Consider the following 72,089-nt stretch of genomic DNA (forward strand, 5'->3'; position numbering starts at 1 on the left):
TACTAATGAAAAGTAAGCCCTCTTGGCTGCACTGACCATATTCACATAGCGGCTATTGTTCTCTGACATCACACTCAGGGTGGGAAGCTTAAAGGAACACGCCACCCAATGTCAGTAGTAATATCCCAGATAGCAAGCACACGTTGTCACAACGTTGCCATTGGTTGGCAGTGTCGGAGGTGGAATTTCAACGTTGAAACAATGTCACAACAACCGCAGCGCCTCAAGCAATTGTATATAGAATGGTTTATAGAATGTTGGATTGTTCTGCGACAAGCTGCGTCAAAAAATATTTAGAGGATCTACAACGTTGAAACACAGTCACGCCAACGGCAGTCCACCGACTGGCTGCAACTGCAGCGAATGTCAACAACGCAAGATTTCGGGTTTTATTATTTATTATTATTATTTATTGCATTTGTGAGATAATTTTAGAAGTTTGTAAGACCTCTTAAAGGCCTCTTAAAACAAGAGGATTTACAACGTTGAAACACAGTCACGCCAACGGCAGTCCACCGACCGGCTGTTTGCAACTGCAGTGATTATCTTAAACGTGCTAATTACGTGATAAATTATAAAACAATCTTTTTTAATACTACAAAATAACATTTGCTAAATGAACCTTAACTTTTTCAGCCATAGGTGTGTAGATTATACATACCTGCTTCTGTTTGTAAGACTAGGATATTTGTTTTCCCACATGCAATCAAGAAAAGCAGTAGCCAACTTATTCCTATGACCAATAAGTAACTAAGTATACCCACAGAAGTCACTGAAAAAGAGTGCATTTCCCAAATAGGTCAAGCTATCGCAACTCCAACAAAAAGTATACTATAGCTCACCCATTAGAAGTTCCACTCTAATGGGTATAACTGTTAAGCAGTTAGGCTATTCATGGTGGAACTGATGTCCAACTTTCTGGTTATAGGCTAGATGAGATCCAAGCACTAATCATGTAACATCAGATATTTCAGTTGGAGTTGCCCGTGACCTCACCATAAAATATGACTGCCATGGTCCAATAAAGTTTTTCTGATAGAAAATTCCTTATGTCTGACTGGGCATTATTTAAATGTGTATCATAATGTGCCACTGCAATTACACCTAATACAAACAAGTAAATCTTTGTATTAGACAAAGTTAATTTGTCAAATGATTTCAGCCTTCCCCCTAATAACTCACAATTTAAGTGAATGTCATCTTACAGTTTCATGTAAAGTATGTTTGTTGCTGAAAACCATGACACAAACCCAATGTTTACAAGCCCATCATTTATTTAATACTGGCATTTCACAGTATACGAGATCACTATTTCACTCATGAGTGAGTAATCACTTTCCCAGTAGCGTGCCATTAAGTCCCAGCCAATCTCATTCTGAGCTGCAGAGAGCACCTGAATGGACCAGATAGAAACAAAAAAATATACATTACAGAGAAATAGATAGCATGGATTTTAAAAACAAACAAAAAAGTTGCATTACATGTTTGTCACACTCATTTTACAATGTACAGTGGTGCTATTTAGTCAATCACCCTCTAACACACACACACAGCAACACAGCTGAAGGTGTGTGTATTTGCAAGCATGGATCAAATAGGCCAAAGGCACATTTACAGTGGTTTCTGTACTTACTTGGTGTACTTAAATAAAAATATTCAATGGAAATAACAATTGACCAATTTCAATATATGAATTTATCTTGTCTAGGTTCTTATTGAATTGAATTTCCCCTTGGGGATCAATAAAGTATCTATCTGTCGATCTATATTGAAAACTATATTTTGAACTTTTTTCACTGTTGTGTAATGATTGATTGGAAGCATACTCTGACTTCACCACAAGTTGTGTTGTTTGAAAGAAATATTCATGCTTTTCATGTTTTTAATGTTTATCACTGTTATAAAAAATGCCCAGCAAGAAACAAGTCAGTGATTGGTCAGTGTACATGTGGATAATGCAGAGCGACATACATGGCATGGTGCTGGTAACAACAGGAAATGGATGCTTCTGAAACAGAGAAATGATATTAGATTAGTAAACAGAGTGTGCTTTTAGAACATTGGATAAATGGTTGCTGATAATGGGCAATGTAGATATTGCATTAAAAATAAGCCATTTCTTTCTACAACAGTAGAGAACAGTTTTGCAATTATGTAAGTGCATACTGTGTGTGTAAGGCGGTCATACTGGTTTACTAGAATGACCAACATAACCTGGCATGGCCAGATAAATCAGCAATGTAGACCGGCAACACCAGCTAAAATGACTTGAGATGATACGACAAGCAAAACCAGCTGAATTACCATCGCAAGCTGGGTAAACCAGCCGAAGCTATGTTGTCGCATGAGTTTTGCTGGTCTAGCAGGTCAACCATCATAGGGTGGTCAAACAAGCTGGTCAACCAGCAAACCACCTTAAGCTGGTCAGGCTGTTTTTTTTCAGCAGGGTAGCCCTGACTGTAGCCTATAGCCCTGGTCCCTTGTCGGACCTCATAGTTCAGCAGTTAGCCTACACATCAGATGTATGGAATAATGAACACAGTATGCCAGGCTGTGACAAGTAAATACAAACGTTGTTGACATGTCACGCAGTTTCTAAGCTAAAACATCGCCTCACTATCCGCTAGCTGCCTGTGCCCTGAATACACGGCAGAAAAACAGTCTGTGTTGTGTTACGCTGGTAACAGGAAACAGATGCTACTGAAACAGAGAAATTATATATTAGTAAACAGAATGTGCCTTTGGAACATTGGATGAATGGTTGCTGATAATGGGCAATGTAAATATTGCATTAGAGATAAGACATTTCTTTCTACAATAGTAGAGAACACTTTTGCAATTATGTAAGCGCATACTGTGTAACCTGAAAACTGTTGCACTGATTAAAAAAACAAAAAAACAATGTAATTGATCTCAGCTGGTATTTTGTCTATAATGGAGTGGAATGGAAATTTCTAAGTGATCCCAAACTTTGGTAGCCTAGAAATCTAGACGCACCCTAGCGGCCAAGGTGATGTAATTTGCTGCCAGGGTAGTCTAGCAACTCTCCGTTGGCTTGTGAGTTGGAAAAATTCAACTTCAGTCAGGCCAATCACATCGTGTATAGAATCAGTAAGCGGACTTAACATAATGATGGCATAGTTGCGACTGTTCTGCGTGAATTCCCTGCTACTTGAAAACAAAGAAGATGGATGCTGCTGCTGGCGAACAGCGTGACACGAGTTAAGCTTTGTTTAAATTGGCAAAAGTTTGAACAACTAGCTCCGCTGGTGGGAAAATGCATGGTTGTAGCACTATCCTATTGCCTGCAGAGGGAATTTGAAAGACAACCGTTTATCCCGCCCCTTGGACTGAGCACTGCGAATGGTCCTACATCAAGATGTGAGGTCTGGCTCATCAGGCTAAAACTTTGGTAGTGCATGTTTACAAGAATTCCCCTCACAACTCCAAGCATACAGACAGTGTCTTCATCATCCTCAGCCTCCATTGAAGAACATAAGACAGGTGAGTGTGCCTCCAGTGTCAACACACACAATCTGACATCTCATAGCTCATAGGACTACTGATGTGTGTGTGTCTGGGGGTGTAATATAGTTACCTTCAAGGAAATAAAGCCCTCATAAGTACATTTTTCCAGAGTCTGAAAGCACACACACACACACACACACACACAGAGAGAGTAGGAGAAAAAAACTGTAGGCTACACTACACATTACAGGTTAAAAGGTCCACTGTGTTCATCAACAATATAGAACATATAGGTTGCTCTCGTGCTTATGATGTAACACACACACCTGCGCGCGTATGAATAAAAGTTAACTGAAATCAACTGATTTTCAATTCACCTGGGATCGCCAACGACAGACTTTGGTCTAACATTAGACACTGTGGTGTTTTGGTCAACATTCAGGTAAAGTAGTGGTTATAAGGTCACTTTCAAGACCGCAACACCATAAACCAAGAACGATAACTGTGTAAATTAGCGTTAGTCGGATTCGCTCGCTAAAGTTAGCTGAAAACGGTTACGTTAACGTTAGCTATATCGCTAGCTGCTATAGCTTGCTTGATGCTAACAGTTATCTAGTAAACTTTACGCTATTGTCTGTCACAATAATGGCAGAGAGCAACAAATTGCTATCAAAAAGGTCTTTAAGACGGCATACAAAAAAAAATACAGAGGCCATTGTCTCTATGCTACAATCACTTAATGTGGAAAAAGTTAGCGTTACTCACGACTCCGACTGCTCCGACCATGGCTCCGACTCCTACATGTCAGGGACGGAAACGTTAGACAGCTGTGATGGAGGAGACTGGTGTAACGTTAGTACTAGCTCTAGTTTAGAGGACATAAGCGCCACCTGTGGTCTGGAGGAAATCCAAACCCAGATAGCAAGCATACGTTGGCACAACGGCATATCATCCGTTGGCATGACGTTGTTTACTGACGTTGTGCCAACTTCATTTTGTCCGGTGGGGTAACGTTGTTTTGACGTTGGCACGGAGAAAATCGTCGTGCGTCACAATAGGCCTACAAAAATCCGTTTATTGCAAAACGTTGGCTTATAACCAATTGCCAACATTTTGTTTTTATTTTCCATTGCTAGTCCATACCGTGAAAATGAATGAACATTATACTTTTATTATCATGAGCAATGACTTGTTCTCCAGTAGCCTACAAGCCTATATGGAAATGATTGCTTCCGCAATTGCGCATCATGCCTAACAGCTGTTCTAAAACCAGTGGCCTCTCGGGGCTTGTTGCTTAATTCAAGACAGGCAGGCAATATGTTATAAATGTTAATATTATTTATAATATTTATTGACAATAACAAAAATAACAAAGAAATAAATTAATAAAAAATGTTTAAAAAAAACACCAACAAGGAATTGGGGGGTGGGCTGCTCCGGTTCCTCCAGATCATGGAACTATTCTGGAAAAACAAAAGAGTTTGCTCATCGATCCATTTATCAAAACAATGCAAAGTATGTGGGGTTTGCCATATGTGCTACTTACTCGGAGTCAGAATCGCTGGAATCCGAATCACTGAATTCCAATTGACGCAGACGCTGGCGCTGAGTAGCTGTGGAGAAAAGGAGACAACCATCAGTGACAGATTGCCCATTTAGGAGGTTATCACTGAAACTAGGCCTAGGAGGTAAGAATGTTTTTTTTAAATTATTTTTTAAAAAATGTTTACTGTCCCCATCTATTATATGAAAATGCGCTTAACGTTGTAACGATCTGAATTGCGTTGTATTGAGGCATGCTAGGCTATATTTTTAGTTGAAAATGCATCTCCATTTGCAAATAGCATTTTCATATTGCAATCAATCGTGAAATGCACAGCATGCACAGGCCTACTAAAGCCACGCGACAAAATGTTACCTGAGAATGAATGCACGTGATGTTTGCATGAACCACGCGACATTAGGTCAGTTTGGCCTAGGATTAGCCATAGCTAGGGCACTGGACACTTGGTGACTGTTTGACATGTGATAAGGTAAGATTTTTAATTATTGTCTTAAAATAAGGTTAGAAGACTAAGCTAAACTTGGTTACTTTTGTGTGAAGAAATGAAGAGTTTGGTTCCAAAACGCTATCTCCTTTTTTTAAAACATTCAGGTTATTTAATGTGTATTGTGTTGTTTTGATTGAGTAAAGATATATAAAATAACAACACCCAGTTACAGTTCAACTGAAATTATTTGGAAAACAAAATGTAAAAAAAAATATTTATGAAAATTCATTAAAATGGTGGCGTTTTGAAACTCTTCAAATGTAGCACATAGCTCGACATATTTTGTAGCCTATGCTACTTTGGAATAATTAAAATACATAGATATTTATGTTTTTGGTATAATACAGAAATATAAGCAACTGTTGTTGAAAGTCCCGAGTACCGCCATGTATAGGCTAATAGAAAATCGGAGAGATTTCTATTTTGGGTAGGACTTTTTGCCTCAGTATTTTCTGTCAGTCTAAAGCACAACTGATATTGCCATCTATGTACTGTAGGTAGCCTGCTTTGTTTAAAGATCGTTGTCTTTCAAAGAAATGTAGCTGGGCTTTGGATGATATAAAATCACGGTGTCTCTGCAACAAATGCGCATTAAGATTAAACGAGGTTGCATTTTTTGGTAATTGGTGGAGTAGCCTAGGCTAGGAACACGAACATCAGTGGGGCTGTTAAAGCGTAACTGGCCAGAATGCATCCTAGGGTGTTTTTGTGAATGTACCCTAGTCAAACTTTAGTTTAAAAGCATAATTATAGCCTACGTCCGAAGCGCCACTTTTAGCTTGTCGTCGTTTTCGGGTCAAATGGCTTTTTTAATGGAAATCGTAGGGGCACTACTATTTTGATACATGATGGCATCAAAATAGCTATTTTTAAAACACCAAGAAGGCTCGACACAACATGAAACTTTGATCGAAGTCATCTGTGTCTCTACACATGAACTTGAGCATTGTTTGTGTACACAGAGTTTACTAAAAGAAAGGTTTTTAAAAACTTAGTTTTTCTGCTCGCCGCCATCATGCCAGCCAAGGAGTGAGTTGTCCAAAACCTTTCTTTTTAGTAAACTGTGTACACGAACAATGTTCTCAATGCTCGAGTTCATGTGTAGAGACACTGATGATTCTAAATAGCTATTTTGACGCCATCATATATCGAAATAGTAGTGCCCATGAATAATACTTATCATAAATGCTCAAACATTGCTTCCTAGATAATGTGAATTCCAAGCTACAAAACTGAAGTAATTCTAAGGACTGACAATTATATGAATGTGATAAAGACAGGATTTGAACAGAAATATTTTACAGGCTTTTGGTTTTGGGACCCATTCTTGATTAAGACAATGTTTTAACAAAATATGAGATGGTGCAGCAAGAACCTTAGATGATTTAACCTGGAATGACCCATTGCATATACTTAAATGTCTGCCACTATGTCTTTGGATTTCCCTCTTCTTATTCAGGTCTGTAACATACCGATTACAGGGCTCTGCGGTTCTTCAGCTCTCCTCTTCCTTCCTCCACTGCGGTCACTGCTATACTTAAGCCAGTTCTTAATGTGGCTGTCGCACTCGCTGGCAGTGATATTTTGCGCTGCCGCAGCACCTGAACAGGTAACAGTTCTTGATCATTGAAAATACAATGCACTATTTCCAGGAGAATCAAAAAGTGTCTATTAAGCACACTGTATTTAATTTTTCTTTTACAATGACAGCAATGCAGTGGCATTCAGACACCTCTTATAGCTGCAGTGATTTTTAAAGCTGCAAAAGCCTTCTTTTGGCCTCCTCGGCCAAGCCAATTGTATTGGGTTGCCAGTGTGTCTGTGATGAGGTGACGCATTATTCTCCTGACCGCGTCCCCAGCATTCATCCCACCAAGTGCTGTAAGGTGTGTTGTCTACAGATAAGAACAGAAATGTACAGATGTATATAGATTTTATACAGTTAAGAACAAAATTATTCATACCCCTGGCAAATATTAATTTAATGTTGATTTTCTCTCGACCAATATGTTTGTTCTGACTGAAAATGAAACTGCCACATGTCAAAAGGTTGCTTGACAATGTGGTAGAAACATGGAAATAGAAGCATTTTCATCTTTTTTTTTACATATGTATGAATTTTGTGTCCAAAATTATTCATACCTTTTTTTAGATAATGACTGGAAAGCCTTGTTTGGCTGTATGTTTTGGATCATTGTGTGGTTTAATGGCCCGATGCCGCCTATTGGGACGGGTTTCTCGGCAGACTGCCTGATTTTTTTTCCTCCAAAAATCTTACTGTAGCCCCTTGTTTTAGTGTTACCATTTACTTTGAGAAGGTCACCAGGTCCCATTGTCTGGAAAAAAACACCCCAAGCTAATACATTTCTATAATAGCTATTCTGCACTGTGGATATGGTGTTTTGATGGTTGACATTTGCAGCACATCCCAAAATGGACCACTTGGTCATCATGGATGCTGATCATGGATCACTCTTCTTAAAATGCACAACTCTGCTTAACCTTTTATAAGGACACACCTGAACAAAGAATATAGCTTTTGCTTGATTTTTAAATGGTTATGAACTAGGTTTCCAGACTAGATCTCCCTGAAATAAGATCTAGGTGGGCGGGGCTAGGCTAGCTGTCTAGAATCATTGTGAAGACATTGAGAGGCTTGGTATGTATTATGAGAACCATTTTGAGAGCTGTGATGACAAATAAACATGCTTCCAGTGATTATTTAAAAAGGGTATGAATAATTTTGGACATGCCATTTTTCATAAAAATGTTCAAAAAATATGAAAACTGATTCTACCACATTATCTTACAACATTTAGCCATGTAGAAGTGTCATTTTCAAACATATTGGTCAAGAGAAAATTAACATTAAATCAATATTTGCCAGGGGTATGAATACTTTTGTTCTTAACTGTATAGAATGTGTACTGTTGACAAAACATAATGCAGTTGGTTCCAAAGTATTCAACCAACGTGAAATTTTTCACCATGTTGTGGTCATCAATGTAGTCAAATACATACCATAGCTTTCTCCTGTGCTTTCTCTAATAACACATTCTCCACTCTCCTCAGATGTTCTTGTGTCTGAATTGGGAATGTGAATTCCTCTGGTAGAGAGGGCGCTGCTTGTGCTGGCTGCTTCTTAGCCAGGGCCTGGAGAAGGAGGGTGTTCTGGCGCACTTGCGCCTTTATCTCCTCCAAGGCCCTGAAAATTAGCTGGTCACGCTCTATAGGTAAGAAAGGTTTAATAGAAAAACAGAAACATTTCACATTGCTTTAGAAAGTGTTGTGACTTAAATGATTATGTTACACAAATGATATCATCAGTCATGTTGCAGACCAGCAAAATGTTTTGTACCGAATGTGTTTGTCACAGGCTGTGAGTAGGAGGTAGTGGGAGCACTCAAGACCGATGAAAACACCGGTGGTGGCTGGAGTACAGGCTGGAGTACAGGTAGCTGTTTGGAGGAGCCTGGTTTCGCAGGTGGTTTCACTGGTTGTTTCGCTGGTTGTTTTGCTGGTTGCTGGTTGGCGATGGAATGGCGTGGCTGAGGTAGAGCTTCAAACTGCTCCACCACTTTGGCAGAGGGCCTGCAGTATGACAACAGGACAACACCACAGGTATTAAAACATCAGTGAATCTTAGACTTTTGTTAATTTGTGTACTGTACGGTTCTTACATTCTAGGCCTTCTGAAACTTTCATCCTCAGAAGTGAGGGAGTCTTTCTTGGTGGCCCTCACCAGTTTCTTCCTGGCCGCTTCATAAGAATCTGTATTTGAGGGAAACATTTGTTAAACAAGGAACCATATTGCAGCATGTATAGAAATGAAATGAAGTTGCATTATGATGAATCATGTTATCTCTCTCTCTCTCTCTCTCTCTCTCTCTCTCTCTCTCTTTCTTTCTCTCTGTGTTTGTTTACAGGAGGGTCTCACCATATTTCTTCAGTACCCTGACAAAGAACTCCCCCCATGTCTCATCAGGATCCTCCTGATTCTGGACAGCCACCTTACCCCGTTGCATACTTTTGTATGGTGGCCAGAACGACACTTTTTGGTCGACACTCAGCCAGCTTGTGGGCACCACTTCAACCTCATTCTTTTCCGTAAATAGTACAATTGCGAACATGATCTGTAAACTGAAATGATGAACAGATGAACTTAGCTTTAACTAACTAACTTATTTATTTATTTATTTATTTATTTATTTATTACTAACTAACTAACTTATTTATTCATTTATTTATTTATTACTAACTAAATTATTTATTTATTTATTTATTTATTTATTACTAACTAACTCATTTATTTATTTATTTATTTATTTATTATGTATGGTTCAGTCGGTATATTGCAAAGCCATGTTTGACAGGCATTGCAACCATTTTGGCATCAATGGTTTTCTCTGACAAAGCCACCACCTCTACAGACAGTCCTTGAACAAAAGCAATATTCAAATTGAGGGAGTCAACTGGGGATGTGAAAAACGACTGTCTGTTTAAAAATTTCCGTCCCAAAAACTGTGTGCAGCCATCAGCATTGAACATTTTTTCAATTCTGAATATGCTGTGCCCACTCAAAACTATGTTGTTAGGCGCATGGACTGATAAAAAGAATTTGGGACAGGTGTAGTGAGAGAGTAGACTGTGCAACACTGGACTGACATTGACTGACTGACTGACACTGCTGTTTAGTTTTTGTTCAGCGATGCGTTTTACAATTTGCTGCAAAGGTTGGTTTGGCTTTCTGATCTTTCTTTTCAGTTGATGCAGAAAGTTTTCGAAAGGAAAGGCAGAAATTCTCTGCAAGGGGCCAAATTTTCTGACATCGTCTGCCAGGTGGATTAAGCTATGGACATTGTACACAATGAAATCGCCATAAATCACAGAGAAGTTTTGGACAAAGACTCTGATCACCTTCTCGGCGTAATCACAGTATGTTTTTGACAGCTGTGGGCTGCATAGAATGGTTATGCCCACATGCAGAAGGAGGAAGTGATCGTACATAACATCAGGCAGTTCGTTTTTGAGAGCAATGGGACCCGTATACAAAAGAAATGTCCGAAATTCAGTTGCTTTCCAACGGTCCACCTCTGTTAGGGATCTCCCTCTTCTATTGAACTCTTTTGGCAAGCTTTTTCCAAGTTCCACTATTTTTTGTGATATTGATGTTATTGTTCGGTTGCCAATTCTTGTGGGTAGTGGGCCTCGCATCCACAACCAAATGAGCTTTCTCACTACTCCCAAACACACTAAGTGCATGTAATCGAGCACAAATTGGGAGACCATGCCAATGTTGATGTCAGTGAGGGGACTTTCACCATCCTTGTGGTGATCACTTTGTAATTTGGCCTTAAAGCTCTCGTCTGTACGTGGTGCCGCCATTGTCTCAGGGAAGTTTAATCTGTTATTGCACCAAACACCCTCCTGAACACACCTCTCGCAGCCGTAATACGAATTATGATATTTTATGTTTTTGAGGAATGCTCTTGCTGGTGCATCGCATACAAAGGCCGAAATGATTATTTTGTGATTTTGTTGGTACATAACACCACTTGAGGAGATGACTGACATCTCCTCCACAAAATCGGAGAGATACTCTGCCAAATTTGATGGTTTTTTAAACCCAGAGTATAATGCCACAACGAAGGGAATTTGGTCTGGGTCTTCTTCAATTAATGCCAATATTGGCCAGAATTGGTTATTGCTACTTTTAAAAAGTGGCATGCCATCAATATTGATTTGCAGGTGGAGTGTTTGAGCGATTGTTAGGGTGGGACTGTCCTGCATCCTCACCAATACACCTTTAGCTAATCCAAAATAGTGCATGGAGCCCCCTGCTTTTTCTTCCACCTCTATGCTTTTAGGAGTTGACAAAAGTGTCCGACCATCTTTTGGGAGATCTGCATCGGGCAGGTGTTTGTTAAGGACAGCAAGAAGACTTGAAAGATGGCTGATTGGTGTGTTTGTTTCCACTGCCCACGCCTTTAAATCGTCACGTAATTTAATGTTGTCATATTCCTCATCAGGACTGTCAATGTCAATGTCAAAGTCCTCGTCTTGCATACAGTAATCGATGTTCTTACCTTAACTTTCACGAGTTGAGTCATACCTCTCCCGTGTCCGTACGTGCACTCAAACGCTCTGGTGCGCGGCTGGACTGTGTTAGCATGTTGCTATGCTAGCGGGCTTTGACGGCAACTAAGCGTAGAAGTAATCAAAAACATCCACGTTTTACCGACTTAAATACAGTTGCACGAGTAGTTGATAGAAATGCTACGGCCACGCAACGTGAAACGTGGCGATTTTCCAAGCGAATAAACCGGAGAACTACAATGTGTGGCGCAATAGCACTTGGGAGTACTTCGACCTAGCGTAGTAGTATTGTTAACACCTAATTGTAGATCCTATCCACCACAGAGTTTAGAATCCATGCTGGATCGATTCTCAGCCTCTCCCTCCCCTCTGAGCGAGAGAGAGGCACACACACTAGAGATGCGCTGATGGGCTATTATTTCAACCATAACTGCATAGCAAAACTTATCATCCATCAGCCATCCATCAACACCAAAGTTTTTTGACCAATTTTCGAAACGGCACCCGCCCACCATCCGCTGGTTGTTTTAATGTAGGGGGTGATGCGCTGCTGACGTGAGGCTAGAAAGCCCTTGCCTGTTCTAGGAAGACTGATCCAATGCAGCAAATATATTAAAAGGCTAAAGTCGTACATTGGCTATGTTGTAGCCTATCCCCAGAATATCAGCAGCAAACTCAGTCTCTGTCTCGCAAAACAGTCTCCAAATAAAACGCACATCGGCCTGTTGCCTATACTGCCAGCTTGTGACAATATATCGTCCAAAATGCTTGATTGCATTGCATTCTCCACATTTTTAGCTACATTTTCAGTACTGTAGCCTATTCCTGGGTGCAAATTGTCTTTTCTCACGCTACCTTTTCATCTTTGCTTCCTCCTAGGTAGCCCAACATTTGATTACTCTATCAAATAAAGGAAGAGCTGACGATGGGATCCATATGTCCTTTTGGATTTTTACAATCCACTGTCTTCTTAGTTATTGATTAGTCGAGTAGCAGTGAGAGGAGATATATGTTCCACTCCCTATGTCTACAACCCATGTTGCACCCAGGAATAGGCTAGTAGGTTTTCCCTGAGTGTGATATCAGAGAACAATGGCTGCCTAATATGATCATTCAGAGAGTATCTACACTGCAACATAATGTATGTAGCCTAGAGTACATTTAGGATTCCTCCTCCTACTGCTGCTCCTGCTGCCCTTGCTAGGTCCAAGACCCAGAGCTTTCAGCGGCTGTTTAAGTCCGGTGTGTCTTCAAAGTCGGTGACCTAAGCTGTGATTGAGCTTCAAGAGGAGGCCAGGGGGATCTTTTTACCGGAGGATAAGACTGAAGAGAAAGGCCCTTCACAAAGCACAAAGGGCCATACTGATGCTAAGACTGCAGAGGGGCCTCCAGAGGACAGCCCCGCAAAGGGAAGCCCAGAAAATAAGCCGCTGAGGACAAGCCCCAAGCCCAGAGGGTCGCTCTGTTGTTGTGCAAAAGCAAATATGATCTAAATGATAGTGATATATGTTTTTGTTCCTGGAGTTTTAACTCAAACGTTATTTTATGTCTCCACAGCCCATTTTATTTAGGGACCGTTCTTTATTTATAAACGGGATCACCGTAGGGATTTTGAGTGCTTCAATCAAGAGTTGCATGACCCTCCCCTGCCTGTAATATAATTTTCAACGACCCTCCAGCAGCATTTTCAAAAATGACATGACCCTCCCCGGCCAATTTGGCGATATCTTCCGCCCACGCTCTTACGCGTTATGAAAACACATCAACATGCTACCGTCCTAAAATCAACCTCTGCTTTCTGATCTTACACATCACACTTCACCAAGATGGTGGCCATTTCAGTAGATTTACTCACTAACATTGTTGTGGAAACACAATAAGCATGGAAACTAAATGCACACTTCCTGCAACTGCATTAGCCTACTTGAAAAGTTACTCCTCTAGTAAGTATTCACATGAAATAAAACAATAAAGCATTGAGACCATTCAACAAAGCTCACTGGGTAATAACAAATTCAACACATGAACGTGTTGCTATGGACTCGTCTCTAGGCTTCCCAGAGGCGGACAGAGTACACAGCTTCATTACTTGAGTAAAAGTACAGATACCCTTTGCCAAATTTTACTCAAGTACAAGTAAAAGTACAACAGTCAGATGTCTACTTAAGTAAAAGTACTGAAGTACTTGTTTTTAAAAGTACTTGAGTATCAAGAGTACAAGAGTACATTTTCTAAATATTGCATTACTACTGCCACAGTGGTTACATTTATGTACAGAAACGTCCTACATGGAGTTATGAAAAATGTTAATGTTAATACCTTGAAGAATGTAAAAGGAATTGGAAGTAAAATCAAGTCATTTTCATCTTTTTACCACGTTGCCAGGGATGGGCAGTATTTCTAAATATTTCTTAAAATACGTATTTCAAATACAAAATACTATTTTGTAATTGAAACACTTGAAGCGAAAACTGTCATTAACTTGTTCAGAACATTGAAATAGTCTGGCGAGGTGGGGCCACAGGTTGGCACATTCCTGGGATGGACCTGCTGCGTCTTCATCCATTGTTTCGTCCATGGTTTCGTCTCTTATCTAAATCTGACCATGGAGTTGACTTTGGCGGTGATTGCTGATAGGCTGTCCCAATCAGCGGCGCCTGCACAATCCAATCACGTTTGAGAGGGAAACAACAAATTGAGGGTTTCCGAGATTTTTCTTTTTTCCTTTTTTTTTAGAAGAAGTAACGGGTACTCACGGTTATGGATAGAAATGTAGTGGAGTAAAGAGTACAGTATTTGTCTCTCAAATGTACTTGAGTAAAGTCATGAGTACTCCCCAAAAATGATACTTGAGTAAAGTACAGATCCCTCAAAAGTGTACTCAAGTACTGTACTCAAGTTAATGTACTCCGTTACTGTCCGGCTCTGAGGCTTCCTCAGTCATTGTAAAGCTGCCGAAGCTGAACATTATCCAAAACTCAATTTCTCAGACGAGCGTCAATTTGGGAGCTTGCTACACTCCTTCCTTCTCAAATGACTTGAAAAGGCCGTTTGCACAATTTCACAAATAATCACAGGGACCGAAAAATACCTAACATGCCAACTTTTTCCGGGTTTATCGTTTTAACGTTTCCCTGCTGTCTTGCCGTTTTAATATTTTCCTGTAGAATATCCCATATTACTGTAATACTCTCATAACATTATAGTCCAGTCATTTTAAGCCAAAATAGGGGTCAAGGTTGAACAAATTGCAACACAAGCAAACTTAACTGATTTTGAATCCTCAATATGTCCTGAGTAAGGGAAAAAAAACCCCAAAGAATCCCGATAGGGGTGTATACCCTATTTATGCGCCAGTATTTTTCTCACGTGAATAGGGGGAAAAAATTAATCCTCACATATCACCATGAAAATTACTGAGTTGATTACTTACATCAAGACAAACAAAAAATGTATTATAAGTTTTTTTGAAATTGTTTGTTAACATGGGCAAACAGGGCATAATGTAATTACGTATAGTTAATTTGTATAAATACCACAACGGAGCTAATAGTCCAGGCAAAGGTCTGACCCAAAACTAATTGCAACAGAATTTATTTTCACATTTTTATATTTCAATTGGTAATCTTTACACCATAGTAAAAGACCATGAAAATCCAGTTGGTGGAAATATGTTAAAATGAGGGTTGTTTTATGCATTATTCTTCAGCAAATACTGACAAAACTGTAATTAGAATGTTGTAGAATACACATTCTAAAGAATATTTGACTCCATCTAACTTAACATGGAATTTTAGAATCTTGCATTGTTGAGGAACATTCTTTTATTTTCAAATAGTGAATTCCTTTGGCTTATTTCAGACTGGTTTGTTGCAAAATTGGTGTCTATTTTTACATTGTGGCCCTTTGAATCAATGGAAATGGTTGTTGAATCTTTAAATAGAGTTTTTGCATGTAAGTGTTCCACAATGTGTAATCTGTACAAACACATAGTTAGGCATTATTCAGCCTAGGAAAGTGGTTTTGGTGTTTACGTAATCTGATTTAGAGGTCACTGAAACATACAGTATATCACACTAAAGTATCAGTCCATCATTTTGCAAGTCTTATAGTAATTGACCTCTTGCCCAGGGGTTGACTGATATACTGTCTGTCCAATCAGAGGGGCCTGTATGATGCCCCTTTACTTTGCACAATTTTTGTCTAAAACAATAATCGGACAGCACAGTATGTTTATGTTAGTGAATGCAGGAAAATTGTGAAGTCAAAGTTGAAGATGGACATGATCATGTCCTAATTTGACAGAAGGGTGCAGATGGGATAACTGCAGTTAGCCTCCAAGTAACTCTATTGTTGTGACATCTGGCAAAAATGCTATACTAATACATATAGTTTAAGATTAATAATTAACAATGCATGCCTATGCATGGGTCATGGTTTTACCAAAGTCATAGAACAGTCAAAACTATACATATTCTAAAAGTATATGCACTGTACATGAAATATAGCATCAATCAACTTATGTCCCATCTTCCTCCATACCATGCATAACACATACTCCTCTATTCTGTATAGGCGAATCAAGTGAACAGCTGATACATTTTGGCCTGCACTATTAAGGGAAACAAATTAAACACCCTAAACTGTATATTTTCTGAAAGAATATACCCTCCGGAGGAGATATAACACCATTTAAGACATTTCCCATCTTCCTCTATGCCATGCACAATACATTGCCCTCTATTCTGTAAAGGTGAATCTAGTGTAAAGTGGATACATTTTGGCCTATACTGTCCAGGGAAAACAAATTAAACACCATAAACTATATATTTTCTATAAGCATATACCCTCTAGAGGAGATATAACACCATTTAAGACATTTCCCATCTTCCTCTATGCCATGCACAATACATTGCCCTCTATTCTGTAAAGGTGAATATAGTGTAAAGTGGATACATTTGGCCTATACTGTCCAGGGAAAACAAATTAAACACCATAAACTATATATTTTATAGAGGAGATATAACACCATTTAAGTAATTTCCCATCTTCCTCTATGCCATGCACAATACATTGCCCTCTATTCTGTAAAGCTGAATCTAGTGTAAAGTGGATACATTTTGGCCTATACTGTCCAGGGAAAACAAATTAAACACCATAAACTATATATTTTCTATAAGCATATACCCTCTAGAGGAGATATAACACCATTTAAGACATTTCCCATCTTCCTCTATGCCATGCACCATACATTGCCCTCTATTCTGTAAAGGTGAATCTAGTGTAAAGTGGATACGGATTTTGGCCTATACTGTCCAGGGAAAACAAATTAAACACCATAAACTATATATTTTCTATAAGCATATACCCTCTAGATATATAATACCAGTTAAGACATGTATTATCTTCCTCCATGCCTTGGACAATTTGTTTGTCAAATGTTGCAATTAGTTTTGGGTCACTATACATACATAATTACATTATGCCCTGTTTGCCCATGTTAACAAACAATTTCAAAAAACGTATAATACATTTTTTGTTTGTCTTGATGTAAGTAATCAACTCAGTAATTTTCATGGTGATATGTGAAGGTAAATTTTTTCCCCCTATTTGCGTGAGAAAAATACTGTATAGGCGCATGAATAGGGTATATTTAGGTCTTTTTCTTAACTTTCCCCTATTGGGATTCTTCGGGGCTTTTTTTCCCTTACTCAGGACATACTGAGGATACAAAATCAGTTAGGTTTGCTTATGTTGCAATTTGTTCAACCCTTTCTCCTAAAATGACTGGATTATTAGTCCTGCATTCTGGCCTGTCTCTGTGTTGTCCTGTTGTCACCCCTTGCCCTTCCAGTGAAACAGATGTATTCAAATCATCGTTTTGCTTGCTTGAATGCGAACTCAGAGTGATGTTAACCTAGGCCTATTTAAGTTAACGACGTGGTTGTCTTGAGAGCACGGTTCATTAGCGCTTGCAGTGTTCGGCCGTATGCCTACGTGCGCACCTGCCAGGCTACTCAGCTAGACAAAGAATTCCCCCTGTATATTCACTCCAAGTTGGCCTACCATAACTTACCAACTACACTGTAGACCATAAACTGGCTATTTATATGACCAAATGTATTTGTTCAACTTTATGAAGCAGAATTACACACTGCTAACACCTTTTTGTTGGCAGGAGAGAGAATGACAGCGATTAACAAATTGCACTTGTTGCTGTTACCAATAAATACTATATATTTTTTGCAAACAACAAAAACAGAAAGGATGGAGACAGCAAAGCTAGAGATGGGCAGGAACAAGGTCAATTGGTAGAAATGCTTGTCAAAACGTTAGGAGCTGGATGTGTGGATGAATGAAGCACAAGTAGCCTATGCTTTATGTTAAGCATGCACACTGTTTAAAGTTAGGCTACACGGTAAACTACAAGTAAACCAAAGTTAAATTTAGCTTTTTTAGGGCTGGATAAAGTTGACCAAATGGATATAGGCTGTTAGGCGTGAATAAAGCTTTGTTGCTCCAACCCTTCCAACGTTAATGGGGACGAATGTTGACATTTTCCGTATTTTGCGTGAGAAACCCGGGAAATCTCCCTTATTTTCATTGTTCAATGTTGACAGAGCTATGGAACGAAAGAGAACGTTATATGGCGACAGAAATCAACAATCAAACAAGCCACTTTGATTTTTTGCTGTTTTCATTAATACAAAAGATGGGTGACCCTCCCTCCTAGACAAAAAAAAGTTAGGTGACCCTCCCCTCAACAAAGAATAAAAAGACATGACCCTCCCCTATTTTCCTCCAGTGACCCCGTTTATTAATAACGAAAGGTCCCTTATGTAGCACTTTTCTACACACTCAAAGCACTTCACAGTGTAGCACCTACCTGAGTGATGCATGGCAGCCAATATATGCGCCAGTACACTCACCACACATGGAGTGAGAGAGTGAAGGAGTCTCATCCAAAGGATGGTATCTCCTGCAGCACAGGGTCCCCATCACTGCACTGGGGTGTTGGGATTTTTTTTTGGCCAGAGGGAAGAGTGCCCCCTACTGGCCACCCACCAACACCACTTAAAGCAGCAACTTATTTTTCCAAGGAGCTCTGCAATTCAACTACTAACCAAGCCCACACCTGCTTAGCTTTAGTAATTGAGCACGGGCATGTGCACACAGAGCCATATTGTTAGTTTCACTCAGAGGTTAATTTAATTAGTTATGAAAGGCCAATATTCCTAACTGCAGGGTGCCAGGCCAAAGTAATTATCTTACAGTAAAAATTGAGATAGTTCTACCGCACACTGTTTTTGACGTTTACTTGATTTTATTCAGAGCTAACAACGCGTTTCGCATACAGCGTCCTCAGGTTCGCTCAGGTGATCCACAGGAGAACTGGCCAACACTTTGGGCAGAGCCGGACAGTAACGGAGTACATTTACTTGAGTACAGTACTTGAGTACACTTTTGAGGGATCTGTACTTTACTCAAGTATCATTTTTGGGGAGTACTCATGACTTTACTCAAGTACATTTGAGAGACAAATACTGTACTCTTTACTCCACTACATTTCTATCCATAACCGTGAGTACCCGTTACTTCTTCTAAAAAAAAAGGAAAAAAGAAAAATCTCGGAAACCCTCAATTTGTTGTTTCCCTCTCAAACGTGATTGGATTGTGCAGGCGCCACTGATTGGGACAGCCTATCAGCAATCACCGCCAAAGTCAACTCCATGGTCAGATTTAGATAAGAGACGAAACCATGGACGAAACAATGGATGAAGACGCAGCAGGTCCATCCCAGGAATGTGCCAACCTGTGGCCCCACCTCGCCAGACTATTTCAATGTTCTGAACAAGTTAATGACAGTTTTCGCTTCAAGTGTTTCAATTACAAAATAGTATTTTGTATTTGAAATACGTATTTTAAGAAATATTTAGAAATACTGCCCATCCCTGGCAACATGGTAAAAAGATGAAAATGACTTGATTTTACTTCCAATTCCTTTTACATTCTTCAAGGTATTAACATTAACATTTTTCATAACTCCATGTAGGACGTTTCTGTACATAAATGTAACCACTGTGGCAGTAGTAATGCAATATTTAGATAGAAATGTACTCTTGTACTCTTGATACTCAAGTACTTTTAAAAACAAGTACTTCAGTACTTTTACTTAAGTAGACATCTGACTGTTGTACTTTTACTTGTACTTGAGTAAAATTTGGCAAAGGGTATCTGTACTTTTACTCAAGTAATGAAGCTGTGTACTCTGTCCGCCTCTGACTTTGGGCCTGCTCTCTTCTTTAAAGTGAGGAAAGCCCAACGTGTAGGCTATTCTATGTCGCGCGGATACTTTCACCTCCTTTCAGTTAACTCCAATTATCTTCCCTCAGAAGCTCATTTCGATAAATCAGGAGAACTTCACTATCAGAATAAAATACACCAGACTGATGACGATTATGATGAGTCAAAACAAGAATCATGAGGTTTAACGAAAGTGGCTGCTTAAAGATGTTTTATGGATATTTTTGTACATTTTGGGTCATTTTTTCTAGCTTAGAACTAAATTGAGGGAGTTTCAGGTGAGTCGAAAGGCGTCGTCAGAGTCTGGGGTTCCCACTCTGAAGGCCTGAGGCATGCAGGAATAGAGCAGCTGGTAAGTTAAGAGAACACATTCTTCAGTCTTCAAGCAAGTGTGGGGTGTCCCACACCACACTTTCCATTTTTTGCAAGGTAGGCCAGGGTCGAGTCAGAAGCTTAGTACATGGCATTGTGTGCTTTTACCTTGAATCACCAGGAGAGGGCGATGAATGTCGTCAAGGCTCAGTCTTTTTCACTGTGACAGCAGATGGGAGCACACACACACCTACACACTCACACAAACGCACACATAACCTAGCAGAGCCTTGTGATGTGTGAGGCGTGTTTGTGAGGAGATCTTCTTCATCACAAACTGTAGCCTTAGCTTTCCCATGCCTTGATATGTACACAAATATACTTCCATAATTACACACAAATACACTTATATATTTACAATGGAGTCAAATGTTTTATTTACATTTATTAATTTGGCTATTTGTCCAGAGTGACTTACAGCAATGGAATAACATTTAGGCTATTCTTCAGCATTCTTAAGATTTTAGCTACAGAGCTACAACTACAGCAATAACAATATTTACTTTTTTAATTTTTTTTATTTATTGTTGTCTTTACTAATGCCACAAAACACTAATAACACAACAAAAAGGCTAATAGAAAACAAAATTGTAAACAAAGGATAGGTTATCTTGATAGAGAGTCAACTGTTTTCATCAGTATTCATTTCACATCAGAACAGCAAAGCAGTGTACAAGCATACATTGACATTATATTACAATATTGGTCTAAACATCACCATCAGGAGAATACTGTAAAAGAGTGAAATAATTGAAAAGAGTGAAGAAATGAAATAATTCTCTCTGATATGTGAATACACCTACAGCCTCTGTCACTAATAGTATTGTAGCTGGCCAGACCAACTCACTGGAAACTATATAGGCGCTGAAATATGACAGCAGTTATGGAAAAGAGTGACACTGGAAACAAGACTGACAGAGTTACACGGCACTGACAATGAGTGGAAACTGGCTAGTGAGAACATTACCATGACCTGTGGAAATATGAGTAAATATGACACATTTCAATGCTGCCATGCTATGAAAATGCTGTTTTTCTTTTGTCCGAAAGCTTTTTAAAAATATAACCTAGAAACAAAGTTTGTTCCAGACTTTAGAATATATCAGCAGTATGGGAACCACCATCCATCTGTCTGTTGAATCATTTTATTCGGAGTAATTGTTCTCTGTGCCATCAGCTCTGTAGTCCAAATCTGCGCTCCATCCCTGCTCTGTCAGAATAAAGGGAAAGAAAGAAGAGGGGCTAAATAGCATGATATCATTAGGTGTTATGGTCCTTTCCATTAGACTTGTAAGTCATTGTACACCCACCGTACAACATGTACGAATGAGTTGCTAAAGGAACGCGTTTCTCTCGAGCCACGAGGGGCATTAGCAGGAGGCTAGTCATTGTTATTATTTTGTGCTACATGTAGCACAGCTGGAAAACAAATTGTTACATTGTATTGCATGCACAGCAAGGCCGTGCAATGCATGAATTGGTGACCGGATTGAAGCAGCAATGTAATCTAGTGTGTAAGAGCATTGCATCAACATTAAAATGACCAACACAGTACATATGCAAAAAAAAATACATGTCATCTCAGCTATGGGCGCAGCCATATTTGTCGTAAGGTCATACGTCCACCTCAGGGTACCCTCAAGTACTCCGAGGTAAAGGAGGTGTGCCTGCGTGAAATGCCGCAAGAAAGCTGGGTAATTTACACTTTCCAACTCGGGCGACGTATTTACAAGTCTAATGGAAAGGGCCATTAATCAGACATATCCTTAAATACATAATGAGATCGCACACTCTGGGAGCTCAGATGCCACAATGATTTAATAGGAGATGACGTTTAGGCCTTTCTCAAGTCTTGCATCTCAAACAGTGAAAGAACACACCTAATGGCTACGGTGGTGAACACCCAGCATTGATTGGTCTAGCACACCAGCAGTAAATTTCCAGCCATGAGCTTGATTAGACTGACTCTTACATAGATTACAACTATATCATAATATACAATATCAATCCACAGTTACATATTTTAAACAATCTTGCAATGTTCATAATTCATTAATGTGAAATAAGTTAAGTAAAAACATGATATCATATTTTGTAATTAGTAAGTCACATGCTAAATCACAACAAAACATTATAAACAGGTACATTATAGACCTTAACTCGGGGAAATTCGACTGAAACCCTTTAAACCCTAAACAAGTATTTAAATATCCCATGTCATATATACATATTAAGTTATGTGTATGTATGTGTGTGTGTGTGTGTGTGTGTGTGTGTGTGTGTCTGTGCATCTGACCTGCTGTCTGAGTCGTCCTCCTCTTTCTGCATAAATATATAGTCACAGTCAGACTAATAAGAAGCATTGCAGACACAGCTATGATGACATCTGTGGACAAAAGAGATATCTAAACATCCCTGGTCAGACAATAACTCATTGGCCTTTCACTGCTTCCAAAGGCATTTACAGTATGGTGCAGTTATACATATTCATCAGAATGTGTTCAGGTTATAATCCCTGATTTTGGGGTTATTAACACTGCTAGCAGCTATGCTACTGGAGCACCATGTGCATTCTTAAATCTTAAATTCAAGTTCCTATAACAAACATAAGACTCCTAGATACACATTAAATCACATAAATACATGGAGACTGACAGTCTGTCCACTATACAGTTAGTTATCAGAATTAATGTGAACTGACAGTAAATCCAGTGCATTCCGCCTTCTTCTTCTATGATGACATCACCGATGGAGGAGGGAAGTCTGGTGGTCACGAACACAGTCCTGTCACTACTATCAGTCACAGTCACTGTTTGGGCGTCTGCACAAACAAACAAACAAATAATCAAACAACATTAGTATGTCTATATTATGAAAACTGACAATTCAGTGAAAGCTATTGGTCTTAAATTCATAATAGATTGAATATGAACATTGTCAGAATATCAACCAAATGAGGTAACACAATAGTAATAGCTTTCCCCAATAATATTATAAGCACAAATCACTTCTTCTGATTAATTGACCCAACATCAACCACTTCTACAGCAAATTTGATTTCCCTACTTCTGCTGCAATGGCCTAGCCTTGTCCTTACCGCCTGTGACTACGTTTCTCTTCGTCATACAGTCTGGCACAATGTAATAAAAATCTTTCTCCGTGATGGGGGATGCTTATTTTGAGGTTTAAAATCATTGGAGTTCCCTTAACCAATCAGCAACGTTTGGTAATGACGTATGCTGTGCACCAGAGTTCAGGCTCTTACGCTTACCACTTCCGTGTTCGTCAACACCGAGTTGACCCGCACGTATAGGAAAACCGGGACGAATGAAACACTTTTTAATTAAACGTAATTTACAAAAACATCGCAAAACACTGAAAGTTAATATTTTGTCACTAGTAACCTACAGTGGGCGTCGCTTTCAAATGGCCACTTCAGTCGCGCATTACGCGGCGTTAAGCTGCGTGAAATTGTAGTACCACTTTCAGCCACTGTGCGTCGCTCTGCCACTGTACATCGCTCTGTCAGTAGCCTGACTGCCGCCCCTTCTGATAAAGCAGGATGCTACCGTTAAACGTTGTGTTGTCGAAAGGAATCACAGCCTACGAATTCAATAACAAAATAAATCATGCATAATTAAACATTACCTCGATTTAGGCTACTTGGGTATGGCTTAAGGCTTAACTACACGGTGGTAACGAAAATCGAAATATGCTTTTGATAGCCTACCGGTGCCGCTCTACAAAACGAAAAAATATCTTAATTTGCTGTCTACGTTATTGTCAGTGTTGGGGGTAACGCTAGGGTGACCAGACGTCCTCTTTTGCCCGGACATGTCCTCTTTTTGAAACCTAAAAATGTGTCCGGGCGGAATTTCAAAGTTGTCCGGGATTTTCTTATTCTAGCCTCAAACATGTTTACAGCGAATTTGCATTGCTCTCTCTTTCATTCATATATAGCCTATCTATGTCTTTCATTCACATATAGTCACGCCCTCCCCCTACAGTTTGCTTTGCATTGACTGGAAAGTGTGTAGAGCCTGACCTTAGCTACCGTCATTGGTCGATTGTAGCAGCGAAGCAGCGGTCATATAGGTTTAGCCAGATTTTTTTTTTTTTTTCTTTTTCGCATGCCCAAATTTCCGTCAAGGATTCCCGGGACACTGTAAGACCGGGGTACACGAAACTTGGTGGGCATGTAACCCCACATGGATAGCATGGAACCTCCTTTTTTCGTTTTGATCTGTAGCCCCCCCGCTGGACTGGACCCCCCGAAAGGAGGGTAGGGCAGACACAGTTTTCTGTGAATATCTCGAGAACCGTAGGGTTTAGGAGGACCACCTTTTTTTGTATGTTGATCTCAAGGGGCCATGTCAACCCATTCCATAACCACTCATTTCATGTATAGCGCCACCTAGTTAAAAACAAAAAAGTAAAAATGAGGTGTTGTAATCGCAGGTATCTGTGACCTAACATGGTCAAAACTGCACGAAATTGGAAGTGTAGGATCATTATGACATCCTCTGAATGCACACCAAGTTTCGTGGAATTCCGTTCATGGGGGGCCACACAATAAATTAATTTATGTCACTGTACACCAACTGGCCTGTAGGTGGCCGGACACAGTTTTCTGTGAATATCTCGAGAACCGTAGGGCCTAGGAGGACCACATTTTTTTTGTATGTTGGTCTTAAGGGGCCATGTCAACCATCCCATTACCACTTATTTCATGTATAGAGCCACCTAGTTAAAAATTAAAAAGCAAACAATTAGGTGTTTTAATCACAATATCTCTGGCTGACATGGTCAAAACTGTACGAAATTGAAAGTGTAGGATCATTATGACACCCTCCGAATGCATGCCAAGTTTCGTGGACTTTCGTTTATGGGGGGGCCATACAATAAATTAATTTGTGTACATTTAGTGAACGTACACCAACAGAGTTTTCTGTGAATATCTTGAGAACTGTAGGGCCTAGGATGGCTTATGTTTGCCTCCAGGGGTCATGTTAACCCATTCCATATGCACACATGTGCATAAACAGATACACACGCACACACATACATTCACAGTAATCATACGTATGACACATTCACACCAGGGGCGCCAGAACGAGTTTCAAAGTGCAGGGGCCAGATTACGAACCCCCCCCCCCCCCTCCCCCCAATTCTCGTGCACTGTATTTTGTCTTTCTTGCGTAAACAAAATGTCTGTGTTCCTAATAGCCTGTGTAATTCTGCTTCATAAACTTGAGCAAACGCATGCGGTAATTTTACAGATAAATATAAATAGCCTACTGTTATGGGGTAGGCCAAAACTTGGAATGAATTTGCACACGGGAGATTATTTCTCTCTAGGCTACTCGTAGCTGAGCAGAGTTTGGTGTAACATGTCAGTAATCACATTACAGTTCCTACAATGTGCGAGCAAAGATATTCAGAATTCTGGGAGGGCGACAAGAATATTGACAAAAAAACAAAACTCATCGGAGTAGGCTATTTGTTAACTACTGAGCGGGAAACAGTGCACAACTAACTAACTAACTAACTAGCCAATGACTGTCAATCAATCAAATTGATTCCAAAAAAAATAGCAGGGTGTTACAAGCTAGGACTGCACTGTTTTCAGTATGAAGAAGAGAATCACTTAAAGCAGTTCAATATTTTGCAAGTTGTGTGCGTGTCACCATTCAACTTTGTGAAGGAGTGTGCACGAGCTGGGCAGCAACGCTTCCATAAAGCAATTCGAATTTGCACAATTTTTAAAAGCACTAGGAAGTGCTGTGTTCATTAACTTTTGAAGGCAGATTAGCTAAGAAATGCCTGTAGGCCTACAGCGCAACCTGGTTTGGACTAGATTATGCTACCTAATTTTTCACAACTGTCATTAATTAAATAATAAATAAAAGGGGGCGATATCTATAACAATGTCCATAGAAACATTTCAACGCAGTAGCCTATGCAAAAGCAGCCTAATGTAGGGTGTTAATCCCCATAGAAAGTAAAGAAGTAATGCAGTAGATTACTTTTTTTTACAGTAGCGAGTAATGTGTAGGCCTAATACATTACTTTTTTGGGTAACGACCCCAACACTGAGTAGCCACCTGTAGGCGCCAATGGCTACAGACGCTAATAATTTCAGATAGGACCACACACGCATTTGCCAGGGGTTCAGCCCTAGCCTGGCCATTTGCCATCCCCTTGGTACGCTTCGCTTCTACAAGGAGTCGTGGAGGGAGATGAAAATCGAGCGGAAGTAGGCTACGTAGGAAGCAAGGGGGCAGGCGAATTCCCGGAAGTAGAAGAATCGACGTAGGCTGGAGGGACCACCTCTCTGCTAACTCCCATAGAAGCCCATTCATTCTAGGATTTTTTTGAAATACCATAACTTCATATAACATATATCCTGTGCCGATATTGTAGCTTGTAATCCACATAAACACTACAAAGGCAAAACAGACTCCACTACCTCGTCCGTAACGTTGGTTACCCGTAAGAAGAATGGTTAGCTTGTTCGGTTGGAGGGAAGCTAGCTTTGACATAATCTCTCTTTCGCGCCGTAGGGAGATAACCGTATTGTTTGGATAAGAAGCTCAGTCCACTACTGTCTATGACGGTAACTCATAAGCAAAACCTAGCATACACGACCGTATGTTAAGGTAAAGCATTACACAGAGGCAACCTAATAATAATAAAAAAGTAAACCTAATTTTAAAAAAACGGCACTAATCATTTCAGAGGTTTTCGATGGATTGACCGTAGGTCGGAAAAGTGGAAAGAAGATTAGCTTCAAGGCTATAACTTTTTTGTTTTGTTTTAGCATGACTGTTTTTGAAGATGATCATGTATGGTAGCTTCAACATTAACACGACTTGGTGAGGATGATATTAATAATAATACATAAATAAATGTTTAACTTTGATGACTTTGAAGGCGAAGGAAGTGTGAGAAGAATTTCTGTGTATCTATCATATGAGTTACAAGATTCAGTTTGATGGCTAACGTCACAAAGTTAAGTGTGAGTCTGCGCAGTACTGGGGGGACCAACTGAAAAATCGTTCTATTTGACTCAGTGCCCTCCCATTGAAAACGACGGAGTCTGTTCGTCCATTTCTTTTACTGTCTATGGTAGGAAGGCAATTAAGGCCAGGCTAGTTCAGCCCCGCATGTAATTTCAAAAGTAGACAGACAACGCCTATGCTATTTGAATTTAAACAAAACATACCGTATTTGAGTGAGGTTCATGACGCTGTTTATCAAAGTACGCAGCAGGTCTCCTTCAAAATGTCCTGTTGCAATTGCAGCTGCTTCCGATTATGTTGAATATTTAGAAAGTGGCCTACATGACGACATTTTTGAGCTAGAGTCAGATTTTTGGCTTCTGATAGTAATTTGCTAATTAACTAAAGCAAGACTTGAGTGATATCACACAAGGCGCACAGTTAATTAAATGAAATAGGTTAACATGCTTTATACATTGCAATACCCATCCAACAAACCCGGAGAAGGCTTGGTAGATGTTTTGGATAGATGACAGCACCTTGTAACCGATTAATAGCCCAATTCTCAGTTGTGCAATAAAAGCATCATCATAGTAGTATTATCATATCATCGATAATCATTCACATTTAACTATAGGCTAATAACAACCACTGCCCCTCAGTTGGAGTTAGAAAGATATATATATAGATAGATAGATATATACTTTATTGATCCCCAGGGAAATTCAAGAAATTCAAGTTGCAGGTTGAGGAGTCTCGTACAGGGAGACAGAACGCGAATGACTTGAGTATGAATATCACACTTTTTGAAAAGGGGAAAAAGATGAACACAACGAGTAAAAGGTGAGGCTAGAGTTTGAGGAATTGTGTCTTGTTGCTGTAAATGAGAACGCGAGAATGACTGCCGCTGACTCACGTAGGCTCACAAGTAAGAAGCATAAATCAGCATTAAACTGCATTAAGACGTCACGTAAGCAGCCTCATTTTTGTCAGCAGAAGTTCGTATCAGCAATGTGGTTTGGTAAACGGGGAAACAGAAGTGAAATAGGTTAACCTGGTCTATTTGAACATTGCTGGTAATCTTAAGTGATAGGCTATACAAACCTTGCGAAGGCTTGGTAGCTTACATGTTTCGGATATATCACATTGTGCATAATTGAATTTCATGTCGCGCAATATGGCTAAATGTGGTTATCCAACAGATTCATAACTTCAGTAATTGTCATTAGCCTTTATTACAGTAATGGTGAACAACCACTGCCTCTAGAAAATAAACGAACAGTAGGCCGCAGATACATTGAAAGCACAATTTGAAGCCATCCCGAGTTGGAGTCTCCGATGCACAGGAGGACATTACGCTTAACTCAGGCACTTTACAGTAGGCTACAATCAATCAATCATACCAAACCATAATAAAATGTTATTAGATTCGGCTACATTTCAAATCCATCCCTCCACACATGTTGCATTGATTGAGAATGAACGTCTCAGAGTAGCCTGGGCGCTGGTGTTTTGCTCATCGGTTTTGACCCATGGGCAGAAAGCTTAAGGTTTTGCAACAATGACGCTGCAAATAGCTTTAGGCTATTAGATGCGGGCTACCGCTATAATGGTTAACACCTCTCTCCGTTTTTTGCGCGGAGGTTTTTTTTGTTTCTTCGTGGATGATTTTGTTTATTAAAATATATTTTGAGCCAAAGGTGGAGGGGTCATTGGCCCCCTGGCCACTGTGCTTCCGGCGCCTATGATTCACACTCACACAGTAGACATATGTACGCATGCATGCACATGCACACACACAGGCACATACACAGGCACACACACAAGCACATGCACGCATGCACACACACACACACACACCCACCCACACACACATAAACACGTACACGCACACATGCACACAATTCAAGAATTTCAGAATTATGAACAGGCAAGATGGGGGTGGGGTTGTATAAAATGTATTTTGCATGTGAAATCTATGAACTAATGAACAAATGAACAAAACTCATGTTTTGTTACTTGTTGTCTAGCAGATACCAGTGAGAATTGAGTGTGCATAATGCAATTCGGTGAGACAGTTAGAATCATATTTGCCTTTCAACGTGACTTATTTTTGTGGAAAAAATGTGCTGGACTGGGCGGCGGTCATATTTTGTACTAATATATATAATATAATATATATAGGTACATCTAGTTTCACTCTGTTTTTACGTGGTTAAACCCACCACACATCCAACTAAGTGCCCTTCATGACCCACAGGCCGTCAGTCTCCATAGGTTAACATGATCTGGGCAGACACCCACGCGTAGCGGCACAGAGCCAAGAAGGCTCTGTGCCGCTACGCGTGGGTGTCTGTCTGCCCAGATCATGTTTTTTAACTTAAAAAATAGCCATGTTTAAATAAAGGCTTTTTATAACTTTTTGAAGAAGAGTGACTTGGACTCCCTTTTCTTTTGATGACATTTTGTGTGTTTTTTCCCCCACACCAAAGAGCACCTTCAAGATCTTTTTTCTACAATTCCTTGAGCACTTTGGAGTTTTTCTTTATTTCAAGATATTATTTTTCTTGTTTGTTAAACAATTATATTATGTTAACATTCAGTCTCTTAGTCTCTATAGTCATATTTAATATTTAACAACAGTTATTGCACTGTTCAAATCCCTGCACTGTTCACTTTTGCACTACCTCCATTGCACACACTCTACCATAGCACCTTATCATGGTTAATGCATCACAGGGTCAGTCCATACCAGACCTTTGTAATCACTTCACATGCTCTTTACTCTTTACCTTTTACATTTCTGTGAGTGATTTTTATGTATGTGAGATATATCTGTGTATGTGTGTTGTGCTTTGGTTGTATAAACAATCAATCTATCTATCTATCTATATATCAGTTACTACCCTTGCATTTAGAAATGGAAAGGAATATTCTAGATGTTTCTGGGTGTCTACATCCTCAGTCCCCCGTTCAGTCTCACTCCCCACACATGCTCTGTCTACGAGAGATAAAAGAGATCAAACTTAGACAAAAGATAGAAGTAAAAACTAGATGTACCGCATAGCGGTACAAAATATGACCGCCGCTCAGTCCTGTACATCCATTCCGCGAAAATATATCATATTAATGAATTTGTCTCCATCTTCTACTCCATCCCCCACTCTTGAAACTTTTGTGTATGCTTGTTTGGAATGTGTGTTTGCACACATTCCGCACACAAAGTTGCCTACTGCTGCAAAGGTGAATAGATTTGTAGCACTTGCCAAAAAATGTGTAGCATTGTTATAAAACCTTTAAAATCTCTAAACAATCACATAGGGCAGTTCATCACAGTCCATCCATTGCAACTGGACTGATGAAAGGTACACCTGTAGGCTACATTGTATTTGGGAAAAGCAGAAGGTAGCAGCATAATGTATTTATTTATTTATTATTAAACAAAACAATCCCTGTCAGTTCCATGCAGTTTTCAACAGCTATCAAGAAGAGAGGTCATGTCATGGATTTTTGTAAATGTTTCTTCTTCTACATATTCATAAGTTTAGTCATCTAGTTCATATGATATTCAGCTTTATTGTCAATGCACAAATTAAATACCAGTAGTCTAAAACAAAATGCCGTTTTACCCAGTGGTGCAAATAACTGACATGTCCAAAAGGGCCTTCATGAAATGCGTTGCGAGTCTGTTCATACACATTTTAACGGGCCAAGTTGAAAAGCTACTGTCCGTTATTGTTTGTGCAAATAATATGCTGATTTATGTTCCCTTGCATTTTGCAACTATGAGGTCCATGGTTAGTCTGGTTTTCGCCAGACCAAGCTCAGTCTTTTGATTTTCACCCAGCCTAGTCCATGGTAGGCGCCCGATAGAAATATTGTTTAATTTTGGTTTCAGAGCCATTCTAAATGCAAAAATGCAGAGGGACAAAACCGTGGCTGTTAACAAACTATAAGCTATATAAGGTAGGCCCTATGCTAGGCCTATTACACAACACAAATTGTCACTAGGCTATGCTGGCGACCCAAAGAAAATCTCCTTTGGGAACCAATGGCTCACAGTATCAAGCGGACTTAAGCTGCCACCTCTTGGCGAAAAGTTAATAGTTCAGTAGTGCATATCAGTAGTAGGCTAATACATTCACGTAGCTGTGTGAATCACGGAAAGGGTGAATGAAGTGGACACTTCTAAATGGAACCCAACCCACTGTACAGTAGCTCAAGGTCTGTGGCTAAAGCAGCCATAATTAAAGCGTTATCATTGTTTAGATACTTAACACACACGTGTTTTTTAATCGCATAGACTACAACTACCAAGCTGGAATCAAAGCACATGGATTCCCCTCTCACACCCTAAACACGCACTTCGAACAAACAAAAAGCGCCTCAGTCTCATGGTATAGCCATAGACAAAACTGTATCTGACCGGTGTAACGTTGGTACTAAATCATCCATCGCAAAGAATGATTTTTGTAGCACGTGCAACAAATACGTGTAGGTACCATAGACTGTAAAAAATAGGTAGGTACAGCCCTGCCCTGAATACATCTCAACGTGCGCTCTAAAACATCTGGTTTAAATGTACATTATTAGGCTGACGCATTTTGGAGATGTAGATCACGGGTGCATTAATAAATCTACATTGCGGCGAGTTGACACAAATTATTCACTTTGACGAATTTATGTAGTTTCAGTTACTTTACTTTGAGCCATGCTCTTCCTTACTTGAATCACCTTTGAAAATAGAGGATTGAAGTAGCCTATATGGGTGCTTGGGAATGAACGTTGACTCAGATGCTTTTTGAGACTTTGAGCAGAAATTAGCCATGTGTTTAGGATGCATCAGACAGGTTATCTGCCTATATATTTTCCATTAGAAAACCATCACGTGGCAGCTAACTCACTTAGCTCCTGTTAGTAGCCTAGGTTATGGTCATAAGCAAATGAGATCACAGTCGAAAGATACAATTAGTGCTGTTATCAATTTACTTGGTAGCCTATAAACGCATTTATGATTTTCTACAAATACATCAATAATCAAATCGGCCTCCATCACTCAACCATGCTAACGGTAACATTAACATTATTTTACCTGCTATTGATAGGATTAACGTAGCCTACCTGCAGTAAAAAGCAAGCATGTCCGATAAACATTCTCAGATTTATTTTGGCTCAAGAGGAAATGGGAATTACATGTCATGCAGATATCATCCTACCCTTATTAGACGTTCTCTGCGGTAAACTACTGTACAGTCTGTGTCTTTCCAACCAACTTTAGATTAACTTCTAACAAAATTACGTCTCACTGCAACGATGCGCCATCTAGTGGACAAACGACTACGTGACGCCAATACTGGAAATGCAGCCAAATTATTATTATGATGAATATTTGGTTTTCCTTTAATCCTACTGAATTTGTAATTATGTATCGGCCGTTCTAATTGCCGATAGTGATGGTATACGTGTCTGTGTGTGTGTGTGTATATGTGTGCACCACCATCTACAGACCAATGAGTGTACAGTCACTAAATGTACACATAACTTAATTTTTTTAGACCCCCCCCATGGATGAAATTCTACGAAACTTGGCATACCCCCAGAGAATGTCAGGTTAATCATACACATAAAATTTGGTGCAGTTCTGAACATCTTAACTGAAGAGAGGGGCGATTAAACAGAATGATATTGCATTTTCATTTTTTACCGGGGGGGTGCAAATCACAAATGAGTGATTATGGGCTAGGTTGATGTGGGCCCTTGAGACCAACATACCATAAAAATTTCTTCATCCTCTGTGCCACGGTTCAGGTAGTTATTTATGAAAAACTGCATTTTTTGGGTTTCGGGGGGCCCAGCGTGGAGGGGGAGTGGCCCCCGGGGACCAAACGAAATTTTTCCGTAAAAGTCTAGTGGGGCTACATACCCACCAAATTTCATGTGCCCCGGAGGTTCGGTGTCCCGGGTATCGTTGACCAAAAATTCAGGAAGTAGATGACGGAAAAACGGAAAAAAAAAAAAAAAAAAAAAACGTTGACAATCCCTATATGACCGCTTCGCTAGCTTCACTAGCGGCGGTCATAATAAAACCTTACCATGGCAGGATTCAAGCAGGACTGTTGCATTTCCACTGCTGACACTGTTCTTGACACTGCACGTGAGTTTTCCAGTCATGTTCCCAAACAGCTGGAGAGTCTGACGATCTGTAGACCTTCTGGCATCCCACATGGTGCTCCCGTCCAGAGACCAGCTGTACTGAACACTGTCTCCACTGGACGAGCAGTTCACAGTCCTATTCTGGTCGTCACACAGATGGTTAAGCAAAGGTGTACCTACAGGAGCTGGACAGAGGGGACATCAGAGTCATCACACACACGCAGAGACCTCTGAGACACCACACACCCCATGAAAATATGACGTGTTACTCAGTACAGATTTACTTAAGCATATTCAGTAGGGGGCGGTGGTAGTGTAGTGGTTAAGGAGCTGGGCTAGCGTGCAGTAGCCTGAAAGTTGTCGGTTCAATTCCCGGCTTCCACCATTGTGCCCTTGAGCAAGGCACTTAACCCCAAGTTGCTCTGGGGACAATGTGATCCCTTGTAATATAGCTGACATATGTAAGTCACTTTGGTCAAGAAGTGTCTGCTAAATGTAATGTAATTTGTGGGGCTTTTTGGACAGTGAAGAGTGACAAGAAATTATTGGTAGAGAGAGATAGGGTGGGATCTGGAAAAACCACAGGTTGGATTCAAAACCGTGTCCCCGTGTACACTACCTGAATGTAGCTGTGCACCACAGCTCCCCCCAAATAATAACATTTAATTTAAAAAAAGTGGGCCGAATGTTGGCATTAGAAATTTAGAAGTTTAAAGTTTACCTTCGATGGTTAGTTGGGCTGTGTGTTCCCCCCTGTTCTTCCCATTTTCATCAAAGATCTTTACTGTGTAGAGTCCAGAGTCATCCCTCAGCACTGGTCTTATTCTCAGAGTCCCATTCTCAGGGTTAAACTGACATCTCTCCTCAAGGCCTGACTTAAGAAATGTAGGCATGGGTTTCTTCCTTAATATTAAAATCTTCTTGCTGTTGTGATGTAAATTTACATCCATTCCTTTGATGTTCTTTGACAGCTGCAGAAACATTGTCTGTCCCAGAGTCCCATAACATGTTGTCTGCTGTGTTATATCACAAATGGCCTCCGGTTGAAACATTGCTGTGAATAGAGAATCCAGATAATTTCAGTGGACTTAGTTACAGACGTTACAATCATTTCCACACTCCTCTCAACACCATTTCCACTCTTTCAAAACTCCTAACACTTTACTAGCGCACACCTGAGCACCTCAGTTAACCTTTCCCTACAACCACCAAAACCCCCCACACTTTACATAAAAATGATGCGTTAACTGACTCCGGTAACTATAGCACATGCTCTCTGTCATTCAGACTTCTTTAACACTCAGACGAACTAAATATCAGAGAGAGCTTGAAGCACTGCAATATTTTTTATATCATGTGTTGCCTTATCCTGAGGGTTCTGAGGGTTAATGTTAACAAATTTAAAATGCTGATATATGTCAGCCTTGAACCTATACAAAAAAGGCATCTTATTCTCCTCTACAATCCCACACACCCCACAAAGGTTTCAAGCCAAATAGTGAAAGAACAATCTTTTTGATCTGTTGGTGTGCCTGTCACAATACATAATATATTGAGTTGGATGTATTTGTTGTGGTTTCATTCTTTGGTCACTATTCGGCCAAGATGTAATAGTTGGAAAAAAACTCTTCAGTGACAACAACATCTATATGTCGCCTTATATATATAGGTACATATACCGGCAGATAAAATACATAAAGCTTATAATAAAAAATTACATTTTTTGTACGAGCACAAGGCAGCCGAGAAATGAATAAACTACCCGCTAAATCACAATATTCTGACTTATATTCTGTCTTTTCTAAGTGTACAGTTTCACTTACAGTTTTTCTCGATCGTTTTGATGCCTGTGTCAACTCTGACATCACATTCTCAAAACAGTTAACACCCGTGTCTGAACAAAAGCACTCTGGACAAAATGACAAGGTTACTCTCTCAAAACTCTCTCTTCATTCCTCCCAAGATGTAACTGTAATTGACATGCAAGACAAATTTCATTGAACTACAACTTGTCATTTTTCATTGAAATAGACCTACAGTAAACACCTTTTGTACTGTTTTCTTCACCAAATAGGCAAGTACTTTGTGTAAATGTGCATTTGATCCATACTTGCAAATAGCAACACAGAACAAACATCTCTTATGGATAATGAATGATTGCTGCTTGAAGAATTGTGCAAAGGAGTTTCACACAGGTGTATCAGAGATTCAGACTTATGCAAGGAATTATCGACAAGGAGTGAATAGTGGCAAGAGGCAAGCCGAAGGCTGACAAGGGCCCGACGCTATTGTAAAGCAATTTACAAAAGATTCACTGAACAAAAATGCTGATGTGGTACATGAAAATTTAGCTAAAAATGTGGAGAATGCAATGCAATCAAGCATTTTGGACGATATATTGTCACAAGCTGGCAGAATAGGCAACAGGCCGATGTGCATTTTATTTGGAGACTGTTTTGCGAGACAGAGACTGAGTTTGCTGCTGATATTCTGGGGATAGGCTACAACATAGCCAATGTACGACTTTAGCCTTTTAATATATTTGCTGCATTAGATCAGTCTTTCTAGAACAGGCAAGGGCTTTCTAGCCTCACGTTAGCAGCGCTGCATCACCCATATAGCCTACATTAAAACAACCAGCGGATGGTGGGCGGGTGTGGTTTTGAAAATTGGTCAAAAAACTTTGGTGCTGATGGATGGCTTATGGATGATTATGATGGTTTTGCTATGCAGTTATGGTTGAAATAATAGCCCATCAGCGCATCTCTAGTGTGTGTGCCTCTCTCTCGCTCAGAGGGGAGGGAGAGGCTGACGGTCGATCCAGCATGGATTCTAAACTCTGTGGTGGATAGGATCTACAATTAGGTGTTAACAATACTACTACGCTAGGTCGAAGTACTCCCAAGTGCTATTGCGCCACCAGTGGTGGAATGTAACGAAGTACAAATACTTCGTTACTGTACTTAAGTAAATTTTCCACGTATTTGTACTTTACTTAAGTAGAATTTATAGTGCATACTTTTGACTTTTACTTCGTTACATTTTACAGCAATTATCTGTACTTTTACTCCGCTACATTTCTACAACAACATCGTTTCTTTTTACAATACATTTTATGATCAGATTTTTTCTCTCTCTGACAAACACGTTTGTTTTACCAGGGGGCGGGGTTGCTATCAAAGATTCTGGAGCTACGTGCCCAGCTTCTAAATCTTTTAAATATAAGCTTCTAGTCTAGACCAGGCAAAGCGTGAGCTTGTAGCCATCTGCATTCGGTAGGCTATATTCACCAGACCCATGGCTACACTGTACATGCAACTGTGTTCTGTGCCTTTCTCTGTCTGTTATCTGCAGCGTTAAGGCCTCCTCTCCGATGAGATTGCTATCCGCGGATCAGCGAAGTTACAGGCTATGCCCATGCTTCTGCCACACATCTGATCATTTGCGGCACAAATGAATGGTAGACTATTATAGAACCGCTGGCCGAAAAAAACGTAGCATTTTCCAGATTAGGAAATATTTCTTAATTGTGTGTGATCAAATAAAGAGGCATAGCCTACAATTGGGGGTAGAAATGTGAGCGCTCATTCAATGTCTACTATGTGCGTCTGCGCAAGTGAAACTGAACCTAATCATGAAGACACCTTCCTCAGCAACTTTTCTGTTCAATCAGCAGAATTGGCATTACGATCCACCCGACGTTTCCCTTGTCTACCCCGTTAAACTTCAGGCTCTCGTGTTTTGCTGAATTATATTTTACTCAGCAGATCACCCTAGTAGATGACCAGAATTACAGTCTCTAGAATTGTAGGTCAGAATGTAAACTGGGCCACAGATAAGCACAATTGCATTAGCTTGAAACTATCTAGTCGAGTATAACCTAAAACTAGCTTAATTAAAATGCCACAGCCCATACAAATTTTTCTTTTAGAATATAGATATTAAGAGAATAAATCATTATGCAAATACTTTTACTTTTAATACTTAAAGTACATTTAAAAGCAGGTACTTTTTACTTTTACTTAAGTAGGGTTGTCATTGTGGTACTTTTACTTTTACTAAAGTAAATATTTCTCTGTGTATTTGTACTTTTACTTAAGTACTGAGATTCAGTACTTCCTCCACCACTGTGCGCCACACATTGTAGTTCTCCGGTTTATTCGCTTGGAAAATCGCCACGTTTCATGTTGCGTGGCCGTAGCATTTCTATCAACTACTCGTTCAACTGTATTTAAGTAGGGAAAACGTGGATGTTTTTGATTACTTCTACGCTTAGTCCCCGTCAAAGCCCGCTAGCATAGCAACATGCTAACACAGTCCAGCCGCGCACCAGAGCGTTTGAGTGCACGTACCGACACGGGAGAGGTATGACTCAACTCGTGAAAGTTGCAGCTATATTGTCACCAAAACTAAAGTGTCTGGATCTATTTGCCTAAATTGACTGTACTTCGATTCCTGATCCAATTTCTGTCACTGAAAGCTCATTACATGCCCATCAGGGATAGTGAAAATACATTTCCAGCATCAAGTTACAGTTTTCCTCGATCGCTTTAATGCTTGTCAACTCTGACATCACCTTTTCAAAACGTTAATACCCATGTCTGAACAAAAGCACTCTGGCCAAAATGACACATTTTCCTTGCAAAAAGCTGTTATTCTCTCAAAAAACTTAAAACATAAGTAAGTAAGTATATATACTTTTTTGATCCCGTGAGGGAAATTTGGTCTCAGCATTTAACCCAATCAGTGAATTAGTGAAACATGAAACAGAAGCACACACTAATCCCGGCGCAGTGAGCTGCCTGCTACAACGGCGGCGCTCAGGGAGCAGTGAGGGGTTAGGTGCCTTGCTCAAGGGCACTTCAGCCACAGCCCACTGGTCAGGGCTCGAACCGGCAACCCTCCGGTTACAAGTCCAGAGTGCTAACCAGTGGGCCACGGCTGCCCATGCAGCAAAAGCAAATTTTGCCTTCAAACAACCAATCCTGTCATCAAACCACTGTGTGATTTCAACCAATCACACACCGGACAACAAAATGCAAAATATAGTTCTCAAAATTAGCATTTTTGCTTTGTCTGTTCCATTTCTTTCTCATTTTTCTGGTATCAGAAAAAACTGTGAAAAGACAAAATGTACTGAATAAAAAATAATTGTATTCATTCCTCCTAAGTAACTGTCATTGACATGTAAGACCTACAGTAAGCACCTATACTAGGCAGATTGAACTACATTGAACTACACCTTGTCATTTTTCATTGAAACAGACCTACAGTAAACACATTTTGTACTGTTTTCTTCACCAAATAGGCAATACAGTACTTTTTCTAAATGTGCCTTAGATCCATACTGCCCTACAAAGCCAAAAGGCAGTAACTGCATTTTTGGTCAAAAATGAGTTATTGACATTTTTGGGATATTAAAGACTTCCTTTATCATGTGGATAAATATCTATACTCAATGTGACTGTTTTTTTTTTTTAAAAATAGAGGGTTGTGTTCACAGTAACTCCCAAAACCATACTGCCCTACAAAGGCAAAAGGCAGTAACTGACCAGAGTGTCAAACTGAGAAAAATGACTTCAAAGTTTTTTGTTTTGTCTACACAAATGTACTGCCTTTTGCCTTTGAACGACTCCTTATTTTTTAATACATAATACAAAGGCAGAGTACAGTATCTGACAAATAAGGGTCAAAGGTCAACTTTGAGCACAAGATTTTTTTATATACACACATTTCTTCATCAGGGCAACAAGTCACCAGATTTTCATTGCTCTACCTATAATACATTTGTGTAGACAAATCAAACAACTTTAAAGTCATTTTTCTCAGTTTGACACTCTGGTCAGTTACTGCCTTTTGGCTTTGTAGGGCAGCATACTTGCAAATAGCAACACATAACAGACATGGTCTCTCTTATGGATAATGAATGATTGCTGATTGAAGAATTGTGCGAATAGATGTTTTCCTTTTGTTTAGCACAGGGAAACCAATAGAGTTTGGGGTCATTGAATGACATGTGTTAAACTGTTTTGCAAAAAGGTGTGAGAAAGGTGTGACCAAATGGAAATGTGTGCTAAAAATGTGGCAACACATTAACAAGAGATGACTTCTGCTGTGCGAAGAAGGTGTTCATTCTTTAAGCAGGTCAAAGCAATTGAGAAAAACTGTAACAAGCAGGTCTAAACAGTGTTGTAGTCAAGTCACTATGCCTCGAGTCCGAGTCCAGGTTCGAGTCCTCAGTGTTCAAGTCCGAGTCAAGTCCAAGTCATTAAAAAAAAATTCCAAGTCAAGTCCGAGTCGAGTCCACTACTCATCCGAGTCAAGTCCGAGTCGAGTCACTATTGATCCACGTCGAGTCCCGAGTTGAGTCCCTATTGATCAAGTCGAGTCCAAGTCCAGGACTAAAGTAAGCATAGCCTACATGTCGTTCCATTTTTTTACATTGCAGATGAAATCCTTAAAAGCAAAACGGACAATCTTCTGTCTCCAAGCAGGGGTGCCATCACTTGTGTGAAAGTAGTATTGCCAAATTTCTTGCCAAATTTCTAGGTATTCTCTCCAAATCGGAGAGAATACCATACCATAGCTATACCATAGCCTATAGGCCTACTCATAATAAATGAGCAATCCACATCCCAATCACACAGGCCATTAAGTCACATTATGCTGTTACTGACTGCTGACAATTAGGCAGTGTTGTAGAAGTTCATACTTCACAAGAGCTAGATGAACGTTGGAGTAGGCCTATTTTTTAAGAGGTAGTGTGGATTAATTTTTTTTTAATTCTGGCTGTTAAATAGCCTACACAATTTTAGCGCAGTTTGGGAGGGACCGAAACAGAGCAGGGCCCGTCTTGGTAGCTTCTTTCTGACTCCCGTGACGTGAACACTGGCTACCGGCAACTGCATAATTATGTTATCACTTCACTGACACTATGGAGACATATTTCACGTCAACAATAGAGGTGAAAACTAGCTTTAGGTTAACGAAGATGTAGATCATCTGCCTAATTAATTTATTTGTGCAACAGGCCACGTTCATTTCAGCGAGATGAGTGAAATAAATGTTTTTTTAAGCTGCCATCGCCATACTATTTGCTACGACATTCACCTGTTAGAAATAGAACACGTTGCTATTTCCTTTTTTTCGTGCAGTGGATTAGGCTATCAAATCGCTCGTTTGAACAGTAACAGTAATCCAGTTCATTCATGGTTTTAAATATAGTTGTTTCTGGCCTACCCACGAGAGGTTCAGTTTGTCAGTTTGTCAGACACGTAGGCCTATTGGCACTACATGGACACTCTACTAGGCAATTTAATGTATGCTTCTATATTTTATGACACCAAAATTAAGAAGTATGCTATATCTTGATCGGGAAAACGTTTAGTTTATTTTTCTTTCATCCGATAATAGCCTGCTGCAAATTAACAGATAGAAGCACGCCCCGAATGAAAATGAATGAATGGAACCTCGCTTCTCGCGTCAGTCAGGGAAAACACTGTTCACCAAGTCACGATGATCAGCTATCCAGCAGCAGTGTGTGTTGTTTAGCCTAGGCTGAGTGTAATCTTAGGTAATGTTATGTCATGTATGAGAACTAATATTGCCTGGCAATAGCCTACTACATTGAAATAGCGGCGGCCATATCTCCAGGCATTTTGGTGTTAAAGTTAACGTTAGTTTGCTTTGCATGTGAACATGATGTGACTTGCAATGTAGCCTATGACACGAAGCAGTAGCCTAACATTCCCTTGAACTAAAACTAGTATTACGAATAATTTAGATATTAAAATCATATAGCAAATTATAGCCTAATGACATACTACAATTATAGCCTTATGATATATTACAAAAAAAGTCGAGTCCTCGACGAGTCATCGCGAGTGCGAATGCACGAGTCCGAGTCCAAGTTCGAGTCATCAGTGCTCAAGTCCAAGTCAAGTCACGAGTCTCTAAATTTAGCTAATGACTCGGACTCGAGTTCGAGTCTCGGACTCGAGTACTACAACACTGGGTCTAAACAAAAGCGCTTTGGCCAAAATGACACATTTTGCATGCAAAAGGCTCTCACGCTCTCACAACATTTAAAACTTGCCTTCAAACTAGAGATGCGCGGTTCGTGGTTACAGCCGCGGACTCCGCGGTTAAACCGCAGATCGGGCGGATGACGTGAAGAAATATAATATTTTAATTAAATTCGGGCGGGTGGCGGTTGAACCAATCAAACGCATCACCCATATACATTAAAACAACCAGCGGATGGCGGGCGGGTGCGGTTTTGAAAATTGGTCAAAAAACGTTGGTCGAGAAATCTTTCACATTCTATGACTAGATGTGCATATGTCTATGGGAAATATTACCATTATCTGCTAACACGGCTACATGGTCCTTCTTTCACTAGAGACAGTAATTTATATTTGTAGAACTTAAGGTACTGCCAAAATGCATCACTGTAGATAGAAATAGCCTGGTGGCGAAGTGTGTGTGTTTGTTTGTTGTGGAGCAACTATGCTCGCCCCAAATCTGGCGGACCTATCAAATCGGGCTTTACGATGATGGACAGATGAGCAACAGCGCCTCATCTATCACGTCATCTGAGCATGCTTAGGGTGCATTCAGGGCACTTCGGAATGACAAGGACCGCCCCCATGGCTACTTTGTTTTTCCGACAGCAAGTGTTCATGTGCTTTGCCGTCGAAATGTGTGACAAACACGGATGCCACAACAAATGTTAAAACATACACTCACTAATCCTAAACAAACAACTGTATTTGCTTAAAATATAGTGTAAGATGCTCGTGAAAGAAAGATATGCAGCTAATCAAGTGATAAAAAGGGCAAATTCCCAAGTTCACATTAAAAATGGACTCCAAACGAACTACAACGTGACGACAAAAGTGATGACGAGCCCCTAACTGGGCAACTCTGTTAGCAAAATCTAGCCCCAGTTTCCGACCTCTGACTCACACATTAAGTGACGTGAATGACGCGGAATGATGATGTTTTCACTCGGAGAAAGGTTTTTCCGAAGCTCATGAACGCTAGGTTAGGTTGATTATGTTTGCACAAAAACGCTGTGGCTAGAAGGAGACAGATGGCTTCTAAGACCCTATATGGAAATGCATATTATTTCAATGAGAACGATTATTTCTGAAAACTTTGGCCAAAGTTGAGATGTGGGAAAACTCATGGTTTCACTTTCATCAAGGGAAAACAGCGTGTTGCATTGTGACATGTTGTTCCCTCGTTCGTTTAAAATCTCTGATTGACCACCTGTTTGAGGGATTTGCGACAGCCTTTCCCAGCTGTTTATAACATGTTTGTAGCATATCAGTGTTCAACAGAATTATTTTTAAAAACAGAGGAATATAGTCTATCAGTTTTTTCCTAATAGCCTACCCTACTATGTATATCTTAGATTTCGCTAATGAGTGTTGTAGGAGATATTGACGGCACAATAACTTTTACAAAAGACCAGAAAACAATGAAGGTATTTGTGAAGAAGAAGGATGGTTCGTGTGTTCTTCCTACATCTCACAGTAAGTTATTTCGTTGCTCTGATTGGTTAGGTCTATCCGAGTGCAGAGGCATTCCCCCCCCTGTATCGGTTGAAACCATGGAGGTATTATATATAACTGGAGAGAGTGACTAAGTCCCGCCCCCATTCATTTCAATGGCCCATGCTAGGCTAGCTACTTCAGCCAAAAAAGCATGAAATTGACCGCAGCCATCTTTACGAAAATGGCGTTTCATGGGTGTTCGTTTCCGGCACTAGCTAGAGTTAGCCTATTAGATTCCACGTTACAGACGGAGACAATGTAAGGTACAACGGTATGTCATTGATGAGGATTGGATATTCCCTCAGAGGAAAAGAAGTTGTTCGGGAACGCGCTTCACCTCGTTATAAGCGCAAATTCATTTAATTGGTTGGGATAACATTTTGGGAATGGTGGTAAAGTTTGCCCTGTCTCTGAAGTCCTAGGTTATTGAATGTGATGTTCATATGTGATAATAAACTATGCGAATCAATATTGTGTCACTTTAGGCTTCACAAATAATGATCCCTAAATACTATATTTGGACAGGTTGTAGGCCTATTACGCAATAGGCTATCCAACGAAAATGACTATTAATTAAGTAGACATGGTATGTAGGAAACGTGTGGATAGCTGGGATTTTTGCTGCACCCAGTGTGAATTTGCAGCTTGTTAAGCCTAGGCTACATTTGCAGGCAGACGAAATGAAGCCAATGCAAGTTAAACTTCCGATAGAAGCGCACACCCCTCGGGTATTGTGGTTCGAGCAGGCATAGTCTGCAACTGTTGTTGGACATTTGGCTTTTGCCTCGACTGGCAGCCTGAACATTTAAATCAAATGCATAGCCTAATCATGTCAATGTTGCAAGAAAGCAAACGGAATAAGTCATTGACATTTGTTTTGTTTTAAATCACTTGGGGAGACATAGGTTACATTATCCAGACGTTGCGTTCTACAGAACTACAGCCTGTGCGTTTTAAAATAGTCTTCATACACAACGCAATGAGTAGGCTAATAATTGGATATAGGTCATTGCTATGCATCTGCCAAAGTGTATGGTCATAGTCAGTTACTTTAAGGTAATTGGCACCCCGCATATATGGCAAATAATAGCCTAATATGACAACATTAACATTTTTCTTTTATTTACCACAAAGTTCGGTAATACAGCCTAAACCATGTAGGCATTAAGTCAAGTAGCTTAATCCAAGTAGTTAGTTGTTTTATTTGTCCTCTTCCAGAAATGCAAACCAACATGGACGCGCGAGGACGCTCGTGCCCAACACTAAACTCGTGCATGAGCTGTCATCTACCAATCAGCATGTAAAAACTGGTGCCGGAAGTTGCTACCATGTAACGCCATGTTTTCAAAAATGTCGGTGACCAAATGCCATGCTAAGTGGCTGAAGCTAACCCTTCAAATCCTGACCCCCTGGTTGAAACACACCCCATTATTACGTCCCAATGGAGCAGTGTCAGACTCATATTCTGACTAGAATTGAGTATGGCTACGTCAGGCTAACACTACAGGGTCTCAGCTTTCTAAAGAGGTCAAGCATTTGATTATAGGCCAAACTAGGTGGGAGCAGTGGGCTCTGAAGTAGGCACAGTGCAATTTCGGAGGGAAAAGCCTAGAAATCTAGACGCACCCTAGCGGCAGCAAATTGAATTTGCTGCCAGGGCTAGTCTAGCAACTCTCCGTTGGCTTGTGAGCTCGAAAAATGATCAGGCCAATCAAATCGTGTATAGAGTCGTTAGGCGGACTTAACATAATAATTGATGGCAGAGTTGCAACGGTTTGGCTTGAATTCCCTGCTACTTGAAAACAAATAAGATAATGTTGCTGTTGGCATACAGTGTGACATGAGTTAAGCTTTTATTAAGTTGGCAAAAGTTTGAACTAGCCAACTAGCTCCGCTGGTGGGACTCATAGCGCTGTCCTATTGCGTGCAGAGAGAATTTGAAAGACAACCGATTATCCCGCCCCTCGGACTCGTCAGGCTACTAGAAATCCAGATCATGTTAAAAAATGCTATTTGGGAAGCGTTTAGCTTACCACCCTTAGCTAATCCACTGTTTGCGATTTGAGGCTATACCGTATACCGGGACAAGCTGTAGTGTTTGATCAACGAAAAACGGCTTATTTGATGTGTTTTAATGCAGAAAAAGACCATGGAGTCGATTTTTTTTGCTGGAGTTACACTTTAAGGATTTACCTGTATTCAAAATTTCAAAAATCATATTGAGCTAACACATTTCTGTAAAAGCTAGGTGGAACCTAACCTGACCCTAGCCAGATGAATTTCGCTCCGCCTAGCTTCACTCATCCATCTGGAACCGATCCATTGGTGCCTACATTTTTGCACTTAAGAAACGCAGACAAAAATAGATAAATTTGCAGTCATCATACTAATGCACTGGGCTGCAAGATCGCATCCGCTCTGTTGCATCAGCGGTGCAAGCATATCAATGCAAACCGAAAACACCATCAGCGACATTTTATCATTGAGTCACCATCTCTCTAACCTCATGGAACTATTGAATTTTTTCCATCCCAGGCATTGTTAAATTTGAAAAGAAAAATATGTGTAACTCAAAAAAATATTTAATATGGGACATTAATTATAGGCCAACATTTGCTAAAACTGCTGTGTTGGAATGAAAGCAAGCCAAATATATTTTTGATTAAAATCTCCATACCTCTAAAGATGCATGTTTTGGTTTTTGAATACTTCCTTTCATAAGTGGAAATCATTCAATTGGCTTGATGATTTTACATATCCATATGCTCTAAAACTAGGCCTAATTGAAACATTGTATGCTGTTCTTTCACCTGATTTGATTTTTGATTGAACAAAAGCCTGTACCACAAACATGTTGAAAAGGATTATTTGTTGTTTACTGGCATCTTATATTATAATGCAGTTTTGATTAAAAGATTCTTTGCAAAATAATATTTTTTCTTGTCAACCTATATTTTTGCTTAAAAAACACATTGGTTTCCAGGCATCAGACATAATGAGCAATCTTACCTTGGGCAACTCCAACCATCAGCATTAACAGTGCGTTACCAGCCTTCATCTCTCCAGATACCAGGAGAAACCTTAAGCGTTCAGACAGATAGTACTGTGCAGCTATGATTTTACAGGAGACAAAGCAAAACACTGATCTGCAAAAGAACTATATGCCTGAACACTCTGGAAACCACTTCCTGTTTTATGTGTGAATGTAGGGGAGTAAATCACTCTTCTAACCATAGCCTACATGTTAACAGGAACTAGGGCCTCTCACCCATTCAAGTAGACACACACACACACACACACCCCTTCGTGGAACTCTGGTAGCGTTACCCCGAAGCCCATGTTAATCTCACCCCTCTGAACACTGCTCTTAACAATGCAAAATCTGCTCATGTTCAACTGACAAACATCAATTTGTTTTGAAACAGCTACCAATTTATTTTTTGAGCTCCTTTTTAAGTATATACAGTGTGTATATACTTAAACAAATTTAAATATATATATATATTTTTTTTGAGTTGTTTCAACAGAAATGATGTTTGATGTTTGTCAGTTGAACATGAGCAGATTTTGCTCATTTTGCTATATGCTTTGGTAGGATTTAGATAGGTCAGTGAAGATTGACAGGAAGTGAGTGGGAGAGAGAGACGGGGTGGGACCGAGAAATGACTGGCAGGTCAGACCCAAACCTGTGTCACCGTGGGAACTTGGAGGCAAATGGCATGGACTCTGTTGCCACTTACGACACAGTGCCCACCTTTTGAGTTTTGCTCTTCCAATATAAGTATGTAAGTTCCCCAACTTTTGCATTTCCTTACAATAGTTTTGCGTTCCCTTGCAGTCACCTCCACCGTAGCTTTTGTGTTACCTCACCATGCATTTTGCGTTCCCTTGCAGTTAAAAGTATTGCGCGGGAATGCAAAAGTATTGTGAGGGAATGCAAAACTTATTGTGAGGGAGCCCAAACTATTGCAAGGTAACAAAATTCCCACAAACCACTTACCACCAACCACATTTAGCCTTGTTACAAAGATTGCCTTTAACAGACAACCACAGACAACCAGCAGTACAAAATCACATCCAGGATGACGTGACACACATACACATGACATAACCCATTGGTCAGAAACGATTAAAACTTTCGCTGAAAGACTTTCTCAGATTCAAAAATGTGTAACTCAGTGATAATGATTCTAGTCAAACACCCAGTGAACAACAGCACTCTATGGAGATTCTTGAAGTAGTCCCAAACTGTGTGCACACATGTTTCCTTTCAGGGTCAACATGCCCGACCACAGGGCTCGATAGTCCTCCTCATGGAGTATTAAGAAATAGTTAACGCTAGTTCGGAGTTTCAAAGAAACTCGGTAGAGCTGTAAAGAACAAGCCGTTACACTCTGACTATTGCCGATCTGTCTATTTTGTTGAATGACAGGGCAACTACTTCACAGAATCCCCCTTTGCCCAACTAAGGACATCAATAGTACTACAAGGAACAATAGTAGGCTATGCACCCGAAGAGTGCTCTGTGAACTGGGCAATGAACATTGCATCAGTTAGCAAAAAGCAACTGAGAAAAGTTTGGTCTTAAGTTTAGATTTGAAACTGGCTACAGTAGGGGAAACTATCTTATCTGAAAGTTGTTTCCAGAGCTGAACTGCATAGCAACTAAAAGCTGCTTCACTATAGTTGCTTTCAGACCTAGGTGTAAGTCTGCATGTTCTTCAGATGTCAAGCGGTTGGGCCATATATCTCATATAACATAACTGGCTATTTGGAATAGCGAACATAACCAGCTCATACACTACTCCTCTCCTAGTATTTCTGACGGACATTATTTAAATGAGCTTGTGTCTGAATGAAGCGAACAACATGTGGAGTAATGAGACTAACGGAAAATGAAATGTGCCGATTTTCTAGGCTGATTTGACATGAAACTATTAGGGGTTTGCACGGACGTTTGCATGGCCATGTTGGAGGCAATCTGCGTAAAGAACTGAATGAAGTAGGAGTATTATGCACTTTGGATACCTTAAGTGATTATAGCCATGTCTAAACAACAGAAAAGCTCATCAAAATGCATCCAAGATGCAAAGGCATATAGGGCAGGACTTAGACCACAAGAAAAGGTACGATATTTTGAGAAATTACGGTTTATTTGCAGTGCAGATCCATATGAGTTGGGTGAGGGAGACACAGTACCAAGTCCAACCACAAGCGCCCACCTTCCTCTGAAAACTTCTGGCATTATACTCCTTTCTCCCTGGTTTTTTAATAACTTTTGGAAGTCGATACCTACTCCAGATGTTTTTCTCGGTTTGACCTATTGGTACAACCTAAAACACGGCAATAATTAACCATTTTCCTTGACAACGTTAGGGATGTAATTCAGTTGCTAATGCTTTCTAATGATGTGAGTATCTCCAATATGGCGACGTCCCGATCTGATGACACGCCGTGCAAACCCCTAATACTCTCATCCTGACGTAATAATCAAGGAAAGTTGCGAACGTGCCATGGGCGAAGCAACACATGATATCACGCAGCACCTGAAAATAGTCCCCGTAAACTATAACTTCCAGCAGCAAGTTTGAGTTGCAGCAGAGAGTGACTGGATTATTCCGCCTGAATAGGAAAATTGCCCTGTTTCCTTTTCCGTTAGTCTTATTACACTTTCTAACTTGAGAAGAGACAAGTTTTAAATTGGAAAATTACTGGAAATCGTAGTCACTTTTAAGCGTGATGCTAGTGGGCGAGATCGTCTAATCTGATTCAATGACCTATGCTAGGCTGGAGCTAAAAGTGGTATCGCCAGACTCAGAGAACTGCTGGATGAACTGGAGAAAGGTAAAAATCAATTGTTTAACTCGAGGGGAGTTGGAAAATGAGCGTATTTTCCCAAATGGTGGCATGTCCCTTTAAGTAAAATGTGTGCACCATTTACTAAACTAAGAGCACAATTTAGTAAAATTAGGGCAATATTTCGTAAGGTGCGCATGTTATAGTAAAATGAGCACACAATATAGTAAAATGAGCGCACATTTTCTGGATATACACCAAAAATATCTTGCAATGATTTCTCCAGGGTTCCAGGATATTTAAAATTAGATTATATTTTACTTGTAGTCAGTCGCATCAGATAGGCAGGCAGAGGCATATCAAGCTTTTTAAAAGTGTGGGGGTTGTGGGATAGGAAAGTGAAACAATCCGGCCAAATTATAAATAACTCCCTACAGGGACGTTGTAAGTATTTTCTGAGAGGAGTGCGGACTATATTGGCAGGTATCCGGGAGTTTCTCCCCCGAAACTTTTTTGAAATTCTGATTGCTAAATAAATACACCATTGTAATGCAGTTTGGGAGGGACAGAACAAGCAGCGCCCCTCATTTGTGTGGCTCATGTGACATGTAGGCCTACATTATCTACCTGCTATCACTTCACTATTTGACACTACCCTACATGGAGACATATCTTATGTTATAAATGAAGAAATCATTTCAGAAATTTTGTTTTGTGCATATGGTTAGCAGGCTACAATAAATTGCCTAACAGACAACAGCCTACCCAAACATATGCAAAGGGAATATAAATAAATTGTGTTGCATATAGCCAGCTTAATTAATGTCAGTTTAAAGATTATGATTAGCAGTTTCTATGCTGTTTTCAATAATAGTTACAGGTAGCCACGTTGTTGTTTAAACTAGCCCACGTTACCTTTCACTTGCTGCAGGGAAGCACACATTGCATGAGCGCTCATAAGCGTTCTTATATGCTGGAAGTCCTAGTTCTCAGATGTAGAACTTAAATGTGTTTTGACGCTGCTGTTTGTAAAATCAAAATAAGATGTTCTAAATGGAACGCGATGGTATTTAAGACATTGAGATCTCCAGTAGATGTAGAACGACACACATTGACAGTGAAATGCCGCCGACGTTTGTAAGATCAATAAGATCAAATAAGATGTTCTAAATGGAACGCGGTGTAAGCTGTTCAGATCTTTTCCAAGCGTCTTGGAGACGTATATGTGCTGGCCTGGCTGGGCTATGTCTATATAGTTAATGACACCAAATTAATAAGAAGGCTATTTCTGATTGGGGAAACTTTTAGCCTATCTTTCTTTCAGTCCGCTGTTCCATACCATTCAATCTTGCTGCAAATTATCAGACGTGAAGCACCAGGCATAACTTAATTTCGCGGCTACGTGGACCAGTAAGCTAATTGTTGAGGAGGCCCATAGTTTGAGAAAAGCTGCAGATCATAGACAGAGAATAATGAGAACAGTAGCCAAGCGTCAGTGAATAACCTGAGCCGCTCTGATCAAATTCAAAGTGTGCGTCTCTCAAGGCTGCTTGAGTCTGCATTATAAAGTCTGCAGTGATCAGATTTGAGGTAGAATTGAAATGATAATTGTTACCACATTATTATAAACCAAAATTCACTGTCTGTCTGACAGTTTTTGTCACAATGTAGAAATGCACGAGTCAAAGTGAAAGCGGGGGTGCGCGCACCAAGGCCCTTGGCTACTGTTCTCATTATTCTCTGTCTATGATCTGCAGCTTTTCTCAAACTATGGGCCTCCTCAATTAGCTTACTGGTCCACGTAGCCGCGAAATTAAGTTATGCCTGGTGCTTCACGTCTGATCATTTGCAGCAAGATTGAATGGTATGGAACAGCGGACTGAAAGAAAGATAGGCTAAAAGTTTCCCCGATCAGAAATAGCCTTCTTTTTAATTTGGTGTCATCAACTATATAGACATAGCCCAGCCAGGCCAGCACATAGCCTATACGTCTCTAAGACGCTTAGAAAAGATCTGAACAGCTTACATCGCGTTCCATTTAGAACATCTTATTTGATCTTATTATGACCCCCGCGCACCGAAGCGGCGGTCATATAGGTTTAGTCAGAATTTTTTTTTCGCATGCCCAAATTTCCGTCAATGAGTCCCGGGACACTGAAAGACCGGGGTACACGAAATTTGGTGGGCATGTAACCCCACATGGATAGCATGGAACCATCGTTTTTCGTTTTGATCTGTAGCCCCCCCGCTGGACTGGACCCCCGAAAGGAGGGTAGGGCAGACACAGTTTTCTGTGAATATCTCGAAAACCGTAGGGTTTAGGAGGAACATTTTTTTTTTGTATGTTGATCTCAAGGGGTCATGTTAACCCATTTCATGTGCACACATGTGCACAAACAGATACACACACACACACACATACATTCACAGTAATCATACGTATGACACATACTCACACAGTAGACATATGTACGCTTGCATGCACAGGCACATACGCAGGCACACACACAAGCACGCACACACACACACACTCACACACACACACACCCACACACATAACATAAACATAACACAAACAATCAAGAATTTCTCAGAATTATGAACAGGCAAGATGGAGGTGGGGTTGTATAAAATTAATTTTACATGTGAAATCTATGAACTAATCATGTTTTGGTACTTGTTGTCTAGCAGATACCAGTGAGAATTGAGTGTGGATAATGCAATTTAGTGAGACAGTTAGAATCATATAGGCCTTTCAGCGTGATTTCTTTTTGTGGAAAAAATGTGCTGGACTGGGCGGCGGTCATATTTTGTACCGCTCTGCGGTACATCTAGTTGATCTTACAAACGTCGGCGGCATTTCAATGTGTGTCGTTCTACATCTACTGGAGATCTCAATGTCGTAAAAATAACATCGCGTTCCATTTAGAACATCTTATTTTGATTTTACAAACAGCGGCGTCAAGACACATTTAAGTTCTACATCTGAGAACTAGGACTTCCAGCATGTAGAACTCAAAGAACGCTTATGAGCGCTCATGCAATGTGTGCGTCCCTGCAGCAAGTGAAAGGTAACGTGGGCTAGTTTAAACAACAACGTGGCTACCTGTAACTATTATTGAAAACAGCATAGAAACTGCTAATCATAATCTTTAAACTGACATTAATTAAGCTGGCTATATGCAACACAATTTATTTATATTCCCTTTGCATATGTTTGGGTAGACTTAAAAAGTTTTTGAATTTGAGCTTACAGTTCTGTCATTATTCTGTGTCCTTTACATTTCTAGGTATTATATTAGGTATTATATTAATAGTCCAGTGATACCTCGAAATTAGGCTGTTGTCTGTTAGGCAATTTATTGTAGCCTGCTAACCATATGCACAAAACATAATTTCTGAAATGATTTCTTCATTTATAACATGAGATATGTCTCCATGTAGGGTAGTGTCAAATAGTGAAGTGATAGCAGGTAGATAATGTAGGCCTACATGTCACATGAGCCACACAAATGAGGGGCGCTGCTTGTTCTGTCCCTCCCAAACTGCATTAAAATGGTGTATTTATTTAGCAATCAGAATTTCAAAAAAGTTTCGGGGGAGAAACTCCAGGATACCTGCCAATATAGTCCGCACTCCTCTCAGAAAATACTTACAACGTCCCTGTAGGGAGTTATTTATAATTTGGCCGGATTGTTTCACTTCCCTATCCCACAACCCCCACACTTTTAAAAAGCTTGATACGCCTCTGGGCAGGAGGCATGAGTTTCTGTGTATGTCCATCTACTGTTTTGTGAAATGAAAAGAATACACAATAATATGCAGAATCATAATAAAAAAACACACTTTATAAAAACAGGTGCATTTGTTTAAAAACACACTTTATAAAAACAGGTGCATTTGTTTAAAAACACACTTTATAAAAACACATTTAATAAGTTACTTCTACTTCTGGGAGAAGAGCATTATCACCTTTGTAGGTCACACTAAGAGGAAAAAATAATCTGCAGCTACATACAAGCATTCAGCATCGAGGTTCTCAGTCTCAGGTGCCAGACTCTGTTTATGCTGAACTGAGGGATCCACAGATGGAGATGAAAGATGAAAGATTTCGTAATACAATGTGTGCTTTAAACAGTTGATCAGACCTGCAAATGTGCGAAATGAGTTCAGCACTGACATTTTCAGATGTGTGACAGATTCGGTTAGCGCTGGACAACTCTGCAGCTGCGTGCACCGTGCAGCCAGGTCGTGTTCCTTCCTGCTGCTCACATGTGGTCAGCCTCTGTGCTTTCTACACCCTGGACTTGCTAGACTCAGAGCCACTGGCTACTTACGCATGCACTGCAGGAGTCTGAAGTAGAGCTCGAATGCAAACCTGACATGCATTGCATTACATGGTGCTCTGATACTGGGGTTACACAGGCAGATACACAATAATTCACTCTGAATGCTGGAAGCAACTATTCAAATAAGAATAGCAGTCCAACAGTACACCTGTAAGCCACAAGAATGTGACAAGCTGTGTTGTGATATTGTCTGCTTAATATTGCAAGTATGAGGAAATGAAGAAAGAATAATATTGCAAGAAGAGTCCTTAACTATAAGAGTAGAGTTTTCTTAAGTAGAGCATGGGAGCTGAGAGGTGTCTTCTCATACAGAGGCCTGTTCCCAGCACACGAAACACACACAAGATGCACACTGACTGAAACATACAGCATGGACCTCCCTTTTCAGTTGTCTTTCCTCTGCATTTAAGGTGAGCTTAGATCCTCATATCAGCAATGCCCATGGATGTGTAGCTGAGTGTTGCAACTGATTACATTTGATAGGATATAGGCATATTGGATGTCATGTAGTTTCAGAACTTGAAATAGGTACTGTACATTTTGCTACATCCAGCTCTTTGTACAATGAATATATTTACAATGTAAACAATGTACAACCAGTAATTGCATAACTTGCATTTTTTTTTTCATATACGCTTGAGATGCCCTTTCTGAGTGTTATGCAATCTGGTTAAATTTACTTTAGGATCATGTGCTCTTGCCCCATCTGCTGGTGCAAAACATTGTTGTCACTATCATTCATGACACAATAGTCATTCTTGCAGCATTAAGCAGACAAAATCACAACACAGCTCGTCACATTCTCTGTCAGCTACCACCGCTTAAAATATTTGGTGCCCTATCTTACACCTGCATATCTATGAGCCATGCGCAACGCAAATCTTGGCATGTGGGTGCACAAGATACGGGAAATTACTGTAATTGTAATTGTATACTGTAATTGTAAGACTTTGTTTTGTCATTGCGTTGAAAATTCCATTAGCAAGAACAGAGTACAGACGCATGTACACTCTGCTTGTCACAAACACACACACACACACACACACACCTGTTTTAGGTGGAATCCTGCTGTTGCATGTGCGTGCAAGCAGATTCATTCTACAGAGATGCGTTCATTCGTCATCATCATAATAATGATAATAACTAGATGCACCGCAAAGCGGTACAACATATGACTGCCGCTTAGTCCTGCACATTCTCTCCGCAAAAATAAATCACACTTGTCAATTTGTCTCCATCTCTTACACCATCCCCTTCTCTTGCAACTTTTGTGTTATGTAAATGAGTGTGTGCATGTCTGTTTGCTTTTGTGTATATGTGTGCTTCTCTCTCTCTATCTCTCTGTGTGTGTGTTCGGTTATGAATGTGTGGGGGTAATGGGCTGTGTGTGTGTGTGTGCGTGTGCCTGCTTGCCTGCCTGCATGTGTTTGTGCGGGCATGTGTGTGAGTAAGCGTGTGTGTGTGTGCTTGTGGGTGAGTTCATGCATGTGTGCGTGCGTGCGTGTGTGTGTTTATGTGTGCAATACTACCACAATGCACATCACACAGTGTGCGTAGGGCACCATGGACAGGGGGGGCACCAACATTTAGCCAATAAATAGCTTTACTGAAAACTGCTTTTCACTCTTCTCTCTTTCACTCTGAAAATTATCTGTAACAAAAAGGTATCAGCCAGACCCAAATTAAGGCCTCCTTACACCATTTGATTTTGAGGAAGACTTTTTAAAAAACTTGGGGGGCATTAGTTAAAAGACTACAGTCTTTCAAGAATCTTTCCCAAATCTTGTCAAAAGTTCTTAGAAAATATGGGAGGATTGATTCAGTTTTCCCTTAGTACGCAGTACAAAACTCATCAATCATACACTCAAATTTTCCTGTACCCAATGTATTTATGCATGGACAACAAAATAATTAGGAGGGTGGGACATGTCTAAACACATGTTATATCACATCTTGAGGCTGTATGCTTTCAGAAAATACAGTTAGGCTCATACGTTTTTGAACCCATGCTAAAGTTAAAAGAGGAATATAAAATCATCTTTTGCAAATTGATCTTAATCCCTTAAGTACAAAAATGAGGAAATATCCAACCTTTAAGGACACCAATTTTCTTTGTGAATGAATAATGTATCGTAAATAAATACATGTTCTTCCTTAAAATACAGGAGTCATAAGTATTCACACCCCTTGTTAAATTCCCATAGAGGCAGGCAGATATTTATTTTTAAAGGCCAGTTTTTTCATGGATCCAGGATACTTTGCATCCTGATAAAGTTCCCTTGGCCTTTGGAATTAAAATAGCCCCACATCATCACATACCCTTCACCATACAGATTGGCATGGTGTTATTTCAGTTAGCCTATTAGCTGGTTTGATGCTCATTGAGCTCAATGCAAATCAAACCAGCTAATAGGCTAACTGAAATAACACCATGCCAATCTCTGCAAAAACTACAATAAAATCTGTGACAGCCATCTCAGATTAGATAACAGGAGAGAAATCTGTTGGGTGTTCCAACTGTAGCCAGAAAAACGTTGAATTTCCAATGTGTATGAATTGCACTTTCTAAATATTCCTTTACCCCCCCCCCCTCCCCCCCCCCCCCTTCTCCAGATACGGAATTAGTGCTGTATACGGACATCTCAGTCAAGGACCCAGAAGAACTAATAGAGGACAAGAGAGGAGAAATAAGCAATCAAACAAAATAATAAAAGTTGCAATATTTCATGTTGCAGTGAATTGCCATCAATAATAGAGACCAATGTAACTATATGGATTGAAAACATGTATGACATTAATACATGCTAAATGTATGAGATTATATAGGTGTGGTGTGTGTGTGTGTGTGACAGAGAGAGAGAGAGAGAGAGAGAGTGATAGGTACTTCATTTGTGCAGTAATGACTTAAAGCATGACAATCAAATAACAATGTATATAAAATGGCTTCAAAATACAAACACATCCTGTGTTTTTCACATTTAAGGTGAACAAATGGATTCTTAACAGTGCAGCCAGGATCCTCACTAAAACAAAAAGGAGAGATCACATTACCCCAATCTTAAAGTCCCTGCACTGGCTCCCAATCAGTTACAGAATTGATTTTAAAGCACTTCTGCTTGTTTTTAAGTCTTTGAAGGGGGTTTGGCCAAACTACTTACATGACATGTTATAACAGTATTCCCAAACAAGGTCCCTTAGATCACAACATAAACAACTACTACTGAAACCGACCATCAGATGGGGCAGCCGTGGCCTACTGGTTAGCGCTTCGGACTTGTAACCAAAGGGTTGCCAGTTCGAACCCCGATCAGTATAGGCATGGCTGAAGTGCTCTTGAGCAAGTCACCAAACCCCTCACTGCTCCCTGAGCGCCGCTGTTGCAGGCAGCTCACTGCGCTGGGATTAGTGTGTGCTTCACATCACTGTGTGTTCACTGTGTGCTGAGTGTGTTTCACGGATTGGGATAAATGCAGAGACCAAATTTCCCTCACGGGATCAAAAGAGTATACATACTTGTACTTATATACTTATACAGAACAAAGCAGGGTGAAGCTGTTTTTAGCCACTATGGCGTCCATCTCTGGAACCAGCTTCCAGAGACCATCAAAAACGCCCCAACTATAGCCACTTTTAAAACGAAAGTTAAGACCAAACTTTTCTTAGATGCTTTCTGCAGTTAATGCACATTGTTTTTTATGCTTTTATGTTTTTCATTTCTTTTTTATTCTCTCATTTACTTTTAAACTGCCTCCCTGTTGGTGTTTCATGTACATATATATATTTTACATCTTACTTTTATTATTGTCATTTATCATGTGTGAAGCACATTGAATTGCCACGTGTATGACTATACAAATAAATATGCCTTGCCTTGCGTGTGAGCCAACGTGGCCCTCACAAACATGCAGCATCCTTTTTCTCCACTAGAGAGCATCCTTTCCCAATGTGTGAGTGAGTCGCTGAATAGGAATTGTGCCGTCAATTTGACAAGTTCAAATGAAACCACAGCATCTTGATTGGCTGTTGTGCATCTTCAGATATCTGGGACTATGTGTATTTTTGAAATGAACAGTCTTCCAGGCCTCGTTCACTCTGAAACATATAGGTGTTGTGGAATAATTCCTATAATAATTCCATAAGTCCAAATTTTAGATGTTATTAAAAAAACATTTTAATAATGTGAAGACACCGTCTTACGCCTTATACAAATCTGTATAGCAAAATATAAACACTTGCAAAATACAAATACTCCTCAACGCCAAATACAATATTACTCTTTCTGCTATCTCTATAAACTAAGAGAAGAGCAAACAACAAAATAAAATATATTCATGATTAATTAATGAAAGTGTTTTGGACAGTGAGGCCCCTACGTTTGAACCAATCAAGCAGCCTCTTCCTCCTCTGCTCCTCCAACTGGTCCCTCTCTGCTGGGGTTACGTCCTCAAACCTCCCAGGCGGCAGGTCCCTCTCTGCTGGGGTTACGTCCTCAAACCTCCCAGGCGGCAGGTCCCTCTCTGCTGGGGTTACGTCCTCAAACCTCCCAGGCTGCAGGGTCCGCTGCACATCCCTGCACACCGGCTGGAATCTCAGATGATATACAGGCATCTTATCTCTGTGTCCATTAACGGACAGCTGTGATGGGCTCTTCCTCCCATCCCCCTTGGCCAGCTGAGGTCTCTCCTTGGCCTCACGTGGCAGGTTTTGGTCTGTGTGGATAGACATATTCAACTTCTCATATTAGACGATGACTCGTAATTGAAATGAGTGAACTGAACCCTTGGTGCTCGATGAGAGTGCTGAAGACATGATACTCACATGACAAGTTCAGATGGGTAGACACAACACCCATCATTCCAAACAGCATGGTCTCTTTCATTACTGCCTTCTCAAATACTGATATACTGATATTGCCTACGAAATTTGATTCGTCTTTTGCAGCCTCCCGCCGGCTGAAAAAACCAAGCAGCTTCTTCCTCCTTTTCTCCTCCAGTTCTTCTCTCTCTTGAGGAGTGAGATTCTCACGCCTCTCAGTTCGCTGCTGATCCATGGTCACTCCTGGCTTGTATTTCTGCCACTGTGTTGAACAAGACATTGGCCTTGCCCTGGAGGATGCCTCTTTCCTTGGAACCTCTGTGTAAGTGTTATGCAAAGTTTTTAGTGCAGAGCGCTCAAACATCTTCAACATTGAAATTTGGAATGAAGTTAGACTTCTGTAAATAAACATTCCATCTTAAGTTGTCATGGTGATGTTTTGTTTTAAATCTAGGGAAAACAAAGAGTTTAGGCCAAAACATCTTTGGTACAAGCCTAGAATGTCCAAATTGCCTTGTTCACCAAACTTTTCCAAAACAATGTTGACTCTTAAAGTGAAATAACACTATTAGGGTCTGTTTAGAGCATGTCTTTTGGAAAGATGATTATTAAACTGGAACACTAAATGAATGTAAAAATTAAACTACTTAAACCTACTAAAACTAATGCTAACAATGATTCAAATATAACCAGTATTATTGATCTCTTGATATGGGCCTTAATAGTTTATTTGCACAAAGCGGAGACATTGTTAATTTTGAAGATGTTTGTTTGTTGATGCTGACTTTCAAAATAAGCACTTCCTCCCATGAATTTCAATTCCTGATGTGATGGAAACATGGAAGCATGTGGTTAAGAGCCACTCACACGGAACTACTGGGGACAAGACTGAGGGTTTCCATTATTGCCTAGAACCTGAAGAGACACACATATGACAGCCACATCCATAACAGTACTTGTGTCAGTGGTCACTCCCTTCTGCGCATACGGCTTTTTTGTAGAGCTCAAATAAAATTATTTCAAAACATTTAATCATGGCCTCTTTCTCTCACATTGTACAGCAAGATTTTACAATGCGCAACTAAGGGCCAAGGGCATACCTGTCAACCGTTTTTTCCCGGGTTTCTCCCGTATTTCAAGGTCATCTCCCAGCACCCTCCCGTTTTGTTATTTCTCCCGGATAAACATTGATCCATTCAGGTTGCCAGATTGAGTATGAAATACACCCTACACATACACAATCACTTAGTTTCAATTTCAACCGTTTTGTCATAGGCTAAAACCTGGCAACCCAAAACCCAAATAAGGAAGCGGGTGCCGTCTGCGCAGCCTGAGTCTCGTCGTAGGCAAAATACAAATACTCGTGGCTACGGCCGAACACCCGTGGGAATATCCATGACCAACCCCACTCTCACTCGTGCTATATTGCTTAAATGTACACAAATCTGTCCTACAGCAGGTAGACTTTACACCTTGGACATCAAAAGTGTCTCATGTATTGTATGTGTGTCACAATTTGTAACTGTAAAACTGATTTGTGTGACTATAAGTAATACACACTAACAACATTATTAACCATATGTCTTTCACTTACAAATCTATTTTATGGATGCTCAGCCTCATCTGTCTCCTCTCTGACCGGATTGATAGGGCCTACTGTTCTTGATGCTGCGGGTGGGGAATATATCTTATCTTATGTCTTTAAATCGAAATTCTGGAGTAATTTGAGTTCAGCTCAAGGAGGAAAGTTTGTTATTGTATGGGACTATTTTCAACGTTTTTACAAACTATTATTATTTGACCAAACTGCCACAAACAGCAAAGTATACATGATTTTTTGGAACTAAGCTTCGATGGACTCCTTCCTTTTGCATTGCATTCGGTAAATCGACTTGTATGGACTTTCCCCACAATATGGAGGTAAGTCTTGTAAAACTCCTTTCCAGACCAACTCTCAATCTCAATTGAGATGCAGTCTAGAGTCAACGAGATTAAGGGATTAAGTTTTACCTTGAAACCAGATTTCAAAAGCACAATATTTTGTGTTTTAGACACCTCAGTGAACTTAAAACAAGCTTGTGAAAATACTTTAATACTTTTAAAATGGATCATTTATCTGTTATCACTACTAATATTTAAGGCAATACAGGCAGTACACTTAAACAGACACTCAAAATACAACTCATATCAAATGGAATGTAGGCCTGGTTATCTCCTTAAACAACACCATTCTTTCTGTTAATAAACTGACTAAGGTGAGGACGCCACTTCACTGACTTGAGTTCCCATCAGTCTACAAAAAGGTCTGTGTTTACTTCAGCAAAGGTTCATGTGGCCAAACATTCGGAAGTCCTTTTGAAAGAGCAAATAGGCAAGTGCAGGATTTCTGCCAACTGTTCACCACAGACATTTGTACTGTTTTGTGATGTCAAACAGAAATGTATCAGATCAAATAACAGGATATCCTCAAGAACAACATAGAGAAGTGGAGATAAAAAAAAAAAAAACATTGGTTAACAGCATAACACACTCATCAATGAGTAATTAGTATTAATGTCCAACTGGATACAAAAAAAAGCTAAGAAAAAGTAAACAAAACAACATTACATTCAAAAACTATCCTCTGTACCTACAGTAACACGAATATATGGAGATCATTACTCACTGCTTTAATCACTTCATCATCCTTTTGTAAGCATTCTACAAGCATGCCAATATAACTACAAACCACATCTAACTACAAACTCACCCCACTACACTAGGACAATGGCCCTGCACTTCCCAGCACTATGCATGCTACACAGTTCACCTGCCTTTCTAGAATCAAATCATTTGAACGAATGAATAGATGCCACTCATCACAGTCTCTCATCTGTCTTCTCTTTTTAAGTGGTCAATTATATGTGCTGTGATGTCTCAAGGGACCTTCAGCAGTCTGAGGTACAATCCCTGCTCACTGCTGTCAAGCTACGAGAGTTACAGCAAGGAAGAGGATCAGATTGAGGCTGTGTCAACAATCACTCTGGATATGAACAATTCCCACTGGCACTTCATAAACCAAATCATAAATCTACTAAGGCAACATGACATGCAGTGTAGCCGAGGGTGTGGGCAGTCCTTAGTCAGATGGGCAGAGATTGCAGATAGGTCTGGAATATCACCACTGAAGGCCCCCTGAGTACAGCAAGATGAGGTGACAATCAATGTAGAGAAACAGTCCCTGGTCTAGCTTATATTATGTGTTGGCAAGAACTGAGTTGAAGTCTACCCTACCTTACTATGTTGATGACTGGTCTTTGTTTAGTATTCATGGGTTACACTGGACCTAGCTGTACACCCTATTAAATGCAAAGGAAAAAAATACATATCAGTAGGAACATCTTTGCACAAGTCTGTCACATTTTATAGTAGTTATCTAGCTTAAGATCAGAACACATGCACTCCACCTGGGTCTTCACACCCAGGAACCTATAAGTTCCAGAAACACAAAAGTGTTTGTGCAAGTAACAATTCTAATAAACAATGAGTCAGTAGCCTGGTAGTTTTGGCTTAATTGCCCTGGTAGTCCGTCTTGAGGGCTGTATGAGGGGGTTCATGATAGGGGCTTGCACAGTAGTGTGTGAATTTTGCCCCACAGCCCTCAGGATAGCACCTGACCCTCCCTTTGCTAACTGCAAGATAATAGCATCTCCTGCCCCCACTGAGGCAGGCTTCACTGAGATTGATGAGGTGGAAGCTGCCAGTTCAGCGCTGTGTGTGGTCCTGTTGACCTCTCTCACAGCAGTGACTGAGTTGGAACCAGAACCCATCCTGGAAATCCTACCTACCTTTCTGGCTTTAGGAATGATATGCCGAGTCAAGCCCAGGCTTTGGTTAGCACCCAGGCCTTGACTTACACCGAGTTCATGCAATGCCCCTTTTGTCTCATAGATGGTGATGTTACGTCTGCTATGGAGTACTTTGTCAGTTAGCTGACTGGTAGTCTGTCGGTCCTCACTGCAGCCTGTGGTCTTCAACGGTCCTTCAGTAACTGTACTGTTCATAAACTTCTTAATATCTATCTGGACAGCAGACTCTGCTGCCTCCCATCTTGTTGGTGAGATGTTGCTTTCGTATTTCACCTCTACAATTGATGGCTCCTCATCTTCAACTTTAAGGATTAATCCATTGGCATCCCCAGTCTGCAACCCTTTTTCAAGATTAGGGCTATTGGCCTCAGGCGGCACCTCATACTCAAACTCATACACCTCTAAACAAGCAGAGCCGTTCTCTGACGCCGGGCTAAAGTTAGGTTCAGAGGAACCAGCACAGACCACTGCCCCAGACTTGACGATTTCAGAGCCACCATTAAACTTCCGGCGTTTATTTCCAGGCGACTTGAGCCGATGGCCTTTGTGGCCATACTGCTGTTCGCAGGCCGCCCGCTTCTGACCAGGTCTGACAAAAGCCTGCGTCGGCTCCTGCTGCTCAACCTTACTGCTGCCATTAGTGGCCTCATGTTCCTGATGGCTGGGTGTCGATGCGGCAACGTGACCTCCAGAGTATGATGTGGGCAAAGTGTTTGAATTGACCTTTTCCTTGCAGACTTTGACTACTGCAGTAAGCTGCAGGTATGAGGCAGCTAGCAGCAGGTCTGTGATGTGGGACATGTCCAGCAAGAGTTTGGAGGAGTACATCATATCCAGCAGTGCTGAGAATGCCTCAGGGGTCACCACCTCTGAGTCTAGCTGCAGGAGTCTCATGTTCCCATCAGGGCCCACAACATACTGCTGGACAACACTAGTGTCCGAGTTGCATAGAAGAGAACGGAAGTAGGAGCTGCTAGCTGCCAGGACAGAGCGGTGTGCACTGAAGTACCGGTTCCCCACGGCAACGATGCAATCACACAGACGATTCTGGGTACGCTGGTGGTTCAGCTCCTGAAAAACCTCTTGGAAGTGGCCAGGAAAATCCATGAACCTGTGCAGTGGAAAACACATGGACAACTAAATTCCAATGTGTAAATGGATAGTAAACTTTACTTGCTATTGCTGTGATTCAACTCTCTTCTCTAAAGCACTTTGACCATTGTGCTGTTTTGAGTGGTTAGTCATAGTTTTAGAATGTAGACACTGGACAATTGGCATATGTTGTGCTTGACACTGTTATTGTTCAGTTTATATATATATATATATATATATATATATATATATATATATATATTACTTTGTATACTGTAGGCATACGTTTAAATTTTGTGTGTGATGTCTGTATGCTACTGAGACCTTGAATTTCCCCTTGGGGATCAATAAAGTATCTATCTATCTCTCGTCTGTTTGCATTTGCAAATACAGTTCAAAAGAGAAAGACGAAGTGATTTGTTGCTGTTGTTGCTATTTTCGGGATTCTGATTGGCTAACGTGGGCTTGAGCTTCTCGTTACACTACAGGTTTGGCATGCTCTTGACGGCATATATACACCGGTTAGTGTGAATGAAAACTTTTCTGAAAACTGACAGGTGTGCACATGTTATTTTTGAAAATGGAGAGGGTAAAATGTCTGTTTATGAAAATAGGCGGCCACCTGTTAACGTAGGCTACAAACCTTATAGTCATTTTCGACTTCGTTTATTGTCTTTTTCGCGTTTTTCATTAAAATTCCTTCCATTAAAATTCCTTGTGTTATTATTATTATTTTTGTTAATAAATACCCCTAGACACGAGCCCCTTTGACTGATGGTCATTTTGTGTTGCATCTAGCCCGGCTGGCTGTAACAGACTGTGCACCCAAGTTTAATGGTGCCATGTAATGTCCGCCAATAAATCAATTCATACTCCGCATTCCATAAAAGATGGGGGCAGTATACCTCCAGAAAGTGAGTTGGTCTACCCTAGAGTAACAACCGAGACACGTGTATTGCAGTTTGGCAGGCGGTTATGTTGCCTGCATACCGCCTCCCATGGCCGAAACTGGTATTATGACACCTGTCGGGCTGTGGCTAGTAATTTAGCTTGCTAATTCAGGTTGATATCTTTGCAGCACTATACCTTGTCATTTTTTTAATGACATCATCACCCTTATTTCTTCTCATTCTTTTGATGCGTGTAGCTCATTTATTGGATATTTTTACCTCAATTCTTACACATGGCACCTTTAAATGCTAAAAAATCATCCTAGGCTACACTCTTACACCTTTTGTTTTCCCATAACCAACATCTGCGTGCAAGTTGTAATCTTTCCGTGTTTTGATTTGAAGGCAGTGATAACCAACAAAAACACATTTTCTGAGAGGCCTAGGCCTAATAAGAATTTAATGTAGCCTATAGTCTTCCCAGTTTCTTACGAAGGCCATTTCAAAGTTGTGCAGCAAACATCACAACAGCGATTTGGGTTGCACTGTGCATAGAAAATGTGCTATAAGTAAAACTTACAACAGGTCTTACAAAATGATAGGCTACTTTGGCTATGCAAATTGCAGACACAGCCCTGTGGATTCATTTTGCACTGTTTTAGTTATCTATTCAAGTAGGCCTAAGTGAACATGTCCAGTATACAAAAACTCAGATATCATGTAAGCTTTACTTGACAAATTGCTAAAAAAAAACAAAAAAAATGGGACTCATCAATTGTTGTGTGTGTGTGTGTGTGTAGGAAGATAATTTCAATGGATGGCAGTATTGTCAAATATGGTGGAATAGAAACCCATTGTTTCAGTAGCCTAGATCTAACATGAATCTGGTTTACCTGTGTCCATTGACAGAAACGATCTCATATGATTGAGGAGCAACATCAGGCGGGAGGTTAACTTTTGTCCTTCGCAAGCAAGAGTTGGTGTATATCTGCTCAATTCCAGCCTCTCGGCATATCCGTGATAGCACTGAGGCGATTTGATTGACCCCAAGGGCAATTGTGCTGTACCATACTGGGTCTACTTCAAAGACATTCTTTTGGGGATTCAAAAAAAAGGCTGGTGAATTTGGTGGCATCTTGCGGATGTATTTCTCTAACGATGCCACTGGGCACAGTGGATCTCCTGGCCTGGCAAACATACGCCGACGGTTGTTCTCACTGTCCTTTATGTCTTTATGGTTTTTCGTAATAAAATTGAATGCCAGAGTGCAGTATTTCCTTCCTATTTCGTCGGTATTAAATGCAAATGATTTTTCCGTTAACATTCTGTTACCCTTTTTACCTAACCATCCGAAATGAAGTTGAATATCAAACCACACTTTATTTAGGAGGCCTCTTGGATGGCTGGGGTTACATGCATGAGATTCACGGATGATTTTCAAATCTGATGGAGAGATTGACGTAGGGTGGCTGATCTTGTCTTTAGCCTCCCGTTTCATTGTTTTTATGAGTCCGATAAACACATTGTTTGAAGACCTGAACTCGTGGTCTGTCATATTCCAGGATCGGTTCAGTGGAGGGTCATTAAGATACCTGTAGAGTCCTGAGCGTAGTCCCAAGTAGCTGCTAATGCTGTAGGATTCACCGTTTAAATTAAGAACAGACGCATAAAACTGACGTAATATTAGATTAAGTTGCTCCTTCGAAATATTTGCAAAGTCCACTTTCATTTGTTGTTGCTCCAACCAATCTGTTAAGCACTTCACAGCCCATCGCGTTTGCTTCAGTGTATTTTCTGTCAGAGAATTTGGTTTAGCTAATTCCAGTTTGTGTAATTCTTCCTCTGTCACAACCGCAGACCGAACAGTTGATTTCACGCCAACAGGTATAACGTTAACGTCGTTTTTCGTCGTTGGTGTATTAATTGCAGACTCATCTTCCGAATTTAAGCTAAATTGCGAGTCAAATGGGTCCATTTCTCTGTTATCTGTAATCATCGTTGGCCTGCCTCAACAGTCGGGTGAAAATATAGTTGTAAAGTTAGCAAAACATCAGTTCAGTTGCTATGTAACGTTACATTGGTCCCATAGATTGGTCCTGAACACATTTCACTCGTTGACGTTGCTAGGTAGCACAAGAGGTGAAATTTCCAAAGTTGGGGGTTACGGTCAAATAATCTAGAACAAAGCTCCGCTCTAGATTACTGTTGCAAAAGGGTGAAAAGTTATAGCAAAAATAGGCCTACTTTAGTTTAGCATAATTATGTCTACATTTAAGTTAACGTAACGTCAGTCAACGCCGCGAACTAACCAGTGTCACCTACACAATGCGTTAATTATCAGTATCTTACAAAGTAGGCCTAGGTGTACATCATAGAATGTATACAATATGCGTAGACTGCTACACATCGAACATACTCAGCGAGTTCTAGTAGTGTATGGCTTGTAGCCTATCAAAAATACTAGCCTAGGCTACTAGACCTCCGTAAACGGGCTCTGCCCTAGGCTATCCATGGGGTCGAAAATACTACCAGAGCCCGTCTACGGAGAGCCTGGCCACTCCGTATTAAGTCCCATTGTACCGAATTTTGGTTGCAGTTCCACCAGATTTCCACTGGGGGCGATCGCCATGAGTGCAGAATGAATGGGAGTCAATAGAGCTAGACGGCTAAATTTGTCTCTTTCACCTGATTGTCATTGACAAATCTCAGATTTGATTGTAGTTTGTATAACTTCAACATGGGTTATAGGTCAAAAGTTGAATGAACGAGTACTTATGTCCTTTTGTTTTCTTACAGGTTGGGTCGTTGTTGCCCATAACACGCTAGCATTGTGCTAATGAGTGACGTCATTGACACGTTTGAAATGCTTTTTAGAACAATTAAGTGACTTTAAAAAATATAATACTCAACCAAGTATATTTTCTTTGCCTCCCCTTTCGAATACAATTTTCAAATGACTTGAAAAAAAATGATATCCCTAGAAAAGTGGATTTTGAGGGGTAAAGCTCCATAGACCTCCATGCATTCTGCACTCGTGGACGAGTGCCCTCATGTGGAACCACAGAAGGAACTGCAACCAGTTCAGAAAACGGAAGTTTTCCGAGAGTGGCAGTTCTCTGATACTACTGAAGCACCCTTTTCGGTGTTGTCGTGAAATATCGCCATCGTCTGTACTGGAGTCCGAGGTGGAGGTGCATGTTTCATTTTCCATTAAAATGTATCTAAATCACAGCTACAAAATACTAAAAGGCATTGCAAGATTACAGTTTCATTGAGATCATGGGTACAACTACCATTGTGTCAAATATGATAATCATCCATTTGCCATGTAACTGTTTTTGGTTAAATTAACCATGTGATGTGTGTTGGTGCATGTAGGTATTTATGAAAACCAATTCTTATCTAATAACTCAAGTAAGGGCCCAGATTTAAATGATGGGTAAAGTGCAAAATCTAAAATACAAACTAATATGATAACTAGGCAAAAATGGCCAACCTAGGCCTAATACTTTCTCAATCAATTAAATAAGGCCTCTCTGTTTGCAAGTTTGGTAAACTATAACCTACACCTTCCAAGGCCTACACTGTAATACAGTATTACAGTTAATCACATGTGTGATATAACATTTTGCATTACAGAAATGAAATTGCACCTTGGTGGATACCAGATTAAATTACATTATCTTATGTTTGTTACGTGGGTTACATTTCAGTTTGTTACATGTGAGCCAGCATCACCAAGCGCTTTCCAGTGCATGTAGGACTTACATTTGTTTATATTCAGTGTAATGTGGAATAAAACTGTATATAAATACAGTATATGCCCTTTATAAAATGAAGGGGCAAGAAAAGCAGAAATTGCATGTTAGTAAACTTCATATAATAAGAGTATTTTTTGATGTACTTATTTGATAAGCTTACAGGGACTCTTATTGTCTTCATCATGAAATAATTCTTACTGAAAACAGCTGCTTGTAAGACTGGTTGATCTTTTATCTTTTATCAAGAAAAACAAAAGGCAGTGTTATTCTTGCTCCACAAATGTATTGCTGTGACCAGGAGGCCAGCCAGTCTTCTCAAACTGCAACAATAAAGACATTCTTTTTCTTTGAGAATAGAAAAAGGAAATTGGCTCTTTAAGTGGTGCGAATAACTGTTAGATGAACATCAGTAATTACAATATTCCAAAATAATATTACATTCAGTTGCTCATACAAAAAAAAAAAGGCAAAATAACCAACAGTATTCACATCACAACATGAGGGCAGTTTGATGTGCCCTGAATAAGGTTTGTCAAATCAGCTCGTATGTTTATGCAGGATCTTGACTGCAGCTGTTCCGCACATTTGATTCTGGTTTCTGTGCCGTCCAAACATGGGATACGAGTGACTTCAGTTTCTTAGAGCAACTTCATATGCTGTCCAGTTTCTTAAGAACATAAGGTGCTGAAAAAAAAAAACGATTGAAAATGATTACAAAGGCTACAGTCAATCAAGAATGCAAAAGTGATCATCACACCTGAATTGACCGTCAAGGTATGTCTAATCAGTGCTGATGATCCAGCCATAACTGATAAATTGCACTGAGGACATGGAAAAAGAGTTATGCTGATGTCATATGACTTTTGGTTTATGAAGTTATGACACTTTTAATGGACATCTGACAAATACAATAAGTCAATGGGAGGATGCAAGATGACAAACGAGACAACAAGCTAAGGGTTATAATCATATCTGCAAGTGTTCAGAGTTAAAATACAAGTGTAACACTATTATGATTCTTTACACGTATGTCTGGGCCATTTTAGATAGTAGGGCTGCACGATTTGGGGAAAATATCTTATTGTAATTGTAAGTCTGACGGATATTGTGATTGCAATATGATTATTTATTTTATTTTTTTTACGTATATTTTTTGGGCTTTTATGCCTTTAATGCAACAGGATAGTGGAGAGTGACAGGAAGTAAGTGGGAGAAAGAGTCGGGGTGGGATCCAGAAAGGACCACGGGGCGGGAATCGAACCCGGGTCGCCGGCGTACGGTGCAGGTGCCCCAGCCAGTTGCGCCACGGCTGGGGCCTGCAATATGATTTTTGAATGTCAATGAATTGATTCAGTTCGATATTCCAATAAGGGGTCTAAGATAATTGTGACAAATATCGATGTAGATTGATGTAAAAGTCGCATCAAATCCACATTGGTTGTTCACACTGCGGCCACATTGAAAAAAATCAGACCCGGGTCTGATTCAGAACCACATATGGAAGTGGTCTAAATCTGATTTGAGAGTTGTCTTCACATATCCCAGCCCTTCCGTGGCAAAACATCAACATGTGAATACATTGAGCCAATCATGTGGTGTGTTGTGAAGACATTGTGCCAATAATTTGTTGTGATCTCGGCGCTGGAGCAAGATTGGTGTCGTGAAGCCTTGCACACGCGCATTTCTGCCAAAATAGATGCCCGTTAAGTGCCCAAAAAGCGTTGCAATATGGCCGCTGAGTGGAGGGACTTGCCTAAAAGGACTTTGGTTGTATCACTTCTGACTGGTGGAGAAGCACAGCACTCCTGATTGACTGTAAAGCTCACCAATCAGAAGTTCTGTGCTTCTCACACACTATGCATGTCCACCAATCAGAAGTGTCAGTCAAGGAGAATTATATGAATATGTCAAATGTGACCAGATTAACTGTGCACGATTATTTGCAGCTTTTGCGGTTAGATAATTGCGTTGGTTCATATTGCGACTGCGATAATTGTGCAGCCCTACCTGTCATGTCAATATGCTAATGCAGAGCGCATCTATAGGCTCCAGGTGGTAAGGACACGTGCATTTATTCTGCCAGGTTATTTTGTCTGTCACTCTCAACATTCCCATTGCTTCAAAAAGATACACTGCGCACGGTTTCAGCCAACTAACTAAAATGCTCAGAGGCTTACTAGTAAGGCAACATGAACGTTGTCAAATAACCTTGGCGTGTCTTCTTATCGGTATATGTCTCTGGCCTCGTTGTGTGGCTAATAGTGATCCCTAAGTTCAGGGAAAGCTGAAAATAAACACTAAATAAAATAAAAAATAAAAAAACATTAAGCGATGATGTATTAAATCTCAAAGTAGTTTCACGTTGACATAGCTTCGCTAGTTAACGTTAAGTAGCTTAGCTAGGGAAGCTAGTGAATGCTCATCAGTTCATCTCCCTGCTTTGCAACGCATTAGCTACATTCGTCGGGTAGAAGTCACATTACGAACACACAACCCGAATAGCTGCTAGACGTGTTCAGACCAGGTTCGGACACTTTAGTGAGCTATTAACGTTAATGTTGCAGTGTGAGAAGAAAACACGTTAGCCATCTCATTAGCAAATCAGTCCTTGGTGATACCTACTGACTCTGAGAAGAGCGACGTATATCAAAAAGTTCCTCACGGACGAAATTACATCTTCCCTCATTTTCTTTTTCATCTCTTCTGGGTCCATTTTAGGACCAAGGCCCTCAATCTTGAACATATTGGTCTAATCAAAGAATATCTAGGGACGCACTCTGGTCTAATGTTGAAGATCAATTATCCAGCGCAGAGTGCAACACACACCATGTGAGCCTGAACGGAAATACATCATGAAGTGTTTTTTTTTTCCATGATCAAGCCCTTACGGCATAGGTCTACTAAGATTTGCCTGTCTGGATTAGGCATGTTTGTCTACTATTATTCTTTTGTGCGGCCATAAAAGAGTTACAATATAAAAATGTCTTCATAATTATAATTGGAAGCATCTTATTTTTCTTTACTTTGTAATCTCTGTCACAGTTTATGGCTGTTATAGGCCGGGCAATATAGAGGCGCTCTAAGAGCTCATACTCAATTGTTTTGATTTTCGCTCGCTAACTTTCATGCGCTACACACAAAAAAGAGTCGTAGAAATCAGTGGTTGCAATTGAAATAATAAAACGACAAGAGATGCATGTGTTTAATCTGCAGACAGTGCCATTGTGATTTCATAAACTGCTATTTGCCAATTGTCATCGGTAAAGGGACGTTAGATTTCTTCGGCAACCAACAGATCTGCTGCGGACTACCTTCCTTCCTTCCCTTCACTTAACTGATATTTCTCTGGAAACATTCGGTCTCCTGGGCTCTTGCTTAGTGTTTATCTCTTGAAATTTAATTTATGAATCTGTTCTGAATCATTATTAGTATAACGATACTGTCGTAACTGACAGAATGGAGCGCTCCAATGGGCTTTTCTCCACCGAGAGCCTAGATGGACTTCTCCATCAGAAATGGAGTAATGGACTGGGAGATGCCACTCCGGTTTATTTATCTAATAAGCGTAAGCGAGATGACGTGGGGCAGGAAAACGGTGTACTTAATGGAAATACAGAACTCAGAAACTCTCTTTTCTCAGAACCCCCCAGAAGGAACAGTAAGTTGGATATTTTCTACTCTTGGCAACCAGTCACAGCTGCGTTGTTTCCCACCCCTTAATCCTTCTTGGTACACAGCATGCACGCCAGACTGGTGTCCTGTTTCTCACAGTGAAAATAGAATGGCTTGTTCTTCCAACTTATCAGTTGAACTTAGTAAACTAAAGGCATTCAGGTCCCTGATGATTGCTAATATGCAACTTTTCTTTCTAAAAGGGCATACATGAATAAGCTTACACCTTTTTCATTGCAGGACCTTTTATCCATATCAGTGGTCAGAAAGGAGTGTATTTCTCTGAACGCTGGGAACCCAATGGCAGCACACTATACCTCCCTGTCAATGGTAGTCTTCTGACAAACGTTGACAAGTATGACCAGATAACTTTCGAACAAGGCTTGTTCTTCATCGGAGACTTATCTGGTGCATTTCAGCAGAAAGCTCAAGGTACTGGTGAAACACATGCAATGTTATGTTTTCTAATCCAACACTGCTTTCACACATGATCTGTGTTCAAAGATGATCTGAAGTACTGACATATCTGTCTGTTTGTGGCCCTGTTAAACTCAATAGTATTGTCTAACTTAACAATCATCATGCTCTTCTTTTCCCCAACTAAATGGTCAAGGCCTCTGGGCATTTCATTTGTAAGTGTTAAATAAAATTACAGTTTCAAACTTTCCTGATGCATTAACATTATTTCTGTGTCAGGCCAAGCCATCCATTGCTGGAGATACAATGAACATGAGAGAAAACTATTCATTGCACTTTCCTACTTCTTCACCAATTTACAGGTGAGTATCTTCAGTGAAAGATGTGATGGTATATACAGCGGGGAAAATATATAAAAACCCAAACATTAATGTCTAAAAGCAG

General features: G+C 40.2%; 4 protein-coding genes across 4 annotated transcripts in view; 1 reads left to right on the forward strand and 3 right to left on the reverse strand.

Moving 5' to 3' along the window:
- Positions 1–20,644: 20,644 nt before the first annotated feature.
- LOC143125753 (T-cell surface antigen CD2-like) lies at positions 20,645–46,177 on the reverse strand. The gene is made up of 6 exons (XM_076287482.1): positions 46,015–46,177; positions 34,167–34,499; positions 33,385–33,630; positions 22,993–23,112; positions 22,588–22,677; positions 20,645–21,501 (listed from the first exon to the last, which is right to left on the reverse strand). Exons 1-6 carry the CDS (start codon positions 46,061–46,063, stop codon positions 21,437–21,439), a joined length of 903 nt encoding a protein of 300 aa, XP_076143597.1. The 5' UTR covers positions 46,064–46,177; the 3' UTR covers positions 20,645–21,436.
- A 15,253-nt stretch (positions 46,178–61,430) lies between these two features.
- Positions 61,431–65,731, reverse strand: LOC143125754 (uncharacterized). The gene is made up of 2 exons (XM_076287483.1): positions 64,689–65,731; positions 61,431–62,924 (listed from the first exon to the last, which is right to left on the reverse strand). The coding sequence occupies exons 1-2, from the start codon at positions 65,522–65,524 to the stop codon at positions 61,493–61,495; spliced, it is 2,268 nt and encodes a 755-aa protein (XP_076143598.1). The 5' UTR covers positions 65,525–65,731; the 3' UTR covers positions 61,431–61,492.
- Positions 65,732–67,767: 2,036 nt separating this feature from the next.
- tomm5 (translocase of outer mitochondrial membrane 5 homolog (yeast)) lies at positions 67,768–70,392 on the reverse strand. Its single transcript, XM_076288162.1, has 2 exons — positions 70,179–70,392; positions 67,768–68,240 (listed from the first exon to the last, which is right to left on the reverse strand). The coding sequence occupies exons 1-2, from the start codon at positions 70,297–70,299 to the stop codon at positions 68,206–68,208; spliced, it is 156 nt and encodes a 51-aa protein (XP_076144277.1). The 5' UTR covers positions 70,300–70,392; the 3' UTR covers positions 67,768–68,205.
- Positions 70,393–70,663: 271 nt separating this feature from the next.
- The window catches only part of LOC143126261 (uncharacterized), a 4,618-nt gene continuing 3,192 nt past the window's right edge, over positions 70,664–72,089 (forward strand). Inside the window, exons 1-3 of the mRNA XM_076288163.1 lie at positions 70,664–71,214; positions 71,469–71,660; positions 71,925–72,007. Coding sequence (XP_076144278.1) covers positions 71,013–71,214; positions 71,469–71,660; positions 71,925–72,007 — 477 coding nt within the window. The 5' untranslated portion in view covers positions 70,664–71,012. The remainder of the gene's footprint in view (positions 71,215–71,468; positions 71,661–71,924; positions 72,008–72,089) is intronic.

Source organism: Alosa pseudoharengus, unplaced genomic scaffold (genome assembly GCF_046254945.1).
Source record: "Alosa pseudoharengus isolate Yale_2024_CS ecotype anadromous, Long Island Sound unplaced genomic scaffold, YU_APseudo_1.1 YU_APseudo_1.1_scf_16, whole genome shotgun sequence".
Classification (NCBI taxonomy): Eukaryota; Metazoa; Chordata; class Actinopteri; order Clupeiformes; family Clupeidae; genus Alosa; species Alosa pseudoharengus.

Bases quoted from the DNA above. Each gene is read 5' to 3' on its own strand.
- LOC143125753 (XM_076287482.1), bottom strand. From the start codon at position 46,063: ATGAAGGCTGGTAACGCACTGTTAATGCTGATGGTTGGAGTTGCCCAA. The intron at 33,631-34,166 runs GTAAACTTTAAA...CCCTCTGTCCAG, and splicing joins AGCCCAACTAACCATCGAAG to CTCCTGTAGGTACACCTTTG. The intron at 23,113-33,384 runs GTAAGGTTTTAT...TTGTTTGTGCAG, and splicing joins CCTGCTTGAATCCTGCCATG to ACGCCCAAACAGTGACTGTG.
- tomm5 (XM_076288162.1), bottom strand. From the start codon at position 70,299: ATGTTCAAGATTGAGGGCCTTGGTCCTAAAATGGACCCAGAAGAGATG. The intron at 68,241-70,178 runs GTAGGTATCACC...TTTTTTTTTCAG, and splicing joins CGTCGCTCTTCTCAGAGTCA to CACCTTATGTTCTTAAGAAA.
- LOC143125754 (XM_076287483.1), bottom strand. From the start codon at position 65,524: ATGAAAGTGGACTTTGCAAATATTTCGAAGGAGCAACTTAATCTAATA. The intron at 62,925-64,688 runs GTAAACCAGATT...TCCACTGCACAG, and splicing joins GTTTCTGTCAATGGACACAG to GTTCATGGATTTTCCTGGCC.